We start from the raw sequence: 72,089 nt of genomic DNA on the forward strand, positions 1-72,089 counted from the left end.
AATAAAATAAAAAGGATGTCACTGAATTTGTTCTGATAACTGCTAACATTTCAGTAATAGTCCATGTAGATCCAAATTCTTCAGCCCCTCCCCCTTTGGGAAATCTGTGGGTTCATCCAGCTGCCATTGTACAAAATAAGACATTTTTGCATGCAAGGAGGGACTTCTCCAATTAACATCTGCAACAAAATATATCAGGATTGGGTGCTTCACTAAGTCAACTGTCCAACTGTAACCCAACACAATATTTCCTCTTTGTCTCCTTCAATTAGGGCTTTCTATGCTGATCTTATTTACCATAGATGATGACTGTGTTTGAATATCTTGCAGCAACCTCCAAAGCATAACTGAACCTCCATGACAATTGTAAATTACTTGAGTGCAGTAATTATGCTTAAAGGTTGGGCCTTTCTTTGAGGCAACATTTCACATACAGTCCTCCCCAAATTCTATTCTGGCTTGTTTTCAGTGCGAAAAGTTGTTCCTCTCATAGGTTAACTCATTATAGGCACTCAATCCCAATGCAGCTGATGATATCCCAATGCGTCTGTGATGATAACCCTTACCAAAAAAAAAAAAAGTTGATTGATTTGAAAGAGTTTCAGAGAGAGGGGGACAGACAGGGACAGAAAGAAATCTTCCATCTGCTGGTTGACTCCCCAGATGGCTGCAATGGTTGGGTCAGGCTGAAGCCAGGAGCTTCATCTAGTTCTCCCATGTAGGTTCAGGGGCCCAAGTAGATGGGCCATCTTTCACTGCACCCAGGTACCCATAGGGGATGCTGGTGTCGCAGGCAGCAGTTTTCCTGCTACATCACATTGCCAGGTCCCTGTGATGATAACTTAAACTAATGGGGTGTGATTACAATGGCAATGCTGGGTGCTCTTATCCTTCCGATCCTGGATTAGGATAGGCTTATAAAAAGATCAATCAGTTGGCCTATGTACTTGATAAAGCAACCAATGCCACTGTTAAAGCTTTATTATGTATAAATGATGAGTTAAGCCAGGTCCAGCAAGGAGTCTTACAAAACCAAACTATGACTGATTACCTTTTACTCAAAAATAAATTAGGGTTTGGGAGTTAGCAGAATGTGTTATTTCAGCCTCACTGGTAATTCTAATTTAATTCAAAAGAAGATTGATAAGATACACAAAGAAATAATAAAGTTCACATTTCCAATTTCAAGGTTTTTTTTTTTAATACTGGCACTGACTTCATGACTATTATCTTTTCTAGAGCCACTTTGTATATTATTTATTCCACTGTTATTTAGACCCTGTATACTAAATTACTTTGCACAACTGATTTCTTCCAGAGTTGCCTGACTATAGACGGTGCGGCAAAAGGACCCTGTCACATTCAAGCCCTATTAACATGGGCCCTTAGACCTCCGCCAATGGAGTCCCTGACTGCTGATTCATATGATAACCCTGTCCAGCAGGAAGTAGCCAGATTGAGTGATGTCCCAATTCCCAAACAGCACTTCAGGACTTCAGTGCAGATGGGGGAATGAAAAGAGTCAGAATGGGAGTGGTAGAACAGTAGAGAGGACAAAGGGAATCTCTGACAATTTTAGAAGAATTCTTTAAAGATTTACTTATTTGAAAAGCAGAGTTGTGGGGGTGGGGTGTGACGGAGACAGAGACAGAGAGAGAGGTCAATCTTTCACCTGCTGATTCACTCACCAAATGGCTGCAACAGTCAGGGGTAGGCCAGGCTGGAATCAGGAACCTGGAACTCCATCCAGGTCTCCCTACAGGTTTTACTTTATCAAAAAAAAAATCACCAAACTTTATCATCAACCTAAGAAAAAAGCTCTTAGGATCCCTATTTTTAAGGAAGATTCTTGGGAAAATTCCTGTGGATTATCTACAGCTGTGACTGGTCCATTTTTTGTTCAGACTTCCTAAGGAGTCATAAGTATTACATAATTCAAAAAAATATATATACAAGCCACTGATTGGGCTTGGATTTTGTTTTTTAAAGATTTTATCTATTTATCATATGAGAGGTGAATTACAGACAGGGAGACAGAAAGGTCCTCCATCCATTGTTTACTCCTCAAATGGCTACAATGGCCAGATCTGGGCCGATCCAAAACCAGGATCCAGGAGCTTCTTCTGGGCCTCCTACAGAGGTGCAGGGGCCCCATGACTTGGCTTTCCCAGGCCATAGCAGAGAGCCAAATCAGAAGAGTAGAAGCTGGGAATTGAACCAGTGCCATATGGGATGCAAGTGCCACAGGTAGAGGCTTAGCCTACTATACCACAGCGCTGGCCCTGGTCTTGGATTTTTGTCCACCTTACCCAGGGAGCTATTTTTGGTGACCTGTATGACTTGAACCCATCTAACTTAGCATTTGTGCTTGTTGGTGTTGGTGTTTTTTGTTTGTTTGTTTCTTGGTCTATTTCATTTATTCTTTTTTCCATTTATTTTAGTTTGTTTTTTTCCACCTACTTTTTGCCCAAATTTTTTTTTGCACCTTTTTTTTCAATTTTTGCTCCCCACCCCAGTTTTAGTTAGACAGCATTATTAGACTTAATATGTGCTTTTCCTTTTTTTTGTTTTCAGTTTTATTTAGATAGCACTTAAGTCTTGCTGCTTAGTATTGTTAGTGTAGTTAGTATAGCTAGTGTTGTACATTAGCCATACATGCAGTTCGTCTCATAGTTACCCACTTGTTTTATTAAGTATCGTAGTAAGGGTAGTTGACTATTAGTGTTGGCTGATAGAATAGTTCAGATACTGTAGACAGAGGAGATAGGCAGTCACCATGACAGAAGACTGTGAGGCTTTCCATCAGGAAGTGATGCTCTGGCCAGGTACCACTTCCTGTACATCACTGGCTAGGGCAGCTGTAGCCAGGGGAAGCTTGCCTGCCAGGTAGCGGCTAGGAAGCAGTGAAACTGATCCCCACAAAACTACAGCAATCCTTTCAGCTTGCCGAAGCTACAAGAAGAAGTGGACACCATCAAGAGCCTACATCATGAAAACGCTTTCCAGCTCCCAGAAGTGAGGCGCATGGGCAAGCACGCATGGCTGGTGATGGAGCTCACAGACAGAGGTGATCTCCAGCACTATGTGAAGATGCAGGCTGGCCTGTGGGAAGGCAAGGCCAAGTTACTGTTCAGTCAGGTCCTGTTGGCCATGCACTAACTGCCACCCAAACCATGTGCTGCACAGGGTCCTAAAGCTGGACAACCTGCTTCTGTTGGACTCTTGCATAAACATAAATTATCTGACTTTGGCATCAGCCACCAGCTGGCTGAGGGACAACTGGTGAGCACGTTTTGCAGGAGCCCACAGTATTGTGCCCCAGAACTGTTTCTGTGAGAGGACCATGACGCCTTCAAGGCTAACATTTGGAGCCTAGGAGTGATCTTGTTTGCCACGATGGCAGCGGCCCTGCCTTCTATGGGAGGAACCTAGACCAGCTACAAGACACTGTCTTGTGTGGTTGCTATGTGCTGTCATGTTCTGTTAGCCCAACCCTGAAGGACCCCCTGGAATGGCTGCTCCCTGTGGGAGAGGCCCATGAAAGAGCCTGCAATGAACTCCTGGTGGCTTGGTCCCTGCCAAGAAGAAGCTAAGGAGAACAAGGTTACCTTTGTGCAGGCCTTGGGTTCTTCCCAGGACCCAAAATCTAGAGAGTACTTGGTAAGCCTGGCTGTGGGGCCAGCCCCTGGAACAGCGAGACAGGCTTCACTGCCAGAGCCCCGCTATCTAAGCTGGTCTCACAGACACCAGAGCAGATCCACACCAGGGCAAAGAGCATGTCTCAGGCCACAGCCTCCCACCATAGCCTCGCTGTTCTGTGGAGTACACCTGTACACACCAGCGACGGTCTGGAGTGAGCCGCCTTCTCCCACCTCCCAACCCCTGTCACCTCAGGGCCAGCAGGAACTACAGCCCAAGGCCACTGACGAAGCCCAAATGCTTGACTCTCTACTACCTGGCCAACTGCAGGAGGAGAGGAGCTGCAATCCCAGCCCACCCCTCAAGCCAATCCCTGTGGCCTCACCCTCTGCCCACCAGCACCATGAGTGGTGGGGACGATATAGAGCCAGAAGATGTGCCAGCAGTTGAGCCTGAGGAGGCTGGGACCTCCTCAGTGCTCCAGAGGAGAGCCAGGGCTGGAAGGGGGTCAGCAGGTTAGCAGGAGGACTTCAGTTTCCTCTAGCAGGTGTACTGCATCCTGCTGATCCCAGCAACTGGCCCTGGCATCCACTGCAGAAAAATGGCTCCTCTTAAGCCGGTTCTCAAGCTGAGTTGCCTGAAGGTTTTAATTTTCTTGAGCCTTTGCAAATGTTTCTCATGAATAAAAAACATACTTCATGCATGAATGGGGTACCGTGTGATGTTTGGATCCCTGTGTGCATTCTGGCAAGGTTCAGTCAAGTTCACTGGCATGAGGATCACCATGTTAAAATAAATACTATCTAGTCTCACCGCTGTCGGGATCCCAGAAAGGTTGACCTCAAAAAAGTAAAAAATAGAGTGAAATGATTCCTGAAGACTGGGGTGGTGGAGAGGGAAGGAAGGAGAGGCTCAAAGCATAGTTTCACATGTGCAGGAAGGGCAGACAGGTTCAGAGATCTCTGGCACAGCAGGAGATCCTAGTCTATAGTAATGTGTATTGCAACAGAGCTAAGAGTGTCCATAGCCAACATTCTCTGCATTGTCGGTGGAGAACAAGAGTACCCCACCCCAAGGGCCATGGCCCCTGACATCATGGTGTGCGGGATCAACCAGGTGTGAACTCACACAGCTGCAGGTGGAAGCCAGGCAGGAAGTTCACACTGCTGTGTGCCTGACACACCCAGTCCAAAGCCTGGATTGAGCAGAAGACAAAGGTAGGCCAAGTACCTGTGGATTCTCTATGAGGTGTTCAGGTCGATAGGACAGCTGGCAGCACCTTGGCTTTCCAAAGCTCCCTGTGCAAGGCATAAGTGAGCTGAATGGGCTGGAGGCTGCCTGGAGAGGCAAGCTCCCCTCTGGCCCCACCTAGGGAAGCTGTGGAGATGGGTCCCTTCCTCCACCCTTGGTCATCTTCCACATTTCTAGGGGTTGGGGGAGATGGTTCTTAGTGAATGACCTTTTTTTCCAAATCTGACGGTAAAATGAATGCTCCTCAAAATGGTCACAGCTCTTTTGCTGTTCTGCATCCTCTTGGCACAGACTGGCATCCTCTTGGCATGCTCCAGCTTGGGCAGGTAGTCATACCATACTTGGAGTGCCTCTGAAAAGTTGCACAGAAAGTGATTTCAGAGAATTATCAAGGTAACTCCCATGACTGACAAGTGATGCACATTAGTCCTGAAGGGATAAGGCTCAGAGCCATCTGCAGCCATTCTGTGTGACTGCCTGACATACATGTTACCTGGGTACCATTGTCAGAAGGCCCAATGGGAAAACTAGGTCCTGCTGGCTTGTGTTCAACCTGCCCCGAGGTCCAGGACACAATGACAAAGTTTCAAGAGCCAGACCCTGTTGGGAGTCACAAAGGTGGCCTGGGTGAGGCTCCCACGAGGGTCGGGGTCACTTGACTGTGCTACTGAGGGAACTAACATGGAGGAGTCCCTCTGGAAGGCTTGGCCCAGGTCTGTGCTCTTCAGCTTGCCTAAATCTTGGGGATCAGAAGGTAGATGGATGGCAAAAGACAGCAGCTCAGAGAGCTGGAGGGCTGGCAGGAAGGGGGCCTTTGCTAAAGCAAGTTCCAGAGTCCCAGTTACCCAGTATTCCCAGGGGAGGCAGTGAGAGTGTGGTTTGGGAAGTGCCTCAGGGGCTTCTTCCAGGAAAGCCTTTCATGTGCAGTGACTGAAAGTCATGGCCAGGGGTGGCCTTCTGGCATCTGCAGTCAGGTAAGATTGTCCACCCTGAGAGCAGGGCTGGGGGAAGCAAGAAGCAGGCTGGAGACAGGGTGGCAGGCTTGTTATTCCCTGTCTGAACACCAGTATGAATTTTCTTAATGCCCCGCAGCCCACCGCATTGCTGTGCTTCAAATCCACGCCTGGCTTCATCCTCTGCAGGGCAGGACTTAATGCCTCATTTGACATGCAGGACCTTTCCTCACCTGTCCCCGTGCAGACCTTCCCTCTACACGTATTACCAAAGATACCGGACAGCTCTGGGCCTTTGTATGTGCTCTTTCCTCTCTGAAATGCCAGGTTCACCAAGCCAGAAGCTGGGAACTCCATCATGGACTCCCAAGCCTATCACATGCTGCCTCCTAGAATGCCCATCAGTAGGAAGCTGGAATTGAAATCATTGCCAGGACTCAAACCCAGGCACTCTGGCATGCCATGTGGGCACCGCAAGTGGGTCTCAACACCTACTCCTCTCTTTTTTTTTGTCATGAACTGTATGTGAAGGTTACTATAGAGAACACTAATTTTTGAATCCTTAAACATCCACTACATACATACATGATGAAATGACATATATTACAAAGCCAGTAATCACATACAGAAAGTTTACATGTCAGCTTTTCTTCCAAAGATTCTCAAAAAACACTGATACTCCTCTAACCTGTGCTTTCACATTTGTGAACTTATTATTGTCTTTGTCAAATGCAAAAGGCAAACTGAAAAAGAATGTGTAAGTGAATTACGGTTTAAAGCTCCGTTAGAAGTGGAGCAGTCAGGTCTTAAATTGGTGCCCGTGTGAGCATCTCAGGCAATGGTTAAACCTGCTGCACCACAATGCCAGACCCAACTACTCTTTTTTCAAAAAAAGATAAGTAGCTTGTGGTTTTTTTTATCACGTCTTTGAATTCAAGTGCTTCAGATATAAATTATTAGATTCCTTTTTCCATCACAAAGATGAAGACTATATTAGTATAAAAATGATCATGTCAGTTAAGACATCCACATCCAATCCAAGTGCCTGGGTTCAAGTCCTGGTTCCATTTTCCTGCTAATGCAGACCCTGGGAGGCAGCAGTGATGGCTGAAGTAGATGAGTTCCTGCCACCCATGTGAGAGACCTGGATAGGGTTTTGGCTCCTGACTTTGGCCCAGCCCAGCCCCAGCAATTATGGGCATTTTGGGTAATGAACCAAAAATGGGAGCCTACTCTGTCTCTTTTTCTCTGCTTCTCATATAAATTTTTAAAAGATGACATATTAAAAAAATCAAAATTTTATAGATTTAAAACGGAATGATCTGATGAGATGCAGTTAGATTTCAAAGAGATTTTAAAGTATGCAGTCAGATAAGTTTTGACACATATACACATGTATACACTTGTGAAACTATTTACAATAAAAATACTTAGCATAACCATCATCTCCAAAAGAGTTAATATTTTAACTTATTTTCTTTTAAAATTTTAGCTTATTTTTATAGGCTAATACAAGTATGAGTTCACTGGCTTTTTAAAAAAATAATGTATTATTTTAGTAATTTACCTTTAGATGTTGTGCACACTTCAAGTTTTTGCACCTATTTTTTTATATGCAGAAGATCAGTTTAGTATATATTAAGTAAAGATTTCAACAGTTTGCCCTCACATAGCAACACCAAGTGAAAAATACTGTTGGAGTACTAGTTATAGCATTAAATCACAATGTACAGCACATTAAGGACAGAGATTCTACATGATATTTTTTTCAAGAATTGATTAATTTTCTATGCAATTTCCAATTTAACACCAAGTTTTTTTTTCATTTTCAATTATATTTATATACAGAAGATCAATTCAGTATATACTAAGTAAATATTTCCTCAGTTTGCAACTACACAGAAACACAAGGTGAAAAATACTGTTTCAGTACTAGTTATAGCATTACTTCACATTGGACAGCACATTAAGGACAGATCCCACATGGGACGTAAGTACACAGTGACTCCTGTTGCTGACTTAACAATTTGACACTCTTGTTTATGGTGTCAGTAATCTCCCTAGACTCTTGTCATGAGTTGCCAAGGCTATGGAAGCCTTTAGGGTTCGCCAACTTCAATCTTATTCCAACAGGGTCATAGTCAAAGTGGAAGTTCTCTCCTCCCTTTAGAGAAAGGTACCTCCTTCTTTGATGGCCCCGTTCTTTCTACTGGGATCTCACTCGCAGAGATCTTTCATTTTGGTCTTCTTTTTTTTTTTGCCAGAGTGTCTTGGCTTTCCATGCCTAAAATACTCTCATGGGCTCTTCAGCCAGATCCAAATGCCTTAAGGGCTGATTCAGAGGCCAGAGTGTTATTTAGGACATCTGCCATTCTATGAGTCTGCTGTGTCTCCCACTTCCCATGTTGGATCGTTCTCTCCCTTTTTGGTTCTATCAGTTAGTATTAGCAGACACTAGTCTTGTTTGTGTGATCCCTTTGACTCTTAGACCTATCATTATGATCAATTGTGAACTGAAGATGATCACTTGGACTAGTGAGATGGCATTGGTACATGCCACCTTGATGGGATTGTATTGGAATCCCCTGGCACATTTCTAACTCCACCATTTGGGGCAAGTCTGATTGAGCATGCCCCAAATTGTACATCTCCTCCCTCTCTTTTTCCCACTCTTATATTTAACAGAGATCACTTTTTAGTTAAAATTTAAACACTTAAGAGTAATTGTGTGTTAATTACAGAGTTCAACCACTAGTACTAGAACAAAAAATACTAAAATGGATAAAGATTTACATTGTACATCAACAGTGAGGACAAGAGCTGATCAAGTCACTGTTTCTCATAGTGCCCATTTCACTTCAACAGGTTTCCCCTTTGGTGCTTGGTTAGTTGTTGCCAATCAGGGAAAACAAATGACATTTTTCTCTTTGGGACTGGCTTAATTCACTCAGCATGATGTTTTCCAGATTGCTCTATCTTGTTGCAAATGACCGGATTTCATTGTTTTTGACTGCTGTATAGTATTCTATAGAGTACATGTCTCATAATTTCTTTATCCAGTCTACTGTTGATGGGCATTTGGGTTGGTTCCAGGTCTTAGCTATTATGAATTGAGCTGCAATAAACATTAATGTGCAGATGGCTTTTTTGTTTGCCAAATTAATTTCCTTTGGGTAAATTCCAAGGAGTGGGATGGTTGGGTTGTATGGTAGGGTTATGTTCAGGTTTCTGAGGAATCTCCAGACTGACTTCCATAGTGGCTTAACCAGTTTGCATTCCCACCAACAGTGGGTTAGTGTCCCTTTTCCCCCACATCCTCTCCAGCATCTATTGTTGGTAGATTTCTGGATGTGAGCCATTCTCACCGTGGTGAGGTGAAACCTCATTGTGGTTTTGATTTGCATTTCCCTGATTGCTAGTGATCTTGAACATTTTTTCATGTGTCTGTTGGCCATTTGGATTTCTTCTTTCGAAAAATGTCTATTGAGGTCCAGGCCCATCTCTTAAGTGGGTTGTTTGTTTTGATGTTGTAGAGTTTCTTGATTTCTTTGTAGATTCTGGTTATCAACCCTTTATCTGTTGCATAGTTTGCAAATATTTTTTCCCATTCTGTCGGTTGCCTCTTCACTCTCCTGACTGTTTATTTTGCAGCACAGAAACTTCTCAATTTGATGCAATCCCAATAGTTAATTTTCGCTGTGACTGCCTGTGCTGCTGGGGTGTTTTCCAAGAAGTCTTTGCCAGTACCTATATCTTGCAGGGTTTCTCCAATGCTCTCTAATAATTTGATGGTTTCGGGTCATAGATTTAAGTCTTTAATCCATGTTGAGTGAATTTTTGTGTAAGGTGAAAGGTAGGGATCTTGCTTCATGATTCTGCACGTGGAAATCCAGTTTTCCCAGCACCATTTATTGAATAGACTGTCCTTATTCCAGGGATTGGTTTTGGATCTTTGATCAAGTATAAATTGGCGGTAGACATTTGGATTGATTTCTGGTGTTTCTATTCTGTTCCATTGGTCTATCCTTCTGTTTCTGTACCAGTACCATGCTGTCTTGATTACAACTGCCCTGTAGTATGTCCTGAAATCTGGTATTGTGATGCCTCCAGCTTTGATTTTGTTGTACAAGATTGCTTTAGCTATTCAAGGTCTCCTGTGTCTCCATATGAATTTCAGCATCATTTTTTCCAGATCTGAGAAGAATGTCTTCGGTATTTTGATTGGTATTGCATTGAATCTGTAAATTGCTTTTGGGAGAATGGACATTTTGATGATATTGATTCTTCCAATCCATGAGCATGGAAGATTTCTCCATTTTTTGGTATCCTCTTCTATTTCTTTCTTTAAGGTTTTGTAATTTTCATCGTAGAGATCTTTAATGTCCTTGGTTAAGTTTATTCCAAGGTATTTGATTGTTTTTGTAGCTATTGTGAATGGGATTGATCTTAGAAGTTCTTCCTCCGCCGTGGCATTGCCTGTGTATACAAAGGCTGTTGATTTTTGTGCATTGATTTTATATCCTGCTACTTTGCCAAATTCTTCTATGAGTTCCAATAGTCTCTTAGTAGAGTTCTTTGGATCCCCTAAATAAAGAATCATATCATCTGCAAAGAGGGATAGTTTGAGTTCTTCCTTCCCAATTTGTATCCCTTTAATTTCTTTTTCTTGCCTAATAGGTCTGGATGCCTAGCTTTCTTTTCTTCCTGGTTTTTGTTAAAGCAGACCAAAGGATGCAAGTCAAGGGAGTGCCCAAGTCCCATCTCTAATCTTCGGTGGCCTAAACTATAGTCACAGGCATGTTCTGTAGTAGTTTTTCTAAGGTAGACAATGCCCATGAGGAAAATTATATTCTCACTTTAAAACTTTCTTTCCCTTTGGTCTGACGGGGAGGTTTTTCTACTTACTGTTTACTTCGCTGACGGCGAAGTAAATCTAGCTATGAAATTATAATTTAAGCTCTTATTTTGGCTATGCTATTACAGAAAAATGTTAGCCATCTCTTTTATAAGGTCTAAAGATTAAATTGTGTGTCCTACAGATTCCTTCATAATAGAATTAGTTTCCTATCTTGAAAGAATAGAGAAATGAAAGAACAAGTTGGGCTTAGAATAGAGAAATGAGGGAGCAAGTCCTAAATCGCTTGCAATAGCAATATCACATGAAAACTTAGCAAACAGTTTCAACCATTAGATAACAACTTAAGAAAACATTTACCAGAAGGTCCAATGCCTTCTATAAATTTTAAGAATCATGTATTTGGAAACACCTCTTAAATATCTAACATGGTATAGTTTGTTTAACCAGTAAACTTAAGCACAACCATAGAAAATGTTTTTAGTTTCTTTCTACCAACAAGTATAAAACATATGATACAGAGATTCAGGTCAGACAAATTAAAATGTATCTTTGATTAATTTTAGCAGCTTAAATTTATGGACAATCTTATCTACAAGCCAATTAAAATAAAACTCTTAATAAAATTTTCCCATGTGGACATACAATATGTACACACATATAACATAGCATAATAGACCAATATAGCAATTTTAATAATAGCTTTTAAAATCTTCAACTCTTTTTGTAAATTGCCAATTGATTTGAATTGCTTTTTGTTTTTAGTAACCTCAGTTAACCATACTTTCTCTCAGTTGGTACTATTAATACATTATTGGCTTCATCTGTTTACAGAGCCATCCCAAAGTACTGAATTCAATAGAAGTGGCTGGAAAAAGTCCATAGGAACCTATAGGAGGACAGCTAAACACAGAACCAACAATGCTTTAGTTTTATGAGCAGCAAATCATATAAAACTGTGGATGACAAAAGACTTTAAGTTACCATGTTTAAAATTATAAACTCATCAACCAACAAGAGGCACTTGCTTACTTCACCGTATTTTTGAAAGACCAAATTTGATCATTGTTACAAGGTGATTATTCAAATCTTTGAAAATAAGCACATATTTAAATAACCCATTTGGCAAAGTTTATGAAGGAGAAAAGCTGAAAGCTCAAAATCCAACCTTAAAGTGACAGGACTTGTGCTAGACAGGGGGAAATATGAACAGAAACCCCAGGAGGGACCAGCGATGCTGCAGAAAATCTGTAGGGCTTTGTGACTGCGCAGAGCTGAGTTTTCAGAGCGATACTTTCTAGTTCACACCTCTGGACCACCATGGATGTAGTTTACTGGTTAGAAGTAGTGAACAGGTAATTCTGATGTATGTCCCTTTCTTATCCTGATAGCTGAGAGACCAGGACAAGTCACTCGGCTTCTCTATGCTGAGTCTAATTTTATGAATCAAAAGTTATTTGAGAGATCCAGCAGATTTAGAGGTGAAAGTTGGTCACTACCTTACTTTTTCTCTTCCCCTCCCTCTGTTTTCTCTTTTTTGGTGGTGGAGGTAGAAGAAAAGAACATTATTTTTGATGCTGCCTTTGAAATAATTCAGGTTATTCAAGTCAAATTAATTACAACACCTAGAAGATATGCAGTTTACCACATGAAGCTTTCCACTGAGTTCAGAATGAATGGATTCTCAGAGTAGTGCTTTTGAAAATCTAAAGAATAAACAATTACAAATGTATCAAATCATACCATTTTATCAACTGAATTAGATCCTCCTTCCCCCTGCTTAAGGCACAGTATAATTTTGAAGCCATGAACTATGATATAAAAGTTATTCTTAGGAGCCGGCACTGTAGCATAGAGGGTAAAGCCACAGCCTGCAGTGCTGGCATTCCCATATAGGCACCAGTTCAAGTCCCAGCTGCTCCACTTCCATTCCAGCTCTCTGCTATGGCCTGAGAAAGCAGAAGATGGCCCAAGTCCTTGGGCCCCTGCACCCATGTGGGAGACCTGGAAGAAACTCCTGGCTCCAGATTTCGGATCAGTGCAGCTCCGGCCATTGCAGCCACCTAGGGAGTGAATCAGCGGATGGAAAACCTCTTTCTCCCACCTCTCTCTCTCTCTCTCTCTCTCTCTCTCTCTCTGCCTCTGCTTCTCTGTAACTCTGCGTTTCAAATAAAGCAAATCTTTAAAAAGTTATTTTTATTCATCCATTAAACACTAGGGGCCTCTTACAAATCAAGCTACAAATACAACAAGGGCTGCAAACTCTACAGTTAAAAGATACAGACTGGCTGAATGGATTTAAAAACAAGATCCATCTATTTGCTGCCTAGAAGAAACATACCTCACCAACAAAGATACATGCAGACTGAAAGTGAAAGGATGGAAAAAAATATTCCATGCTAACTGAAAGAAAAAAAGGCAGGTGTAACCATCCTAATATCAGACAAAATAGACCTTAACACAGAAACTATTAGACACAGAATTGCACTATATAATGATTAAGGGATCAATTCAACAGGCAGATGTGACTATAATAAATGTAAATGCAACCTATCAAAACTCAGGATATACAGCAAAAGCAGGATTAAGGGGAAAGTTTATAGCAATTGGTGCATACATTAAGGAATTGGAAAGGTACCAAATAAATGAGCTATAAACAACAACAAAACAAACAAAATTAGTAGGAGGGAAAAAATAATTAAAATTAGAGAAGTAAAAAACAAAACTGAAACAAAAAAATACAAATGACCAGTGAAACGAAGAGCTAGCTTTTTGAAAAAATAAACAAAATTGATACACCACTGGCCCAATTAACCAAAAATGAGAGAAAAGATCCAAATCAATAAAATCAGATATAAAAAAGTATATGTAACAACAGATAACTACAGGAATAAAACAATCATTAGGAATTACTACAAACAGCTGTATGTCAACAAACTGGAAAACCTTGAAGAAATGGTTAGGTTCCTAGAAACATACAATCTACCAAAATTGAGTCATGAAGGCATACAAAACCTAAATAGACTAATAAGCAAGACGGAGATTGAATCAGTAATAAAGATTCTTCTAACAACAACAGCAAAAACAGCCCAAGTCCCGATGGCTTCACTGCTGAATTCTACCAGACATTTAAAGAACGAATTCCAAAATTCTCAAACTACTCAAAACAGGGAGGGAATTCTCCCAAAATCCTCTATGAATCCAGCATCACCTTAATTCCTAAACCAGAAAAGGTACAACAGAGAAAGAGTACTATAGACCAATATCCCTGATGAACATAGATGCAAAGGTTCTCAACAAAATACTAGCTAATTGATTCCAACAACATATCAAAAAAATAATTCGCCCAGATCAAGTCGGTTTTATCCCTCATGTGCAGAGATGGTTCAACATTCACAAATAAATACATGTGATACATCACATTAACAAACTAAAGAACAAAAAGCATGTGATTTTCTCATGCAGAGAAATCATTTGATAAAATACAACATCCTTTCATAATGAAAACCTTAAGCAAATTGAGTATAGAAGGAACATCCTCAACACAACCAAGGCAATTTATGAGAGACCCACAGCCAGCATCTTATTGAATGGAGAGATGTTGGAACTATTCCCACTAAGATCTGGAACCAGACAAGGATACTCACTCTCACCACTGCTATTCAATGTATTTTCTTTTAGAATTATATGAATGTGGGGCTGGTGTTATGTAGCAGTGAGTTAAGCAGCTGCCTACTACACTGACATCCCATATGTGAGCACCAGTTTGAGTCCTGGCTGCTCTACTTCTATCCAGCTCCCAGTTAATGCACCTGGGAAAGCAGTCAAAGATGGCCCAAGTGTTTGGGACTTTACCATCTACAGAAGAGACATAGCTGGAGTTCCAGGCTCTTGGCCTCTGCCTGGACCAACTGGGACCATTGTGACCATTTGAGGAGTGAACCAGCAGATGGAAGATCTCTTTTTCTCCTTATCTATCATCCTGCCTTTCAAATACATAAATGAATACTAAAGAATTATCAAAATGTGTACTTGGCCAATTTTTCTGTGTGGGGTGCTCTTTTATTTTCAATTATTAAAGATCATGAAATTTCTAACGTATTCCTAAATGTTTTTGTTTGCCTATTAATAATATTAAAACTGTTCATGGTTTAATTTTTGTAATTTTTGGTCATTTGAAATATGTGTATTTTTTAAAAGATGTATTTATTTATTGGAAAGTCAGAGTTACAGAGAGGCAGAGAGAGAGAGAGAGAAATACAGAGAGGTCTTCCATCTGCTTGTTCACTTCCCAGATGGCTGCAATGGCCAGAACTGCACAGATCCAAAGCCAGGAGCCAGGAGCTTCTTCCAAGTCTCCCATGATGATGAAGGGGCCCAAGCACTTGGAACATTTTCTACTGCTTTCTCAGGCCATAAGAGAGAGATGGATTGGAAGTGGAGCAGTCAGGACTCAAAAATGGCGCCCATATGAAACGCTAGCACTGAAAGCAGCAGCTTTACCCAATATGCCATAGCACTAGCCCCTGAAATATATGGATTTCTATATTTGTCTTTTAAAATTTTAGAGATGGAAATAGTAATTGTCACAATTTGACCATTAAACATTATATGTGTGTCAAGTTATAATACAGTAACCCATAAAAGCATAAAAGTCTTAGCTGTAAATTATGTAAAATTTTAACAATAACCACAGTTTAAAAAATGTCCCTTTCATTTCATTATATTGCAATTCTTCTTTAAATGACAGTAAAGTGCAGTTTAATATAACTAATATAACTAATTTAATATAACTAATTGGATAATTCAATTTTTTAGCTCATTTATTCTGCTGTGGAGCTGTGATCTTTCTACTTTTTACTTGCTGCATATTATGGTTAGTGGTGCACTAAACTTGCAATTATATAGAGGACCTAAATTATGTTTTTGCAAAAATTATAAAAAAATAAAAGAAGGAGGGGGCTTGAGGTAAGGAGGAAAATATGGTTATCTTCTTAGAACTGTATCTACAAAATACATGATATCTGATGCTTCTATTAATAACTATTTTTTAAAATCTCAGATAAACATTTGGAATATTGACATGTTATAGCTACATGTATTTTCATAGAAAGGCTTTGAAATTCATTGCATATATTGCCTTGACACACTGGCCTATAGGGACTAGCCTCATTTCAAATGCTCAATAGCTATATGTGGCCATGTCTGTCAGATTGGAAAATAACTCTCTAGCAATGGCTGATTGATACAGACTTAAGACAAACTATGACCAACACTGGAATTTCCCTATAGCCTTGGTGTCATACCGCCTAGGCTCTAAGATGAATCACAACATATTTCCAACTGGTGTTTTTCACCTGGATGTAGAATCTCAGGTGCAGTGCTCCAGGGCAGAAAGTGTTCCAAATTCCTCCAAGGGATTGGAAGAGGCTTGAAAGAAGTCAGAGGTCATTAAACTGACCTTTTCACTTCATAATAACACCCCCACACACACACACTTGCACACACATATATGTTTATGCCAAGCTGATACTGCAGGTTCCATCTCCACTCAGACTTTGGGTTTTGCAAACACTTCTAAGATGCTCCCTGTGAGTTTTATCCTCTGTGTTTTGCAGATTTTTCTCCCTGTGTGCAGTTTGGCTGCTCCCAGTTGCTTTTTCACAAAGAAAGGCAGTGTATACAAGGATGGAAATGCAATCATTGGAGGGTTTTTTCCCCTTTACACTTTTATCATGGACAGTGACATCAACAGGCCTGTGGACTCAGTTTACACTCAGTAAGTGACTTTTCATTTATTCATTTTCTCTTGTCAGTGTGGACAATGCTTAGAGGAATCTTGGATCAATGTTCTTGCACCTCTCATTCTGTCCATCTCTCTCTAACCTCATCGTAACCACTCAAAATTCATTTTGTCTCTACCTGCTGACTTGTTCCTCCTCTAAAAGGGCAGATTGTTCTGTGACTTTTTCATCGTTTAATAGGGAAGGAGATTATTCTATTTTTCTTCCTTTTTGCTCTCAATTTATAAGGGCTGGAAGAAGAAGGAGATGACTCTTCAATTATTTTACCATGTCTGTTTCTTCTCCTGCCACTGCATAGGATAAATTGATCTTCCTGAGGAACACAATTAACTTCATTGCCATTGGTTTAAAACTATAATGCAAAATATTCCTTTCACAAAGTCAAGGATATGATATCTTTCATCAGATATATAAATCCTAATGTCTCTACAGGATGACCACTCATATTCACTGCCCACATATGTGGACACATTTCTTTCTATAGATATCAGATACTGCTTCAAATAAATTCCGCATCACTATTTTATGCCAAGGGTGCTACTTGCAGCGTGGAGCTGCAAGTTAGGCCAAGAATAAGAGATTAATACTATGTGACATTACCCACCACTCAAATTGATTCTGATTCACAATTTGGATATTGTTAATGTCAGGTTCAAAGTCAATTTTTAGTTAATAAATGGATGAAGCTGAATTTCAGAAGACAATTTGCGATCATAGGAGGAAATGTTAATGAAGGCAGTTGACTGTTCACTTTATCAAATGCCAGAGCCACAAATGTTGAGTGTGGTCATTCAAGAGTGGTGAAGGCAAATTTAGGAATCGGGGCCTCTTCCCTGCTATTAATGGTGTGCATCTTTGAAATATTCCTTTTTATATCTACATGTTTGTAAATTACTTTTATTCCTTGAATAACCTATAATCTGTATTTCCCTATTTTCTTTCTTTAAATAATTTTCCAAAATGTATATACATATTGTTGTCAACGTGTAAATGGAAACACTTTGATTCTGGTGGTTGCTGCTGACCAGTGTCTCTTTTTTAAAAAATGTTTATTTATTTATTTATTTGAGATCTAGAGTTAGAGAGAGAGGGGTAGACAGAGAGAAAGTTATCCCAACCGCTGGTTCACTCCCCAAATGGCTGCAACATCTGGACCTGAGCCAATCTGAAGCCAGGAGCCAGGAGCCTCTTTCAGGTCTCCCATATGGGTGCAGGGGCCCAAGCACCCTGCACCTTCTGCTGCTTTCCCAGGCCGTGGCAGGGAGCTGGAATGGAAGAGGAGCGGCCAGTATTCGAACTGGCACCCATATGAGATGTTGGCACCGCAGATAGAGGCTTAGCCCACTATGCCACAGTGCCAGCCCCTGACTATTGGCTCTTAAGCAGTGTCAGGAATGCAGAACTTGGAAGGGGGTTCAGTCAGAGAAGTCAGGTAAAGTTGCCCTAGGACCTTTCAAAAAATGTATGGCACTTATTGAAGATAGTAAGCAGGATTTTATTCAATGAGAGCCTCACAGGTATGAGGACCACTGCAAATATATTTTCAAAAGGACAAAGATATAGGACTTGATTCCACATACAGCATGGGCTAATGGGAATTTATAATCCAGGAACAGAATGACGGTCGGTGGACAGAAAAATAATAGAAGGAAATAGTTATAAGAGGGGATTCTGGGAACAATGATTTAATAGGATGATTGCTGAAGATGTAAGTTAAGGACAGTAGAGGAGAAGGAACCATTCGAGTATTGTGATCAGATATTAAGGATATCTTAGCACTTTGGTGTCACAGTGAAAAATGCAATGGCAGTCACAGCAGTCCAAAATTTGAAGCTTAGTTTGCAAAGTGTTTAGGAAACTTTGAGTTTTGTCAAGCAGCAGGTTTTGTCAGGGCAGAAGGCAAGCTTGTCTCATATGTGTAGCACCCTCAGGAACCTTGGATGCTACAGGGACAGTCTGTATCTCATCACAAAGGAAAGGAAACACTATATTTGTGTCTTTTTGTCTTCTCTACTCTCTCCACATCTCAGAGAGACAGTGTCTTTGGCAGGGGGCTCTCTCTCCAGACCTAGTGTTCTGCAAACACTGTCTATGCTTGAAATAAAAGACTTGCAATGACAAGTTTTCCATGTCAAAAGTGACTTATCAAAAGTGCACAAGATTCTAGGAGCCCAAAAAAATTTTCTTTTCTCGAAAAAAAAAATAAATTTAGGAAAAGGAAAATGTTGTATCTATGAGGCCATACATATGCATTTATTACAACACTGTTGCAAATATTTTTTTTATTTTTTAGCAATAAGGTTTTTAGGTTTAAAATTTAACAATCTTTTTTAACATTTTGCCATATTCACCTCAAATATAGACATTATATATGTACACATGTATACTTTTCTTGAAAACAGAGATAATAATATCACAAAGTAAGAGATAGAAGGGTAAATTGTGATTTACATGGTATGATTCAATGAAGTAATACTTATGATATATCCCAAATGATAGGACATTCTTCAAAGGATGAAATACAAATGGCCAAAAGATACTTGAAAAAACATGATTGTTGACAATAGCCATCAGGGAAATGCAAATAAAAACCACAATGAGGAATTCCTTTCCCTCCGGTTAGAATGGCTATTATCCAAAATCAAAAAACAGCAAATGCTGGCAAGTCTGTGATGGCAAAGATACCTTAACACACTGTAGGTGGCAATGAAAATTGGTACAAGCATTAAGGAAAATGGAAAATAGTACTCCTGGGAATATGAAGAACTAACTGTACTCCAATCTTTATAGCAGCTCAATCACAAGTGCAATCTTGCACCTGTATGTAGATATATAAATATTGTGAGGCTAGCATAATTTGATTCTTACATCAATTTTGGGTTATCTAATGGGTTTCTTACTATACTTTAGAAGAGAGTATATAGCACCATATATAGAGTTTTGCACTGTGATTACAACAAATGAATTATTGGAAGCAAAATGGGTGGATTCTAGGCTGAGTATCTGAGAGTACTTTGAAATGTTTGAGGAAAAAAAGCAATTAAAAGATAAGCTATTTTGTCATAAAAATTTTGAATTTACATATTTTTTCATAATACACACTTTCCAAAAACTTTAAGGAGTCTCTTCATATGTTACTGAATTTGGATATTTCCTTTATATTTAATTTTTTTCTTAACATTTATTTGATGAACATACATTTCCAAAGCACAGCATATGGATTACAATGGCTTCCCCCCCCCATAACTTCCCTCAATCCGCAACCCTCCTCTCCTGCTCCCTCTCCTCTTCCATTCACATCAAGATTCATTTTCAATTCTCTTTATATACAGAAGATCAGTTTAGTATATATTGAGTAAAGATTTCAACAGTTTGCACCCACATAGAAACACAAAGTGTAAAATACTGTTTCAGTACTAGTTATAGCATTACTTCACAATGTACAACGCATTAAGGACAGAGATCCTACATGAGGAGTAAGTGCACAGTGACTCCTGTTGTTGACTTAACTAATTGACACTCTTGTTTATGGCATCAGTAATCTCCCTAGGCTCTTGTTATGAGTTGCCAAGGCTATGGATCCTTTTGAGTTCACCGACTCCGATCATATTTAGACAAGGTCATAGTCAAAGTGGAAGTTCTCTCCTCCCTTCAGAGAAAGGTACCTCCTTCTTTGATGGCCCCGTTCCTTCCACTGGGATCTCATGCGCGGAGATCCTTCATTTAGGTCTTCTTTTTTTTTTTTCCAGAGTGTCCTGGCTTTCCATGCCTGAAATACTCTCATGGGCTTTTCAGCCAGATCCGAATGCCTTAAGGACTGATTCTGAGGGCAGAGTGCTGTTTAGGACATCTGCCATTCTATGAGTCTGCAGTGCATCCCGCTTCCCATGTTAGATCGTTCTCTCCCTTTTTGATTCTATCAGTTAGTATTAGCAGACACTAGTCATGTTTATGTGATCCCTTTGACTCTTAGTCCTGTCATTATGATCAATTTTGAACTGAAATCGATCACATGGACTAGTGAGATGGCATTGGTACATGCCACCTTGATGGGATTGAATTAGAATCCCCTGGCATTTACATTTAATTTTTAAAATGGCCTCACGTGGTGTTTTCCAATGGCTTCCCTGTTTTTATAAAACATAGGAGTATATTTTTCAATAATTTGTGTTTTATCATTTTTCTATTTTAATACAGACCTTTACTTTGTTAGAACAATTTAACATATTGAGAATAAAAAATATTTGGTTGGCAAGTAATCTAAAATTGTTTCAAATGCTGGTTTCAGGTATTTTTCAGGATGGCATGTTTTAGGTGGAATTGGACATGAACATTTATGTAGCATAAAATTAAATAACATTTGTCTTCCTTTCTTTTGTCCATGCATCCTCAATTACAATTTTACAAACACATGTGCTAACTGTAATACTTTATTTTTTCTCATAAACTACTTAGAGTCTCTGGAATTTATTTTGCTACATTTATGAGTAGATTAACATAGTTTTATGTCCCACTGTGGTTTACTTTCAACATTAATTGAATAACTCATTTCTCTACTGACTGCCAGTACTACCTTTCTTATTCATGAAACAATGGTATGTATAGCCAGGTCATTTCTCTTTCTTACAACCTTTCCTTCTCTTGTTTTCATGTATTCTGGTACCATTACCACCCTAGTCACAACAGCATAGTTAATTAGGAATTGCAATTGCTGTTTCTAGAAAATCACATTATCCTCTCACTACTCTGAATTATTTTCATTAATTTACTAAATTTTTCATGTTTCTAAAAATCTCCAATGTGACTTTGCCATTACAGTAAAAAAAAAAAACAACACTATCCTGCAATTTCTATTTTTTTATTTTCCATTTTGTTTGAAAGGCAGAGAGACACATAAAGAGAGTGATCTCCCTTCTGCTGGCTCACTACCCAAATATCTACAGCAATAGCCTGAAACTCAGTAAGGGTCTTCTATATTTCCATCCAATAGAAAAGAAATAGGGAAGAAAGGAGGACGAGGAACAAGAGGTAAAGGACCAAGTGGGTGTTAGCAACCCAAGAACTTGATCCATTACCTGCTGCCTGCCAGAGTGCATATTTATGGGAAGCTGAATCAGAGGTTGAAGAATTGGAACTTGAACCAGGCACTCCAGTATGAAGGGCAGGCATCCTAAGAGGTGACTTAACTGCTGCCAAAGCAGATCCCACAACTTTCATTTTGAGTGTGTTAACTTTGGTAACATGTTTTTTTGGTCTAAGCAGTATTGTACTTATAGCTTTTTATGATCTTCAGTAGAGGTCTATAATCAAAACGTAAGTCCATAAGTCAAAACATGTTTATTTTCTGCTACATTCAACATGTAAATCCCAATAATCCTTTATGTTATTGATATTATATTGAAAACCCTTTGTTTATAAAATTATTTCACGAATTATAATTTTAATTGCATTCCTGAGTTTGTGCTAAGTGGAATCTTTGTCCTTTGGACAAAATAATTTATTTTAAATATTTGAAAAATTTTTTTGCAGCAGACAAAGGCTGAAAGCAGTCCTACAATGCAAAGAACTTTATGTCAACAAAACCTGAAATAAATAAATGTGGAACTACTAGATAATCTATGAGTCATGGAAGTGAAAATAAATCACTTAGCCTAGTGGCATCTCTCATAAATAGGAGCAAAGTCAGTGAAGTTCTTCTCTGGAAAACAATATCAGAAAATAAAAAACAAAGTCATCCAAATGGGACAGATGTTTGACTTAGTGGTTAGAAAGACAGTTAAGGAGGCTAGTGGTGGCACACTAAGTTGAGTTGCCACTTGTGACACTAGCATCCCATAGTGGAGTGCCTATTCAAGTCCCAGCCGCTCCACTTCTTTTCCAGCTTCCTGCTAATGCACCTGGGGAGGCAGAAGAAGGCTGCCCAAATACTTGGCTCCTTCCACCCATGTAGGAGATCAAGATGAAGTTCCTGGCTCCTGGCTTTGGTCTGGCCCAGACTTGGCTCTTGTGGCCATTTGTACAATGTATGAGCAGATACATGATCTTTCTCTCTTTCTGTCTCAGTCTATCTTTCTATGTTGTTATGTCTTTAAATAAAATAAATGCATTTTAAAAAGAACAGTTAAGCTGCTTGCATCCAATTATTGGAATGCCTAGGCTCAAGGCCTGCTTCTGAATCCTGACTCCAGCATTCTGCTTAGGCAGATCCTAGAGAGCATCAGAAAAGGTTCAAGAAATTGGGCTTTGACCACCCATGTGGCCATGTTCTATCCCTGTGCATTTCTGAGGAGCAACATGAATGAGTTTAGTGATAAAAATTCAGCAAATCTACAAGGACACTACCATTGTTGAGTTTAGCCTGCAAAGGAAACAACCATTTCAAAATAATAGAATTGAGACCCCCCTAAACTTCCATGTATTAGATTTACCAACTTCTGCATAGACTATTCACTGATGTGATACCTAGAATTAGAAAACAAGTTTTAAACTGAAAACTCCCAAAACTGCTATGTTTGACAGTAATTATTGTAGAACTTTTAGACTTTAAGACTCCAATGAAAGATTCTCTAGAAAAAGAGGGAAAGGAAAAAAAGTTTTAATTATGAAGTAAAAATTAAATCCATAGAGATTTCATGGAGAAATGAAAGGTATTAAGAGGATGATAAATAAAAGTTAGATATGGAGGAGAGAATGACAAAGTCTTTAACAATGCAGAAATAAAATACTGGAAAACATATACAAGTGTCATGAGAGGAAAGCTGAAAGTTAAACATCCAGTAGAAAAGAAGTGGGGGAAGGAAGATGAGGAACAAGAGGGAAAAGAAGTGGATAATAAGGGGAGTAGTGCACAAAAAATAATATGTATTTGTTAAGAAAATGTTTGAAAACCATATTAACAAGGTTAACATGTTGTATATGTACAAAAACTTGTTCCCAACAATTGAAAAACATCTATTCTTCTCATACAGGGAGCATCCTTAAGCTGTAATCGTGAACTAGATTCTTTTTGTAAAAAAAAGATTGATTTACTTATTTGAAAGGCACAGTTACAGAGAGGCAAAGACAAAGGCAAAGAGAGAGGTCTTCCATCTGCTGGTTCACTCCCCAGATGACCGCAATGTCTGGAGCTGCACCGATCTGAAGCCAGGAGCCAGCAGTTTCTTCCGGGTGTCCCACGTGGGTGCAGGAGCCCAAGGACTTGGGCCATCTTCTACTGCTTTCCCAGGCCATAACAGAGAGCTTTTGAAAAGTGGAGCAGCCAGAACTCAAACCTGCACCCGTATCGGATGCCAGTGCAACAGGTGGTGGCTTTACCCACTATACCACAGTGCCAGACCCATGACTCTTTTTTTTTAAATATTCTATTTACTTATTTGAGAAGTAGAGTTACAGAGAGAAGGACAGAGAGAAAGGTCTTCCATCTGCCTGTTTACTCCCCATATGGCTGCAATGGCAGGAGCTGGGCCAATCCAAAGACAAGAGCCAGGAGCTTCTTCCAGGTCTCCCATTAGGGTGCAGGGGCCCAAGCACTTGGGCCATCTTCTACTGCTTTCCCAGGCTGTAAGCAGAGAGCTGGATCTATAAAGGAGCAGCTAGGATATAAATCGGTACCCATATGGGATCCTGGCGCTGAAGGCGAAGGCTTTATCTGCTACACCACAGCGCCAGCCTCCATGAACTAGACTCTTAATCAAACCTGACATACAGTACATTTCAAATAAATACAGGAGATACTCCCCCTGTTGTATTATTCCTAAATTTTAGAACTCAGAAAGTAGAAATATAAAGAGTTGCTCTTGGCCTGAGAGGTTATCTGTTTCAAGTTTGTTAAAAAGAATAAAATAGAAGCTATTTGTAATAAACACTACTAAAATATTAATTTTTCCTTATTTAAAATAATAAAATGTTGATGAGCCTTCTATACTTTAGAATGCTATGTATCCTGGACTTCAAAGTGTTCCAAGCTCCATGCTCACTCAAATTTTTTCAAATATCTCTGTATTTTCAAGATTCCTCCTTCACTGGATATCTAAAGTTCATATTCTTTTCCCAGATATTGAAGGTGGATGATATATAAATCTGACGGGCAGGGCCTTAGGTGACTTCATTGCCAGCTTCTGTGCAGCATTCCTAACCCACAGATGCCATGCCTGTCTTCCCATCCCATACGGTTCAGAAGGAATCGTTCTTCCTCCTGATGGCTACATTCAATGTAAAATTAATACTGTTGCTGTTCAACAAGTAATTTAATGATGGGTTAAGTTAAATAAGCATTTTTGTTCCTGAATCAAAATGTCATTAATTTGATCTGCGTTTCTCTTTACATGATTTCTTTGTAATTGGAATCTATCTTCCTTCATGAGTGTGAGATTTAGCAAAAGCTTTAAGAACCTATATCGGGCTAGCGCCGTGGCTCAACAGGCTAATTCTCCACCTTGCAGCGCCAGCACACCAGGTTCTAGTCCCGGTCAGGGCACCGGATTCTGTCCTGATTGCCCCTCTTCCAGGCCAGCTCTCTGCTATGGCCCGGGAGTGCAGTGGAGGATGGCCCAAGTGCTTGGGCCCTGCACCCCATGGGAGAACAGGATAAGCACCTGGCTCCGGCCTTTGGATCAGTGCAGTGCGCTGGCCACAGCGCCCAGGCCGCAGTGGCCATTGGAGGGTGAACCAACGGCAAAGGAAGACCTTTCTCTCTGTCTCTCTCTCTCTCACTGTCCACTCTGCCTGTCAAAAAAAAAAAAAAGAACCTATATCATATTGTTGGCTTCAGCTGCAAATTCCAAGAATTTAGGAGAGCCCACTGATGCCACAGACTAATTCATTGACTGGGCATTCATGCACCCTTAGAACATTAACCCATTTGGCACAAAATGTGATATAACAATAAACTTCTTATTCAAATAGCATATATATATTTTTTCTTATGGAAGTTGGGGAAACTACACATTAAGCAATAAGACATGAAACGTATGCTGAAGACCTCTTTCCTGATTCCTGAGTGGGAGTCTTCTTGCCGTGTCCTTACTTGGCAGAATGATAAAGCAAGCTCTGTTGACAATCAAGACATCAATCTCATTCGACAGAGATACTATTTCATGACATCATCTAATCCTTATTACCTCACAAGTATCCACTTTCTTCCTGTTGTAAAATATATTTATAGGTTTACCTGAAAGAAAGAGTGAGAAGGACAGACAGATTTTCCTTCCAGTGTCTCACACTATCACCCAAATGCCTGAAACAGCAAGGGCAAAGGCTGGCTAAAGCCTGAAAATACATTCAGATCTCCCTTGCAACTGTCAGGAGCCCAAGCAATCTGAACCATCATCTACTGCCTCCCATGATGCATTAGCAGGAAAGTGGATTGAAAGAAGAGTAGCTGGGACTGATATGAGATACAGGCATCCCAAGAAGCAGGTCTAATGCCTGCCTCAAAGACCCAACTTTCTTTGCTTCCCCATTAGGAGGTAAGATTTCAGGGGGAGGCCGGCGCCGCGGCTCACTAGGCTAATCCTCCGCCTTGCGGCGCCGGCACACCGGGTTCTAGTCCCGGTCGGGGCACCGATCCTGTCCCGGTTGCCCCTCTTCCAGGCCAGCTCTCTGCTGTGGCCAGGGAGTGCAGTGGAGGATGGCCCAAGTCCTTGGGCCCTGCACCCCATGGGAGACCAGGATAAGCACCTGGCTCCTGCCATCAGATCAGCGCGGTGCACCGGCCGCAGCGCGCTACCGCGGCGGCCATTGGAGGGTGAACCAACGGCAAAAGGAAGACCTTTCTCTCTGTCTCTCTCTCACTGTCCACTCTGCCTGTCAAAAATTAAAAAAATAATAATAATAATAATAAATAAATAAATAAAAAGATTTCAGGGGGAAATGAGCATCCAGCCTGGAAAAGTTACTGTATTTTATTTAAAGTGAATACATGTTTGAGCTTTCTCCCTAATATATCCCTCTGCCCTCTATGCAGGTTTAAGTTCGAGAACTATCAGTATGTCCTGGCTTTGGTTTTTGCCGTTGAGGAGATCAACAAGAACCCCCATCTTTTACCCAACATGTCTCTAGGATTTGATCTCTATAATGTCCCTTATACGGAATGGAAGACATTGGAGAGTTCCCTCACTTGGCTGTCAGGATTTAACAAATATGTACCAAATTACACCTGCAGAAGACAAAGGAAGTCTGTAGCAGCACTTACAGGAACATCGTGGGCAACTTGTGCCCAGATTGGGACACTGCTGGAACTTTACAAATTTCCACAGGTGAGGGTATGTGGGATGGGAGGAAATAAACCCATGTCTTCCTGAGTAACACTGTCAGGTTTCTTAAAACAATGAAGAGAGTCTTGATATGCGTCTCTCAATGTGTATAATCTCAAAGGGCAAGTACTCAAATACCTGATGGGAACCCACATTTCCTTTTTTTGTGAGTAGGGATCACAGAGAGCAGAAAAGCAGACAAAGGGGTTTCCTTGAACTCTGAGTTTGATAAGGTTTTTTGAGAAGCTTTCATGATGCAGATAATTTGAAATATGGAACACTCCTACTACTCATGGCCTTTGCTTCATGGTCTTTAAAACCAACATTGTGGTTTGTCTGAGAAGAATTGTTTATTTATAAAAATATTTATTAATGTATATATTTATATGTGCATGCATGTAAGTATTGGGAAGGCATAGTAAAACAGGACAAGATGAGAGAAAATGAAACCAATAGAGAGGGGTTTTCTTCCATCCATGGGTTCACTCCTCAAAGGGCCACAACACCCATGTCTGGGCCAGGTCAAAGCCAGGAGCCAAGAACTACAGTTCATCTTGAACATGGGTGGCAGGTGACCAAGTATTGTGGCCATCTTCTACCACCTTTCCATCATATTAGCAGGAAGCTGGATCAGAGCAGAGAATCCTGCTTCAAACCAGCATTCCATAAGCATCAAAAGCAGCAAGTTATTTTGCTGAACCACAATGCTGGCTTGGAGACCACACTTTATGGTGATCCTGTTCCTCATATTGCTTCCAATTTTCTTTTCTCTTCAGCTCACATTTGGGCCATTTGACCCTATTCTGAGTGACAGCACTCAGTTTCCTTCTCTCTATCAAATGGCCCCAAAGGACACATCTCTTGCTCTTGGCATGGTCTCCTTATTACTTCATTTTAGATGGACATGGGTAGGCGTGACCATCTCAGATGACCATAAAGGAATTCAATTTCTCTCAGACATTACAGAAGCCATGGAAAGGAATAAAGTATGTATAGCTTTTGTGGAAGTGGTCCCAGTCACTGCAGTGTCATACTTCACAAAAGCTTGGTCATATCATCGCCAGATCAGGCAATCATCAGCTAATGTGGTGATCATTTACGGTGATGCTGACTTTCTACTCGGCTTAACTGTTAGTATTGACAGAGATTCGATTATATGGAAAGTCTGGATCACAACCTCACAATGGGTGATCAATACTGAAAAGAACAATTTCTTACTTGACGCCTTCCATGGGACTCTGATTTTTTCACATCACCATGAGGAGATTTCAGGATTCAAAAATTTTATTCAGACTGCTAGTCCTTCCAAATATCCAGAAGACTTTTATCTCACCAAATTTTGGTATTTTGCTTTTAACTGCTCAGTTTCTGAGTCTGACTGTAAAACATTAGAGAACTGTCCTCTCAATGCCTCTTTGGCCTGGCTGCCTAGGAACATTATGGACATGTCTATGACTGATGGGAGTTACAATGTATACAATGCTGTGTATGCTGTGGCCCAGACCCTTCATGAAATGATGCTTCAACAAGTAGAAATGCAACCAACATGGGATGAGGAAGGACTGGCATTTATCCCATGGCATGTAAGGTCTCCTCCGTTACATAGCATGTAGAAACATCAATGCATATTTTATTAGAGGTGCTACAAGTGACCAACTCCATTAGTACAGCACTTTTTCTCCAATATCACAGGATATTTTCCACTTGTTTCAGTGTCTAGGACAATCTAGACATGGTAGAAATAGGCATCAATTACAAAATGGCTGTGGCAACATGAAATGTGATAAGATTCAAGATGTTTTTTAAAGAAGACTATAATATATTGCCTATTTTCCAGTGTGAAAAATAAATACTAAGTCATAGAGTTATTCAATGATAACAGGTCAATTACTTTTAAGTGGGAAAATGGTTAGGAGAACAATAATGGATATGTTATGTCAATGGTCTCTTTGAATTCTGAAACCACTTTAGATACTGATAACCTCATTTTGCCAAACAGCTGGGAACAACCAGAGAGGAAATGAATGTGTGAACATTCACTCTAGACTCGAGATTTGTTGGATTCCCATGATTACTGAATGGATGGTCTTTCTTTTAGTGTTTTCTCTTAAATTGACTCTGACACTTTATAAATATTATGATACCTTAGTTCTCCATAGGCTTTCATTTATTTTACTTCATTGCATGCCTGTGATAAAGTTTCATTATAAAGTGGAAATTAAACAATGAAGAGTAAACACTAATTCAAGTTTACTGTTCAACAATGAAGCACACTTCCTCATAGAATGATGTATCTCTTTTAGCTGCACCCCTTTCTGAAGAATATCCAATTCAAAAATCCTGCTGGAGACCAAGTGCATATGGATCATAAAAGAAAACTGGATGCAAAATATGACATTCTCAACTTCTGGAATTTTCCAGAGGGTCTTGGATATAAGGTGAAAGTAGGACAGTTTTCCTCTTACATTCAAGATGGCCAACAACTGTCATTATCTGAGGAGATGATAGAGTGGTCCACAGGAATTAAACAGGTAGGTTGGCCCTAACTGTGATGCTTCGCCTTACATATAAATAACCAAAATATTATTGTGATTGTTTATGCCCCTCACTGGTCATTAAAGGTCACATATGAACATTTAACAACTCACCCTCTAATTTTTTTGGCATCATCAAGGGAAATCTATTTCTGAGATGCTAAGATGGTTCAATATGCACAAACCAAAAAATGTGATATACCACTAAAAGAATGAAGGGCAAAAAGCACAATCTAAGTAGATTTAGAAAAAAGGAGTTGAACGATTTCTCATCCATTCATGATAAAAGTAAACTCAAAAATTACAGAGGGAGGAGATGTACAATTTGGGACATGCTCAAGCTGACTTGTCCCAAATGGCAGAGTTAGAAATGTGCCAAGGGATTCCAATTCAATTCCATCAAGGTGGCATGTGCCAATGCCATCTCACTAGTCCAAGTGATCAATTTCAGTTCACAATTGATCATAATGATAGATCTAAGAGTCAAAGGGATCACATAAACATGACTAGTGTCTGCTAATACTAACTGATAGAATCAAAAAGGGAGAGAACCATCCAACATTGGAATTGGGAGACACAGAAGACTCATAGAATGGCAGATGTCCTAAATAGCACTCTGGCCTCAGAATCGGCCCTTAAGGCATTCAGATCTGGCTCAAGAGCCCATGAGAGTATTTCAGGCATGGGAAGCCAAGACACTCTGGAAAAAAAAAAAAGAAGACCTAAATGAAAGATCTCTGCAAGTGAGATACCAGTGGAAAGAACGGGGCCATCAAAGAATGAAGTGCCTTTCTCTGAAGGGAGGAGAGAACTTCCACTTTGACTATGACCCTGTCAGAATAAGATTGGAGTTGGTGAACCCTAAAGGCTTCCATAGCCTTGGCAACTCATGACAAGAGTCTAGGGAGATTACTGATGCCATAAACAAGAGTGTCAAATTGTTAAGTCAACAACAGGAGTCACTGTGCACTTGCTCCTCATGTAGGATCTCTGTCCTTAATGTGTTGTGCAATGTGAATTAATGCTATAACTAGTACTGAAACAGTATTTTACACTTTATGTTCTGTGTGGGTGCAAACTGATGAAATCTTTACTCAATATATACTAAACTGATCTTCTGTATATAAAGAAAATTGAAAATGAATCTTTATGTGAATGGAATGGGAGAGGGAGCGGGAGTTGGGAGGGTTGCAGGCAGGAGGGAAGTCATGGAGGGAGGGAAGCCATTGTAACCCATAAGCTGTACTTTGAAAATTTATATTTGCTAAATAAAAGTTAAAAAAAATTACAGAGTGAATATAATTCAATATGATAAAAGCCCTGAATAACAAACACAACTGACATCATACACAATAGTGAAAATTGAAAACTTTTCCTCTAAGACAGAAGTAAAATAAATATGTCCTTTCTTGCCATATTCGTTCAACATAATACTGGAATTCCTAGACTGAGCAATTAGATAAGAGAATGCAATAAAATGCATCCATATTAGAAAGGAATAATTTAAATTGTTTTTTGTTGATGACATGATCTTATATATTTTTTAAAAAACCCTAAATACTCCACCAAAAAGATTTTACAACTGATGAAAAAATTCAGTAGCATAGTAGGATACAAAATCAACATTTTTGGTAACATTTTTCTCTTTATTACCCTTCAGAGAATTTCCACCTAGGTTGGCAGAACAGCTCAGGAAGGCAATATGGCCAAGTGTTTTTGTTTTGTTTTATTATCAATTCACATTTTCTTATTTTAAATTTTTATTCATGTTATAGCAGTCTTATTTACTTCATACATACAGATTTAGGAACATAGTAGGATTTCTCCCCTACCCTCCTTCCTACCCTTTCTCCAACCCTTCCTCCCCCTCTCTCTCAGCTTCCCATTCTTAGTTTTTACAATGTTCTATTTACAGTATACTTAATTATCATATGTTAACTCTACTCCAAGTAAAGGAGTTCAAAATAATATGAAGAGAAAGAAAGCAAAATGAAACAAAACACATTTCCTCAATAGAAGAGACAAAGGCTATAAACAGTCATCTATTCTCAAAATGTATATTTCACTCCAATACATTACATTTCAGGTATTCTATTAGCTACATCAGATCAAAGAAAATATATGATATCTGTCTTTTTGGGACTGGCTTATTTTACTAAGTATAATGGTTTCCAGTTGCAATCATCTTATTGCAAAAGAAACGATTTCATATTTTTTATAGCTGAGCAGTACTCCATAGTTTATATATGCCATAATTTCTTTATCCAATCCATAGGTGATAGACATCTGGGTTGATTTCATATCTTGGCTGTTCTGCATTGTGCTGCAAAGGACATGGGGGTACAGATAACTCTTTCATATACTGATTTCTTTTAGTTTGGGTAAATTCCCAGAAGTGAGATGATTAGATCATATGGTATGTCTATATTCAGATTTCTGAGGTATCTCCATACTTTCTTCCACAGTGGTTGCACCAGCTAACATGCCCACCAACAGTGGATCAGGGCACCATTTTCCTCACATCCTCTATAGTATTTGTCATTTGTTGATTTCTGTATGAGAGCCATTCTAACAAGAGTGAGGTGAAACATCATTATGGTTTTGATTTGCATTCTCCTGATGGCTAGTGATCCTGAGCATTTTTGTGAGTATCTGTTAGCCATTTGAATTTCCTCTCTTGAAAAATGCCTGTTTAAGTCTTTTGCCCACTTCTTCATTGGATTGATTGTTTTTTTGTTGTTGTTGTTGTTTTTGAATTTCTTGAGCTCTTTATATATTCTGGATGTTAACCCTTTATCAATTGTGTAGTTTGCAAATATTTTGTCCCATTCTATCAGTTGTTTCTTCACTTTGATTAGTGTTTTTTCTGCAGTACAGCAACTTCCCAGCTTGACGTAATCTTATTTGTCAATTTTGGCTTTGATTGCCTGTGCTTTTGGGGGTCTTTCCAAGAAGTCTTTGCCTATGCCAATGTCTTGTAGAATTTCCTGATGTTCTCTAATGAGTTGGTGGTATTGGGCCATAGAGTTATGTCTTTGATCTAATTGAGTGCATTTTGTGTAAGGTGTAATGTAGGCAATCTAGTTGCTTTATCAAAGATAAGTTGGCTGTAGATGCATGGATTGATATCTGGAGTTTTTAAACTGTTCCATTGGTCTACCAGTCTGTATTTGTGCCAGTAACAAGCTGTTTTGATTATAACTGTCCTGTAGTATGTCTTGAAATCAGGTATTGTGATGCTTCCAACTTTGTTCTTGTTATATAAGACTGCTTTAGCTATTTAGGTATCATGTATTTCCATATGAATTTCAGCATCGTTTTCTCTACATCTGTGAAGAATGTCATTGGTCTTTTGATTGGGATTGCATTCAATATGTAAATTGCTTTTGGTAGTATGGACATTTTGATGATGTTGAGTTTTCCAATCCAGTAACATGGTAGACTTTTCCATTTCTTTTATTATTATTATTATTATTATTATTATTATTATTTGACAGGTAGAGTTATAGACAGTGAGAGAGAGACAGAGAGAGAGGTCTTCTTTCTGTTGGTTCACTCCCCAAATGGCCGCCACGGCTGGAAATGCACCTATCTGAAGACAGGAGCCAGGTGCTTCCTCCTGGTCTCCCATGTGGGTGCAGGGGCCCAAGCACTTGGTCCATCCTCCACTGCCCTTCTGGGCCACAGCAGAGCGCTGGACTGGAAGAGGGGCAACCGGGACTAGAACCAGGCGCCCATATGGGATGCCAGTGCCGCAGGCGGAGGATTAACAAAGTGAGCCACGGCACCGGCCCCAACTTTTCTATTTCTTTAGTGCTTTGTAATTTTCATAGTAGAGACCTTTGACATCATTGGTTAAATTTATTCCAAGGTATTTAATTCTTTTTGGAACTATTGTGAATGGGACTGATGTTAAAATGTCTTTCTCATCCATGACATTGCCTGTGTATACAAAGGCTACTGATTTTTCTGTGTTGATTTTATATCCTACCACTTCAACAAACACTTTTATGGCTCCAATAGTCTCTCACTGCATTTGGATCTCCTATATATAAGATCATGTCATCTGCAAGTGTGGATAGTTTGATTTTCTCTTTTCTAAGTTGTATCCTTTTGATTTCTTTTTCTTGCCTAATGGCACTGGTAAAACTTCCAGGACTATATACTGAATAGCAATGGTGAGAGTAGGAACCCTTGTCTGGTTCCAGATCTCAGGGGGAACATTTCCAGCTTTTCCCCATTCAACAGGATGCTGGCTGTGGGTTTGTCATAAATTACCTTTATTGTGTCGAGGAATATTCCTTCTATAACCAATTTGCTTAAGGTTTTCATCATGAAAGGATGTTGTATTTTAACAAATTTTTTCTCTGCATCTATTGAGATAACCATATGATTTTTGTTCTTCAGTTTGTTAATGTGATGTGTTACATGGATTAATCTGCAAATTAAATAATCACTGCATACCAGGGATAAATCCCACTTGGTCTGGGTGAATGACATTTCTGATGTGTTATTGGATTCTATTAGATAATATTTTGTTGAAGATTTATGCATCTTTGTTCATCAGGGATATTGGTCTATAGTTCCATTTCCTTGTTGCATCGTTTTCAGTATTAGATATTAAGGTAAAGCAGGCTTCACAGAAGAAGTCTGTAAAAATTCCCTCCCTTTGAATTGTTATGAATAACTTAAGAATAACAATGTCTGGTATAATTCAGCAGTGAAGCTATCTGGTCCGGGGCTTTTCTTTCTTGGAAAGGTCTTTATTACTGATTCAATTTCTGTTTTGATTATTGGTCTGTTTAGGTTTTCTGTATCTTCATGATTCAATTTAGGTAGGTTGTATGTTTCTAGGAATCTATCCATTTCTTTGAGGTCTCCTAATTTGTTGGCATACAGCTCTTTGTAGTAATTTCTGATGGTTGATTTTATTTCTGTGGTATCTGCTATTACATTCCCTTTTTCATCTCTGATTTTATTGATTTGGGTCTTTCCTTTTTTTTGGTTACTTCCACCAATGGTGTATAAATTTATTTTTTCCAAAAAACTGCTCTTCATTTCACTGATTTTTTTCTATTTCTTGCTTTACTTTTTTTTCTTTTTTTATTTTTTATTTCATAAATGTGAATTTACAAAGTGCAACTTTTGTGTTGTTGTGGCTCCCCCCCCCCAACCTCCCTCCCTCCCGTGGCCCTCCCCTCTCCCTTTCCCTCTCCCATCCCGCCCTTTATTGAGTTTCATTTTCAATTACCTTCATATACTGAAGATCAGCTTAGTATATACTAAGCAAGGATTTCAACAGGCTGCATTCACACAACCGCACAAGGTTTATTCTCTAATTATTTCTTTTCTCCTACTAATTTTAGGTTTGGTGCTTTTTTTTAGGTCTTCAGATGCACTGATATCTCATTTCTGGCACCTTTCCTGTTCATATAGGTACCGACCGCTATAAACTTCCCTCTTAACACAGCTTTGCTGTATCCTAGATGTATTAATATGTTGCATTGTCATCTAAATTTGTTTCCAGAAATTTTTTTTATTACTCTTCTGATTTCTTCAATGACCCACTGTTCATTTAGGAACATGTTGTTCTCCATGTGTTTGCATATGTCCTATATTCCTGAGTTGTTGATTTCCAGCTTCATTGCATAGTGGTATGATTTTGATTATTTTGAATTTGCTGAGACTTGCTTTATGGCCTAGTATGTGGTCAATCCTAGAGAAGGTTCCATGCACAGATGAGAAGAATTTGTATTCTGCAATTGTAGGATGAAAAGTTCTGTAGATATCCAGTAGATCCATTTGGTCTATAGTGTCGATTTACTCTATTTCCTTGCTGATTTTCGGTCTGGTTGATTTGTCTATCTCTGAAAATAGGGCACAGAAGTCCCACATTACCACTGTATTGGAGTCTATGTCTCCCTTTAGGTCCATTAACATTTTTTTAAATAGCCAGGTGCCCTGTAATTGGTGCACATACATTTATTATAAGTCACATCTTCCTGTTGAATTGATCCTTTAATCATTATATAGTGCCCATTTTTGTCTCTTTTAACAGTTTTTATGCTAGTCAATTTTGTCTTATATTAGGTGGCAACACCAGCTCTTTCTTGGTTTCTGTTAGAATGGAATAACTTTGTCCATCCTTCTCTTTCACTCTACGTGTATCTTTGTTGGTGAGATGCATTTCTTTTAAGCAGCAAATAGATGGGTTTTGTTTTTTAATCCATTCTACTGGTCTATATCTTTTAACCATAGAGTTAAGGCCATTTTCATTCAAGGTGACTATTGACAAGTAACATTCCGCCCTGCCATTTTTCCATAAATATTCCCCCTTGTTTACTCTGTATTTCTTTTGTACTTCTACTGGGGGTTTTTCTACCTTCTCATCCTTTCATAGTGATAGTTATCTTCCTGTGTTTCTATGTATAGTACATCCTTCTTTATTATTTCTTTAATTTATTTGACAGGTAGAATTATAGACAGTGAGAGAGACGGAGAGAAATGTCTTCTTTCCATTGGTTCACTCCTCAAATGGCCGCTATGGCCGGCGCTGCACAGATCCGAAGCCAGGAGCCAGGTGCTTCCTCCCGGTCTCCCATGTGGGTGCAGGGGCCCAAGCACCTGGTCCATCCTCCACTGCCCTCCTGGGCCACAGCAGAGAGCTGGACTGGAAGAAGAGCAACCGGGACTAGAACCAGGCGCCCATATGGGATGCCAGTGCCAAAGGCAGAGGATTAACCAAGTGAGCCACAGTGCCGGCCCCTCTATATATAGTATATCCTTAAGCATCTTTTGTAAAAGTGGAGAAGTGGTGACAATTTCTTTCAATTTCTGTTTGTTATGGAAGGTCTTTATTTCATTTTCATTCATAAATGAGAATTTTGCAGGGTATAGTATTCTGGATTGACAATTTTTTTCTTCTATGTCTTGGACTATACCTCACCATTCCCTTCTAGCCTGTAGGGTTTCTGATGAGAAGTCAGCTGTGAGTCTAATTGGAGATCCTATGAAAAGTAATCTGGCATTTCTCTTGTGCACATTTTAGAATCTGATGGCTTTTATATTTCAGCTATGTTTCTGTGGCTTAGTGGAATGTCTGCACTTTCAGTTAATACTAAGAAGTGTGTGGTGGGTGTGGCCATGGAGTTCTAGTTAATGCTCTAGGTTGAGCAAGTTTCCAGGGTAACACCCTTGTTGGGTGTGGTAGAATTCAATACCAACCTATGCCCTACAGCTTCTCATGTTACCACTAAGTCCCCAAGGTCTCAGCACATAAGGCTCCCACAGTCACTGGGTCCAGAGGTTTCTCTCTGCCCTGCCAGTCTGTCCATCAATAGAGAGGCAAATGTTCTCTGCGGTAGCTCTGCCTAGGCATTTTGACCCTGGGAGTTTGTGGGTGCAGGTGCCGCACTGACCCACACAGCTGCCCAGCCACCTCCCTTCCAGGCTCAAAGTCAGTGGGGACTGCAGGTTCTTTTCCTCCACAAGAATCTCTGGATCACTCACACACTAGAGCCACTGGCCAAACATTGCTGCCGGTTCACCACTGCCATCGGCACTGTCAATCAGGTGTCCTGTCTCAGCCAGCTGCTATGCATGCACCTGAAGGCTTCTGTGTAGCTGCTGCTGCCCTAATCTAAAATGGCACCCACTCTCTCTCAGCCAGACAGCTGACACTGTTCTGGAGAGACTGGGGGGCGGGGGCGGGGGAATCAAACATCCCCTCTACTTCCACTGGATCCACAGGTAACCACCAGCAGCCGCCCGTTCCCAGGGCTCATACCAGACCCACACCACACTCTCCCTCCAGCTCTATCATCACAGGTTGCAGCAGTCCAGCCTCACCTCTGTCTCCAAACTGTTGTCCACTCTGGCTCTGTGCTGCTTCAACTCCACTTGAGCTCATGCTCTACGTCGGCACCGTCCACACAGGTTCATGCTGTTTCACCTCTTCCTGTGGGGTTTTCCATGCAGTTTTCTCTCCAATTTTCCCTCAGAGTGTACTTCCTATACTTTTCTCTTCATTGTTTATCCTTACCAGTGCTGTGGCATAAAGGAAAAAGCTACCAGCTGTGGAGTCAGCATTCCATATGGGCACTGGCTAGAGAGTCCTGATCTTCCAATTTAAGAAACATTCTTATTTACAGACTTTCTGATGGATGGAAAAAGGAGTACAATTTATATAACCATATTGTTCACAGTGTTCTGATATTTGATCCTATGCATGAATATTGCACCCAGTCACTAAACTGCATTTATATGAATGTGCATACTAATTAATGATGTAATATATAAAACACTGTAATGATCAGAGATTTAGGTCAAAGTGTGAGCTGTTACCAACACACATCTGATTTTCCTCAGATTCCTCACTCTGTATGCAGTGAGAGTTGTAATCCTGGATTCAGGAAATCCCCTCAGGAGGGAAAAGCTTCCTGTTGTTTTGATTGTATCCCCTGCCCAGAAAATGAGATTTCCAATGACACAGGTAAGTGTATGCTTCCTTCCAAGGAAATGCTAGAGATCTGGAAAAGAAATGAAGAGGAATTTTTCTTTCCTTCAGTTAGTAATTTAACTATAATTGATCACATTCTCTCTGGAAATAACACACTACCTATTCCTTGAACCACATTATTAGATTCTTTATATGCGACCCATTATGGGAATTACTGTCTAAAGAAGCCACATTTCAGCACCCCACATTACCTGAGTTTCATCTCCATTGGCCAAGTTAACATATGGTATTATTGATATCAACTTCTCACCTTCTTTGATGTTATATTGATATCACATTGATGACATCCTTAACCTCTCAGTGCCTAACACTGCACTTGACACAGAGCCCAAGTTGGAAAGTCCCTTTTAAGAAATGAGTGTATCTGCTATTCACATCCAAATTACAATACAAAATACCCTCTTTGAGTATTTTTTTCTGATTCATCAGATTTACAGTTGAATAGGATAGACAACAGTTGAGTCGGATGATGAATGCAACGTAGCATCACAAGGGTGCAGGGAGGGTTGCACAGTACTTATGGTATTAACAAGGTGATTGTGTAAACACTTTTGAGATTGTCATGTATGCTCAGATGTTATATTAGATGTATGAAGGTAGGAAAAAATTCTGTTAGGATTATGAAAATTGCACGATTGTACATTACCACTTTGTGTAACATTCAAAAAACCTCCAGAAGTTTCAGGAGCCTCCTCTGGGTCTCCCATATGGGTGTAGGGGCCCAGGGACTTGGGCCATCTTCCACTATTTTCCCATGCCACATCAGAGAACTGGATCAGAATTCGAGCAGCCGGGAATCAAACTGGTGCACATACAAGATGCCAGCGCTGGAGGCCGAGGCTTTAACCTGCTGCATCACAGTACAGGCCCCTGGACTTAATTTTTTTAAGTTTTTATTTAATAGAAAGATCTTCCATTTGCTGCTTCACTCCTCAAATGCCTGCGATAGGTGGGTCAGGACCAAGCTAAAGCTAGGAGACCCAACTCAGTCTGAGTCTCACATTTTCATGGGAGGTATACTACTACTTGAGTTATAACCTGCTGTTTCCCATTTGTAGGAACCAGCATCTAATTTAGTGTTGGGATCTAAACTCATGCACTTAGAAAAGGTATGGGGACATCCTAACAAGTGTCCTAACACAATGGCACCAAAATGCCTACTCCCAAAATATAATCAACCTAAAAACATGAAACTAAAACAAAAATAGTGATAAGTCCAAAGTTGAATATTATTTATGAAATTGTGAGGTAGAGCCAAAACTATCTATAGAGATAAATGTTTAATCCTACATAATATATTTATATTTAATTTACATTTGTTGTTTCTATGCATATTTAAATAAGAGAGGTTGAAGTTCTATACTTGAAGCATTCACAGGTTAGAAAATACAAAGAAACTACAAAGAAAATAGAAAGTAAGTTTTGATAAATCAGACAGGAAAAAGAAAACAAAAACAAAATACAGAGAGAGCATACAAAATGCTAAAGTAAATTCTAATGAAAAAATTAATTAAGTAAATAAACTTACCTAGATTAATAAACAAAATGAGATTAAAAAAACAAAATGCAGGTCAATTCTGAAAAGGGATATTTACACAAATCTAGAGAAGAATTTTAACACCAAGAGAATATAGTATAAATGGTGAAACATCAATACATTTGAAAAATCTAATAAAATTCACAAATTCCATGGAAAAAAGTTAACAAAATTACTGAAAGAATAAATGAAAAATATTTCTAATCGCACGTTTATGAGAGGACTTCAGAAAGGGAACTGAAAGCTAAGTCTATTTTATTGTGAAATTGAAATGTATTTTTCATGAATTTTATGAAGATTGGTCATATCATTAAATTTGAATCCATAGTTTAATTCTTTCCCATTATTTATATTGTGACCAAGAACTTCACTGGAGCCCACTATCAGATTCAACAATAATAACAAATTACAAAAATGCTTTCATTGAGAAGGAAAAATGGGTGAATCTCTTCATTGGATGAATAAAGCTAACTTTTATACCTATATCTTGCAATGCCATTAGAATAAACACACTTTAAAGGCCTCTTCACCTTCTTTATTTAAATTTACTTCCTACTTCAAATCTAGATATATTTTTGAAGGTTATATATAATGACTAAATAAGATTTATGCAAAGTAATAGAAAACACTACTTTCTGGAAAATAACAGAAATAACAATCGCCATAATTGCCAAAAATGCAATGAAATTAAACACTTTTTCATTATGTACAAATGCAAATTTCTTCAAAAAAGTTCACGGAAATTGGATTAAAAGATATGTTTATTTTGGCACAAGAAAGTAAAATCTATGCAGTTATTTAAAAATGTGTTTTTCCATGAAATTTTGGTACTTCCTTGTAGATAACAAACACAAGTCTTACTCAATTACCAGTAGTACAGAACTGTCTTAAGGACACTGATGGCACCCTGAAAAACATATCAGGTTTTCTGGCTCAACATTGAAAGCAAGAATGAGCATTGTGCGCGTTTCTACCAGATAACGTTTTGGAAGTCCTAATCTACATAATTTTCAGAGAAAGAAATAAATGGAGGCCGGCGCCGCGGCTCAATAGGCTAATCCTCCGCCTGTGGTGCCAGCACACCAGGTTCTAGTCCCGGTTGGGGAGCCGGATTCTGTCCCAGTTGCCCCTCTTCCAGGCCAGCTCTCTGCTATGGCCCAGGAGTGCAGTGGAGGATGGCCCAAGTCCTTGGGCCCTGCACCCCATGGGAGACAAGGAAAAGCACCTGGCTCCTGCCTTCAGATCAGCGCAGTGCACCGGCCACAGCGCGCCAGCCGCGGCGGCCATTGGAGGGTGAACCAACAGCAAATGGAAGACCTTTCTCTGTCTCTCTCTCTCTGTTCACTCTGCCTGTCAAAAAAAAAAAAAGAAATAAAAAGAAAAATTGGCTGGAAATAAAAAATGAAACTGGTGTTATTTCAGATGACATTGCAAGTATAAAATCCAATTAAATTAATGAATAGCTGAATTTAGTGATGATTGAGCGGAATTTAATATCAAAAAAGCCCATTTCTACATTCCATTCTATGCCATTTAAAAATGAAATTATAAATAACATTTACTATATCTGAAATGTGGGATATACTGAGAGATAAATGTCACACAGTTTTCAAACAGTCTGCCTAAAAACTTAAATAGCATTTAGAAAAGTAAATGAATGGAATACATGAAGTGATAAAGAATTTTCACTGTTGGGAAAACTCAATATTAGTATTAATTGTACTAACTATTTCATTTGATGATTAAATGACTTTTCAACTAAAATTATACCAACATATTTTGTAGAATAAATTACAACTTATTATAGAATGAGAGTACTTACTATATCAGAAAGAAAGTATTATGGTTAGATATACTAGTGGCTTTCAAAAAATTCACAGAAAATTCATAAGAAAAGGTATAGATTTCAAAATGCACACCTAAATAAACACATATTTGAACTCAGTTTTTCACAATAGGTTTGATGTAGCCTTATGTTTCCCTTAAATGCAGTAAATTATCAAACTTGTGGTTGTTTCTTAATAACTACTCATTTAATGAATTAACCAAAGAAATTAGCACTGAAATTAATTCTATGTATAGACATAATAGTATTCTGTGACAAGAAAAACATGCTCTAATGGATATGCCACATAGTAGTAAATAAGAAGAAAAAATAATAACTTTGAACCATATGAAAATGGAAGACTAAATTGGAATAATTTATAACATAACATTTTTTTATTTTGCTGTATGGAGAAAAAAGAAAAGAAATTGGCTCAATGAGTCCAGTTAGCTTCTGTTGGAAGAATTAGGAGTAGGGAGATCTATGCATGAGAAATATGACTCTGGACTGATGACAATATGAATTTCTCACCAGACATGGATCAGTGTATGAAGTGTGCAGATCATCAGTACGCTAATGTGGAGCGAAACCAATGCCTCCAGAAAGCTGTGACCTTTCTTGGTTATGAAGACCCCTTGGGGAAGTCCCTGGCCTGCACAGCTCTGGGCTTCTCTGTCCTCACAGTGCTTGCTTTGGGCATCTTCGTGAAGCACCGAGACACTCCCATCGTCAAGGCCAATAACCGGGTTCTCAGCTACGTCCTCCTCATCTCCCTCACCTTCTGTTTTCTCTGCTCCTTACTCTTCATTGGACGTCCCAACACGGCCACCTGCATCCTCCAGCAGACTACATTTGGGATGGTGTTCACCGTGGCTGTCTCCACTGTCTTGGCCAAAACTATTACTGTGGTTCTAGCTTTCAAGATCACTGCTCCAGGGAGAAGAATTCGGCATTTGCTGGTGTCAGGGGCGCCTAATGCTGTCATTCCCATCTGCTCCCTCATCCAACTGACCCTTTGTGGAATATGGCTGGGGACCTCTCCTCCTTTCATCGACACAGATGTACACGCTGAATATGCACACATCATCATTGTGTGCAACAAGGGCTCAGCCACTGCCTTCTACTGTGTCCTGGGATACCTGGGCTCCTTGGCCCTGGGCAGCTTTACTGTAGCTTTCCTAGCCAGGAACCTGCCCGACACATTCAATGAGGCCAAGTTCCTGACATTCAGTATGGTGGTTTTCTGTAGCGTCTGGGTCACCTTCCTGCCTGTCTATCACAGCACCAAGGGGAAGGTCATGGTGGCTGTGGAGGTCTTCTCCATCTTGGCCTCCAGTGCAGGGCTCCTAGGCTGCATCTTTGCCCCGAAGTGCTACGTTATTTTGTTGAGACCCGATAGGAACTCTCTGCATGGGTTTAGGGATAAAGTGCAACCTGGGATAAATAAGCCCTCTTAAGTCATAACTCATGAGTTTCCCTAAATAGAGGGTCTGAGACAAAGCTCTGTCACTACTGCATTCAGGTATTAAATGACAATATGGAACTGACTGCAATGTACAAGTGACTTGTGCTTTTTTCTCTAATACTATTTGCATTAATAAAACCACCACCCATCACCTTTTCAACTTTGAATTAAATATGGATTTTCTGTTGTTCCCAATTTTTTTTGACAGGCAGAGTGGATGGTGAGAGAGAGAGAGAGACAGAGAGACAGGTCTTCCTTTACCATTGGTTCACTCTCCAATGGCCGCTGCGGCTGGCGCACTGTGCTGATCCGAAGCCAGGAGCCAGCTGCTTATCATGGTCTCCCATAGGGTGCAGGGCCCAAGGACTTTGGGCCATCCTCCACTGCACTCCCAGGCCACAGCAGAGAGCTGGCCTGGAAGAGGGGCAACCGGGACAGAATCTGGCGCCCCAACCGGGACTAGAACCCGGTGTGCCAGCGCCGCTAGGCAGAGGATTGTCCTATTGAGCCATGGCGCCAGCCCTGTTGTTCCCATTACATCTTCAAAGAATCCTACAATCCTTGTTTGATTTTGTTTTTATGATTCCCATTTATGTTGTCTTCCATCTGGCTTTTCAACTATTTTTACTTTTTCATAATATACTAATATTATATATTATAAATATTATATAATATAAATATTACTCTCTTTCTGGTCCTCTAACATGTTTCAATGAGTTGTTTTTTTCCTTTTGAAGAAATACCAGAAGTTTAATATGCTGGATATAGTATACTTTGATAGCTTATATATAGTTTTGTTATTTTTTTGATATTTTCAACACTCCTGAGACTTCTAATATAGATTTTATGTTTCATGTGACCTTTGAAATTGTTCAATTCAAATAGCAAAATTCATACAGTAAAATAAATGCTGGCTGGCGCTGCGGCTCAATAGGCTAATCCTCTGCCTGTGGCGCCAGCACACCGGGTTCTAGTCCCGGTCAGGGCGCCGGACTCTGTCCTGGATGCTCTTCTTCCAATCCAGCCCTCTGCTGTGGCCCGGGAGTGCGGTGGAGGATGGCCCAAGTGCTTGAGCCCTGCACCCGCATGGGTACCAGGGGAAGCACCTGGCTCCTGCCTTCAGATCAGCGTGGTGCGCCAGCCCCAGCACACCGGCCACGGCAGCCATTGGGGAGTGAACCAACGGAAAAGGAAAACCTGTCTATCTGTCTCTCTCTTTCATTCACTGTCCACTCTGCCTGTCAAAAAAAAAAGAAAAAAAATGCTATATACTATAGTATAATTCATATAGCACAATAATTGTTTAATATTTTTAAATTGTATGTATTCATTTTTCAGTGTAGAACTTTAATACATATATTTAATGTGTTAATATCATTTTTGGTTCAGACCTACTTCTTAAACATTCAAAAAGGGTTTACTGTACATATTTTATGTGTACTTTGAAATTTCAGTAAATGTGTATAATGTGCACTGATCAAATTCATACTTCTTTCTCCTTTTCCTTCCTTTATGATTGACTCTTTGAGCACCTCTCTTTTATTTGCTCAGAAAATATTTAGCAAATGGTTGTGAACTTTAGTTATCTAACTGTGCTGGGCTGTTTTGGTACCTGTGATCCAACCACATTCTGCCCTCCAGTAATCAAAAGGAAGAATATTTGTGTTTACATCTCTGTGTCATGTTTATTTCTCTTAAGAAAATATTAAAAATATATGTGGAGTGAAACATGCTTTGGCATGTGGTATGGGGAACAATATACAGCAGCTACACTAACTGCCCATTTTATTAAGATTATTTCTTGAGAGAGCGGCAAGATGGCGGAATAGGCAGGGAGCACACTATTAGTCCGGGGGAGAGACAGTTTAATATAACTGGAGATACTGCAGGGTCAAGGAAGAGTAGGGGATGAAACAGCAGAGGAAACTCTTCCGGAACTAGTGATTCACAGTGGACCTGCGTGGAGAGCGTGGGAGCCCAAGTTCGGGACACCAGCGGCGGACTCAACGCACCAGCGCTGGAACACGAGGTGAGCCGAACCTCAATAGCCCGAGACACCAGCGGGCAAGCGGAAAGAGGAGACTAGAGGGAACGAGGCTTGAAACTCCGTGGGGAAAAATTCACCAGGCTAACTAGAAGAGAGAGAGGAAAAAAATAAAAAAGTGACCGATACGGACACAAGTTTCTCTCTCTCCGCTCACCTCTCAAAGGTGAGCAAGACAGAGCAGGCGCCATTTTGGACATACGTCATAAGCAGGGCGACCTCAGGTCTGCACCGGCCCTGAGCCTAGCAGAAAAACCTGACTCTGGGGGGAGGGGTGAAATAACAGGAGATTAGCATCTAACTTGGCAACCCAGTGGGAGACTGCAGGAGAATTGGAGCCCACACTGAGGGCAGCACAGATTCCCTGTGTGGTCCTTGGGAAAGAGCTTCCAATCTCTGGCTCCTGTGGGTATATCATTTGCCTGCTAACTACCTCCAATCACGTTCAGCTGTGCGGAATTACTTCCCCTTTGAATCAAAAAAAGAAAGAAAGAAAGAGATTTACCACACCTAACCTGGGAGTGTCATCTTTGACACACCCTCAACCCTGAGGAACCAAACACAGCTCTCAGTCCACACTCATCTCAAGCCTCTAAGGCTCCACCGAAAGCAGACAGTCCACTTACTATAGAGCCATAGTGTAACAAGAAAAAACAACACAGTGAAGAAACCAAATATCTCCAACATGCAAAACAACAAACGAAAAACCAAGCTAACAAGAACAAGGAAGACACTATGACACCCCCAAATGAAAAAGACACCCCAATTCAATATTATGAAGATGATGAGATAGAAGAAATGCAAGAAGCAGATCTCAAAAAAATTGATAAGAACATAAAGAAGTTCACAAAAACAAATTCTTGAACTACAGAAATCCTTAATGGACAAGATAGAAAATCTCAATTGTGAACATGAAATATTAAGGAGGAATCAAAATGAAATGAAACAACTAGTGGAACAACAAACTGTGATAGTGACGAGAAATCATAATGACATGAAGAATTCAATACATCAAATGACAAACACATTAGAGAGCCTTAAAAACGGAATGGGCGAAGCAGAAGAGAGAATATCAGACTTAGAAGACAGAGAACAGGAAAGGAAACAGGCAAACCAAAGAAAAGAAGAAGAAATTAGAAATCTAAAAAATATTGTCGGGAATCTACAGAATACTATTAAAAAACCCAACATTCGGGTTCTAGGAGTTCCTGAAGGCATGGAGAGGGAGAAAGGATTAGAAGGCCTTTTAAGTGACATACTAGCAGAAAATTTCCCAGGTTTGGAGAAGGACAGAGGCATCTTAGTACAGGAAGCTTATAGAAACCCTAATAAACATGACCAAAAGAGATCCTCACCACGACACGTCGTAATCAAACTCACCACAGTGAAACATAAAGAAAAGATCCTAAAATGTGCAAGAGAGAAACGTCAGATTACTCTTAGAGGATCTCCAATTAGACTCACAGCTGACTTCTCATCAGAAACCCTACAAGCTAGAAGGGAATGGCGAGACATAGCCCAGGTACTAAGAGAGAAAAACTGCCAGCCCAGAATACTATATCCTGCAAAGCTCTCATTTGTGAATGAAGGTGAAATTAAGACTTTTCATAGCAAACAGAAACTGAAAGAATTTGTTGCCACTCATCCTGCCCTGCAAAAGATGCTTAAAGATGTCTTACACACAGAAACACAGAAACATGGTCACCAATATGAAAGAAGGTAAAGGAAGGAAACCTCATAGCAAAAGGTCACAGGAAGCTCAATTTCTCTTTGACATAGAATTAAACTCTGATGCTCTGTGAAAGCAATGTGTTAAAGTAATCTATTATGTTCTCTTGATGTCTGTTAAATCCTAATTGTTCAAAAACAGATGCATTTTTATTAAGAGCTATGGGTTATTTAAATATGTGCTTATTTTCAAAGATTTGAATAATCACCTTGTAACAATGATCCAATTTGGTCTATGTTATGTCATGATTTTAAGGAATCTTATTTCAACCAGATATTTTGGATTTTGAGCCCTCTTGGCATTCTTGACAGGCATTCAAAAAATCAAAGTTTCAAACAATCTGGTCTCTAAAATTTCCAGTAAATCCTGGACTTTGGTTTTTCCAGTTTGGGCCAAACTGAAAAAATCGAAGTACCTATGTCTCTATTTATAGAGACACCAACTAATCAGGCTAATTGGATTATATTAGAAGGACTGTCAAGATGTGATGTGGTACCAGACTTTAAGTTTCTATAATGGAAAATGCTATTAATACAAATGTTTGAGAATTAAAAAGTCTAATGATCTTGTGTTACTAGACATGATAGTTATCTTAATGAGAAAGCCCCAGAGGCCTAAAGGGTTAAATACTTGTAAAATCCTACAGGTGCTTTCAAAAATACTGTGAAGTAAGCAAGTGCCTCTTGTTGGTTGATGAGTTTATAATTTTAAACATGGCGACTTAAAGTCTTTTGTCATCCACAGTTATATATGATGTGCTGCTCATAAAACTAAAGCATTGTTGGTTCTGTGTTTAGCTGTCCTCCTATAAGTTCCTATGGACTTTTTCCAGCCACTTTTATTGTATTCAGTACTTTGGGATGGCTCTGTAAACAGATGAAGCCAATAATGTATTAACAGTACCAACTGAGAGAAAGTATGGTTAACTGAGGTTACTAAAAACAAAAATCAATTCAAATCAATTGGCAATCTACTAAAAGAGTTAAAGATTTTAAAAGCTATTATTAAAATTGCTATATTGGTCTATTATGCTATATTATATGTGTGTACATATTGTATGTCCACATGGGGAAATTTTATTAAGAGTTTTATTTTAAATGGCTTATAGATAAGATTGTCCATGAATTTAAGCTGCTAAAATCAATCAAAGACACATTTTAATTTGTGTGACCTGAATCTGTGTATCATATGTTTTAAACTTGTTGGTAGAAAGAAACTAAAAACATTTTAGATGGTTGTGCTTAAGTTTACTGGTTAAACAAACTACACCTTGTTAGATATTTAAGAGGTGTTTTCAAATACATGATTCTTAAAATTTATAGAAGGCATTGGACCTTCTGGTAAATGTTTTCTTAAGTTGTTATCTAATGGTTGAAACGGTTTGCTAAGTATTCATGTAATATTGCTATTGTCAGCAAGCGATCTAGGACTTGCTCCCTCATTTCTCTATTCTAAGCCCAACTTGTTCTTTCATTTCTCTATTCTCTTCAAGGTAGGAAACTAATTCTATTATGAAGGAATCTGTAGGATGCACAATTTAATCTTTAGACCTTATAAAAGAGATGGCTAACATTTTTCTGTAATAGCATAGCCAAAGTAAGTACTTAAATAATAATCTCATAGCTAGATTCACTTCGCCATCAGCAAAGTAAACAGTAAGTAGAAAAAACCTCCCTTTCAGACCAAAGGGAAAGAAAGTTTTTAAGTGAGAATATAATTTTCCTCATGGGCATTGTAACCTTAGAAAAACTACCACAGAACATGCCTGTGACTACAGACTTGTAGTTCAGGCCACCGAAGATTAGAGATGGGACACGGGCACTCCCTTGACTTGCATCCTCTGGTCTGCTTTAACACAAACCAGGAGGAAAAGAAAGCTAGGCATCGGAAGCAATGGGTGGCAGGCTTATTAATGGCTGATCTGTACAGTGATCTGCCCTCAAGGAGACCCAACAGGCCAGTCCACTGCAGTGGCTTTCAATGTGGTAAGCCTGGGCTTCAGCAGAAGTCAGCTTGTGAAGAGCCCTGGCAGCTCTGCCAAGAGTTGGATCACTGGAAATGGACCTGCCCTGGAGTCGAAGGATGCCCAGGTCAGAGCCACAGATCTTATTGGCTCTAAGCTGAAAAGCCCTTCACTCAGCCCAACTTCCAAAGTGACCACTGCAGCTGAGGGGATGGCCAAGTAGGGTCAGCAACATTGCAGGCAGAACTGTAAATTTCTTGTTAGAGATACCACCTGCCTTTACCTGGCCAGCTCTCCTCCCAGGCCAGCCAAGTAATGAAAGTCAACAGAGTGCCTTCCCCTAGGAGGTTCACACCTCCCTTAGGATGTACCCCATATGAAGAGATAGATAGGTCTGGGCCTCTTACAAGCCCCTTCTATCAGGTTCTATTTGCCCCTCAATCAGAAAACTTAATTGTAGCTTAGACAGCACCTTTCTTAGCTCCTCTAATAATGACTCTCCTTTGTTCTAGACCCTGTCTAGGGCAATTGGGCCTCATTCCTTTGTAATCATAACCTCTACTCTACCACCAATGGCTCTACTCCCAACCTGTGTGTACTGATGGTCCTCTTCCCCAGTTAATGCTGTATAATTGTTCAAACCTGGTTAATGCCACTCTTAGGATCATTGGTTACTATCCTCACCCTGTCTTTTATGTACTTGTCTAAATATGATCAGAGTCAGTGAACTTGGAAGGCTTCCATAGCCTTGGCAACTCATGACTAGAGCCTAGGGAGATTACTGATGCCATAAACAAGAGTGTCAATTAGTTAAGTCAACAACAGCAGTCACTGTGCACTTACTCCTCATGTAGGATCTCTGTCCTAAATGTGCTGTACATTGTGATTTAATGCTATAACTAGTACTCAAACAATATGTTTCACTCTTGTTTCTATGTGGGTGCAAACTGTTGAAATCATTATGTAACATATACTAAATTGATCTTCTATATATAAAGAGAATTGAAAATGAATCTTGATGCAAATGGAAGTGGAGAGGGAGCGTGAGAGGGGAGGGTTGCGGGTGAGAGGGAAGTTATAGAAGGGGGAAGCCATTGTAATCCATAAGCTGTACATAAGAAATTTATATTCATTAAATAAAAGTAAAAAATTTTTTTAAAGTTTTTTTAAAAAAGACTCAATGCAATCTCTATCAAAATATCAATGACATTCTTTGCAGCATTAGAAAATAATCCAAAGTTCATATAGACTCACAATATATCCAGAATACCCATAGGGATCCTGTAAAGAAAAATCAAGCTGAAGCATCACAATACCTGACCTCAAAGATTATTACAAAGTTATAGCACTGGCAAAAAAAATCCCTGAAAAATAGTTCAATGGAACAGAATAGAGAATCCAGAAATATATCCACACACAGAAAGCCAACGGATTTTTGACAAAAATGCTCAAACAATACAGTGGAGTGGACAATCTCTTCAACAAATGGTGCTGCCCCAACACGATGTACATATGTAGAAGAATGAAATTAGATCCACACCTCTCACCTACAAAAATGAACTCAAGATGCATCAAAGATCTAAATTTGAAATCTGAGACTGGGAGAAAATTTAGGGGAAACACGAAAAGACATTTGTGTAGGAGACGGCTTCTTGGGCAAGACCCCCATGCACAGGCAACAAACAAAAACTAAACAAATGGAACTATATCAAACTCAGAGGCTTTTGTACTGGAAAGAAAATAATAGAGTGAAGAGACATCCAGTAGAATGGTAAAAGTATTCACAAACCACCTATCTGGAAAACAATTAAAATCCAAAGATATCAGCAAATTAAAAACAACCAAAAAGACAAACAATCCAGATGAGAAATGGACAAATGACATCAATAGACATTTCTCGAAAAAAGAAATACAAATGGCCGAAAAACATGTGAAAAAATGGTTAACATCACTAGCAACCGGGTAAATGAAAATCAAAACCATAATGAGATACCACCTCACCCCTGTCAGAATGGCTGAAATCCAAACACAGAGGGTAACAAATAGGATGAGGAAGTAGTAAAGGGTAACATAACATTTATACACTGTTGGAGGGATTGTAAGTTAGTGTAGCCACTGTGGGAAATAGTGTGGAGATTTCTTACAAAACTAGAAATAGAATTGCCATATGATCCAGCAATATCACTTATGGGAATATAGCCAAAATATTTAATACAATGTATCAGAAAGATACCTGAACCATGATGTTTATAGCAGCACTGTTCACCAGAGATATAGAATCACGTCATCTGCAAACAGGGATAATTGGTCTGCTATTCCTTTAAGATTTACCGTAAATGGGTGAAATGATCATTTTTCCATTCAACTATGGTCTACAGCCACTGTCTATATTACCACTAAACAAGGGGCCTATTGATTTTTCTGTTATACATTTTTTCTTGAAATATAAACTCTTCTTACCATACTGTGAATTTAACATAAGTTATCTCAAAAGCTTAAAAAAAAAGACAGAAGGAAAGGGAGATGGAAGAGATTGGAACGGAGAGAAAGAAAGAGAAGGAGGAAGGAATATCACGCTGTTCTTAGAACTGTGTCTAACTTAAAAAATGAATGAAAGGCAGAAGGAAGGAGGACAAGACAGATGGAGAGGGAGGGAGAGAGAAGGAATATCATTAGAATTATATCTACAAATTACATTCAATCTATTATAAACCATTAAAATTAAAATTTAAAATTTTTAGGGGGGAGAGTGGCAAGATGGCGGAATAGGAAGGGAGCACACTATTAGTCCGGGGATCGAGAAAGGTTAATAAAAGCGGAGATACCGCAGGGTCAAGGAAGAGTAGGGGATGAAACAGCAGAGGAAAATCTTCTGGAACTAGTGATTCACAGTGGACCTGCGTGGAGAGCGTGGGAGCCCAAGTTCGGGACACCAGCGGCAGACTCAACGCACCAGCGCTGGAACGCGAGGTGAGCCAAACCTCAATAGCCCGAGACACCAGCGGGCAAGCGGAAAGAGTAGGCTAGAGGGAACGAGGCTTGAAACTCCGTGGGGAAAAGTTCACCAGGCTAACTAGAAGAGAGAGAGGAAAAAAAAAAAAGTGACCGATACGGACACAAGTTTCTCTCCCTCCACTCACCCCTCAAAGGTGAGCAAGACAAAGAGCAGGCGCCATTTTGGACATACGTCATAAGCAGGGCAACCTCAGGTCTGCACCGGCCCTGAGCCTAGCAGAAAAACCTGACTCTGGGGGGAGGGGTGAAATAACAGGAGATTAGCATCTAACTTGGCAACCCAGTGGGAGACTGCAGGAGAATTGGAGCCCACACTGAGGGCAGCACAGATTCCCTGTGTGGTCCTTGGGAAAGAGCTTCCAATCTCTGGCTCCTGTGGGTATATCATTTGCCTGCTAACTACCTCCAATCACGTTCAGCTGTGCGGAATTACTTCCCCTTTGAATCAAAAAAAGAAAGAAAGAAAGAGATTTACCACACCTAACCTGGGAGTGTCATCTTTGACACACCCTCAACCCTGAGGAACCAAACACAGCTCTCAGTCCACACTCATCTCAAGCCTCTAAGGCTCCACTGAAAGCAGACAGTCCACTTACTATAGAGCCATAGTGTAACAAGAAAAAACAACACAGTGAAGAAACCAAATATCTCCAACATGCCAAACAACAAACGCAAAAACCGAGGTAACAAGAACAAGGAAGACACTATGACGCCCCAAATGAAAAAGACACCCCAATTCAAGATTATGAAGATGATGAGATAGAAGAAATGCAAGAAGTGGATCTCAAAAAATTGATAAGAACATTAAGAAGTTCTCAAAAACAAATTCTTGAACTACAGAAATCCATAATGGACTAGATAGAAAATCTCTCTCGTGAAAATGAAATATTAAGGAGGAATCAAAATGAAATGAAACAACTAGTGGAACAACAAACTGTGATAGTGACGAGAAATCATAATGACATGAAGAATTCAATACATCAAATGACAAACACATTAGAGAGCCTTAAAAACAGAATGGGCGAAGCAGAAGAGAGAATATCAGACTTAGAAGACAGAGAACAGGAAAGGAAACAGGCAAACCAAAGAAAAGAAGAAGAAATTAGAAATCTAAAAAATATTGTCGGGAATCTACAGGATACTATTAAAAAACCTAACATTCGGGTTCTAGGAGTTCCTGAAGGCATGGAGAGGGAGAAAGGATTAGAAGGCATTTTCAGTGACATACTAGCAGAAAATTTCCCAGGTTTGGAGAAGGACAGAGACATCCTAGTACAGGAAGCTTATAGAACCCCTAATAAACATGACCAAAAGAGATCCTCACCACGACACGTCGTAATCAAACTCACCACAGTGAAACATAAAGAAAAGATCCTAAAATGTGCAAGAGAGAAACGTCAGATTACTCTTAGAGGATCTCCAATTAGACTCACAGCTGACTTCTCATCAGAAACCCTACAAGCTAGAAGGGAATGGCGAGACATAGCCCAGGTACTAAGAGAGAAAAACTGCCAGCCCAGAATACTATATCCTGCAAAGCTCTCATTTGTGAATGAAGGTGAAATTAAGACTTTTCATAGCAAACAGAAACTGAAAGAATTTGTTGCCACTCATCCTGCCCTGCAAAAGATGCTTAAAGATGTCTTACACACAGAAACACAGAAACATGGTCACCAATATGAAAGAAGATAAAGGAAGGAAACCTCATAGCAAAAGGTCACAGGAAGCTCAATTTCTCTTTGACATAGAATTAAACTCTGATGCTCTGTTAAAGCAATGTGTTAAAGTAATCTATTATGTTCTCTTGATGTCTATTAAATTCTAGTTGTTCAAAAACAGCTGAATTTTTATTAAGAGCTATGGGTTATTTAAATATGTGCTTATTTTCAAAGATTTGAATAATCACCTTGTAACAATGACCAAATTTGGTCTATGTTATGTCATGATTTTAAGGAATCTTATTTCAACCAGATATTTTGGATTTTGAGCCTTCTTGGCATTCTTGACAGGCATACAAAATATTAGAAGTACTGTCACGAAGTGATGCGGTACCAAACTTTAAGTTTCTATAATGGAAAATGCTATTAATACAAATGTTTGAGAATTAAAAAGTCTAATAATTTTATGTTACTAGACATGATAGTTATCTTAATGAGAAAGCCCCAGAGGCCTAAAGGGTTAAATACTTGTAAAATCCTACAGGTGCTTTCAAAAATACTGTGAAGTAAGCAAGTGCCTCTTGTTGGTTGATGAGTTTATAATTTTAAACATGGCGACTTAAAGTCTTTTGTCATCCACAGTGATATATGATGTGCTGCTCATAAAACTAAAGCGTTGTTGGTTCTGTGTTTAGCTGTCCTCCTATAGGTTCCTATGGACTTTTTCCAGCCACTTTTATTGTATTCAGTACTTTGGGATGGATCTGTAAACAGATGAAGCCAATAATGTATTAACAGTACCAACTGAGAGAAAGTATGGTTAACTGAGCTTACTAAAAACTAAAAGCAATTCAAATCAATTGGCAATCTACTAAAAGAGTTAAAGATTTTAAAAGCTATTATTAAAATTGCTATATTGGTCTATTATGCTATGTTATATGTGTGCATATTGTATGTCCACATGGGGAAATTTTATTAAGAGTTTTATTTTAAATGGCTTATAGATAAGATTGTCCATGAATTTAAGCTGCTAAAATCAATCAAAGACACATTTTAATTTGTGTGACCTGAATCTGTGTATCATATGTTTTAAACTTGTTGGTAAAAAGAAATTAAAAACATTTTCTATGGTTGTGCTTTAGTTTACTGGTTAAACAAACTACACCCTGTTAGATATTTAAGAGGTGTTTTCAAATACATCATGTATCTTAAAATTTATAGAAGGCATTGGACCTTCTGGTAAATGTTTTCTTAAGTTGTTATCTAATGGTTGAAATGGTTTGCTAAGTTTTCATGTGATATTGCTATTGTCAGCAAGCGATCTAGGACTTGCTCCCTCATTTCTCTATTCTAAGCCCAACTTGTTCTTTCATTTCTCTATTCTCATCAAGGTAGGAAACTAATTCTATTATGAAGGAATCTGTAGGATGCACAATTTAATCTTTAGACCTTATAAAAGAGATGGCTAACATTTTTCTGTAATAGCATAGCCAAAGTAAGTACTTAAATAATAATCTCATAGCTAGATTCACTTCGCCATCAGCAAAGTAAACAGTAAGTAGAAAAAACCTCCCTTTCAGACCAAAGGGAAAGAAAGTTTTTAAGTGAGAATATAATTTTCCTCATGGGCATTGTCTACCTTAGAAAGACTACTACAGAACATGCCTGTGACTATAGACTTATAATTCAGGCCACCGAAGATTAGAGATGGGACACGGGCACTCCCTTGACTTGCATCCTCTGGTCTGCCTTAACACAAACCAGGAGGAAAAGAAAGCTAGGCATCAGAAGCAATGGGTGGCAGGCCTTTAATGGCTGATCTGTACAGTGATCTGCCCTCAAGGAGACCCAACAGGCCAGTCCACTGCAGTGGCTTTCAATGTGGTAAGCCTGGGCTTCAGCAGAAGTCAGCTTGTGAAGAGCCCTGGCAGCTCTGCCAAGAGTTGGATCACTGGAAATGGACCTGCCCTGGAGTCGAAGGATGCCCAGGTCAGAGCCACAGATCTTATTGGCTCTAAGCTGAAAAGCTCTTCACTCAGCCCAACTTCCAAAGTGACCACTGCAGCTGAGGGGATGGTCAAGTAGGGTCAGCAACATTGCAGGCAGAACTGTAAATTTCTTGTTAGAGATACCACCTGCCTTTACCTGGCCAGCTCTCCTCCCAGGCCAGCCAAGTAATGAAAGTCAACAGAGTGCCTTCCCCTAGGAGGTTCACACCTCCCTTAGGATATACCCCATGTGAAGAGATAGGTAGTTCTGGGCCTCTTAACTTACAAGGCCTAAAGTCCACCAGATTATTACTGAGCCCCTTCTATCAGGTTCTATTTGCCCCTCAATCAGAAAACTTAATTGTAGCTTAGACAGCACCTTTCTTAGCTCCTCTAATAATGACTCTGTCCTTTGTTCTAGACCCTGTCTAGGGCACTTGGGCCTCATTCCTTTGTAATCATAACCTCTACTCTACCACCAATGGCTCTACTCCCAACCTGTGTGTACTGATGGTCCTCTTCCCCACTTAATGCTGTATAATTGTTCAAACCTGGTAAATGCCACTCTTAGGATCATTGGTTACTATCCTCACTCTGTCTTTTATGACCTTGTCTAAATATGATCAGAGTCGGTAAACTTGGAAGGCTTCCATAGCCTTGGCAACTCATGACGACAGCCTATGGTGGTTACTGGCGCCATAGAGTGCCAATTTGTTGGGTCAACAACAGGAGCCACTGTGCACTTGCTCCTCATGTGGGATCTCTGTCCTTAATGTGCTGTACATTGTGATTTAATGCTATAAATAGTACTCAAACAGTATGTTTCACTTTATGTTTCTATGTGGGTGCAAACTGTTGAAATCTTTATACTAATTTGATCTTCTGTATATAAAGAGAATTGAAAATGAATCTTGATGCAAATGGAAGGGGAGAGGGAGCATGAGAGGGGAGGGTTGCGGGTGGGAGGGAAGTTATGGGAGGGGAAGCCATTGTAATCCATAAGCTGTACACTGGAAATTTATATTCATTAAATAAAAGTTAAAAAAAATTAAAATTTCAAATTTTTATAAAAATAAGAATAGATATTTTAAAAAGATTTTTTACATCATAACATAGTAACCCATAAATTCTTATCAGTATATTTAAAATTTTAACAATAACCACATAACTTAAAAATTTTTAAAAGACATTCTTCATTTTATTATTTTGAAACTTTATTCTATGATAAAAAGTGAACTGAATTAAATATTCATTAGATAATTAAACATTTAAAATATTTAAACATTGGTAAGATGGATATGTTATAGCTACATGCCTTTCCATAGAAATTATAGCTACACGGATTTTCATAGAAAAGTTTGAAGTCCATTGCATAGTTTGCCTTTACTCACTTGTCCAAAGGGACTAGCCTCATGTCAAATGCTCAGTAGTTTATGTGGCCAGATTGGAAAGTATTTTCCCAAATGGCTCATTGACACAGTCTGGAGACCAAACCTGCCCAACAGCACAAATACCTTAGAGCCGTGGTATCATACCACCTGGGCATTGAGAAGAAAAACCACAACATATTTCCAACTGGTGTTTTTCACCAGGACGAAGAACCTCAGGTGCACAGCCCCAGGGAAGAATGTGTCAGGCTTGGCTGAAAGAAGTCAGGGGTCATTAGAATGACCTGTTCAACTCACACTAATACACACACACACACACACAGAGACATATATGCTTACACCAGGCTGACACTCAGGTTTCATCACCACTCATACTGCAGCTTTGCAGACATTTCTAAGATGCTCCCTGTGGCTTCTATCCTCTGTCTTCTGCAAATTTTCCTCCCTGTGTGCAGTTTGGCTGCACCCAGTCCCATGTTCACATCGAAATCCAGTGTATACAAGGACGGAGATGCAGTCATTGGAGGGTTTTTCCCTCTTCATACTTTTATAACGGACAGTGACATCAACAAGCCTACGGAAACAATTTACACTCAGTAGGTGACTTTTCATTGATTCATTTTCTTTTATCAGGATGGATAATACTGAGGGAATCTGTGGATCAATGCTCTTTGCATCTCTGTCTATCCTTCTCTAATCTCATCATAACCATTCAAAATTTATTTTATCTCTACCTGTTGACTTGTTTTCTCCAGCAAAGAAGGAAAAGACTATTCTGTGACATTCTCATTGTTGAAGGGGAAGGAGGTTATTCTATTTTTCTTCCCTTTTCTCTCAATTTGTAAGGACTGGAAGAAAAGTGAAAAATGACACTTCACTTATTCCACCGTACCCATCTCTCCTCCTGTCTAAGCCGCTACTGCATGTGATCAAATGATATTCTAGAGGAAGACAATTAAATTTGTTGCCATTAGTTTACGTCTACAACGCAGAGTGTTCTTTCCACAAAGTCAAAGATCTCATATCTTTCATGAGATAAACAAATCCTAATGTCTCAGCATAATAACCACTCATAATTACTCTGTGGACAGTTTTTTTTCTGTAGATGTCAGTTACACTTTCAAATAAATTTTCCATCACTATTTCATGCCTAGGGTGCTACATGCCACCTGGAGCCACTAGTTAGTCCAGGAATAAGGGATTAATATTATGTGATATTATCTCTCCTATCAAAATTGATTCTGATTCATATTTTGGAACTTTTAAATGACAGGTCCAATGTCAACTGCTAGTTAATAAATGGGTGAGGCCAAATTTCAGGGGATTTGAGCAGACAACTGTGCTATTGAGAGAAGGGATGCTACTGAATGCAACAATTGCTTACTTTATCAAAATATCACAACACAAGTGTTGGTATGCTAGCTAGACACATTGGGAAATGGGGATGGCAAATTTAGTAATTGGGACCACTGCTTTGCCATTGATGGTGTGCATCTTTGTAATATTCCTTTTTATGTATACATGTTTATAAATTATTTTATTCTCTGAATACTCTATGTTTACCTATGTTATTTCTTTACATAATTTCCCAAATTGTATATGCAAATTGTTCTCCAAGGGTTTTATGGGCACACTTTGAATCTGATGTTTGCTGAGGACTACTGTCTCTTAGTCAGCATGAGGCATGCAGAACTTGGGGGAGGTTGAATCAGAGAAGTTGGGTCTAAATATACAAAGATGTTTTAAATTTTAAAAATATACACACTACTTGTTGGAGATGGTAAAGAGTTTATTCAATGAGAACTTCTCCACAGGCATGAGGACCACTGCAATGATTTTTTAAGAGGGGCAATGATTCTGGACTTCAGTCCACACACAGCATGGTGTAATGGGAATTTATAGTCCAGGAGCAGAGTGGAGAAAGTGGATGGAAAAATGCCAATGGGAGACAGAGATGGAAGGGGAGATTCTGGGGAAACTGATCTAACAGGGTTACTACTGAAGGAAGACAAGAATGATCAGGCATCACTTAGATACAGAAGAGGTTGAGAAACTATGCAGATCTTAAGTGTGATAGATATTAAAGACACATTACCAGGAATGGTGTTGAAGTAGAGTATGCAATGACAACCACATAAATCCAAAAGCTGAGACCTAGTTTTTTTGTTTGTTTGTTTGTTTCTTTTTTTATTTTTTAGACCTAGTTTTCAAAGTGTTTAGGAAATTTTGAGTCTTGACAAGGAGTAAATTCTGTCAGGGCAAAGCTTGTTTCATCCATGACAGCACCTACCTAATGCTGTATCTTGTGTGGCTTCCGTGATTTCATTCTTGCATCAATTTTAGGATATTTCTAATTACCTAAGAGGCTATTTTACTATACTTTGGAAGAAAGTATATAGACATTTGATAGATTTTTGAGCACAGGACATACAGCTTTGTAGTCTGATTAAAGCAAATGTATCCTTGGAAGTAAAATGTATGCATTCTAGGATGTGTATTTGAGGATACATTGAAATGGTCAAGGAGATATGGAATTACGTTACTTTGGCTCAAAAATTTTTGAAATCTATGCATTTTTTCACAGTAAACACCTTCCATGATATTTTTGAAGACCTTTTATTTGCTACTGGATCTGGATATTGTGCCAGAGACTCTTTCAGAAACATACTAATTGAAATTCTTCTTGGTCAGGCACGAGACAGTATGCCCTTTACATTTCTGTTTAAAATGGCCTTATTCAATGCTCTCAAATGGTTTCTCTGCTTGTATAAATCATAGGAATATATCCTTCAATAATTTGTACTTACCATTTGTCCACTTTAATATAGACCTTTACTATTTTGAGGGCAATTTAACATATTGAGAGTAAGAAATATTTGGTTGGCAACTATTTGAAAAAAAAACATTTTACTGGGTTGTTGCTTGTTTGGAGTATTTTTCAGAATAGCATGTCTAAGGTTAATACAAATGTGAACATTTATGTAGAGTAGCATCGAATGATTTTTTTCTCACTTTTATTTTTTCCATGCATCCTCAATGTACAATTTTAGAAACACACATGTGCTAAGCCAATACTTTATTTTTCTTCATAAACTTCCTAAAGTTTCTGGAGTTTACTTTGCAGCAAATATGAATATATCAACACTATTATATTTCACTATGGTTTCATTTCACTGTTAATTGGATAATTCATTTCTCTACTGATTGCCAGTACCACATTTCTGATTAATGAAACACTGTATGTCTAACCAAGTCGCTTGTCTATTTTATATTCTTTCCTTCTGATGTATTCATATATTCTGGCGCCATTACCACTGTGGTTAAAATAGTCTACTTAATAAATAATTGTAATTACTGTTTCTAAAAAAATCACTGTCTTCTTACCTTTATGAAGTTTTTTTCACTAATTTCCTAAACTTCTCATGATTCTAAAAAACCTCCTATGTGATTTTGGCCATATTGGTTTAAAAACAAACTCTCCTTAAAATTTTTATTCTTTTTAGTTTTATTTGAAATATAGACAGAGAGTGATCTCACTTCTGCTGGTTCTCTACCCAAATATCTACAACAGACTGGAACTCAATAAGACTGTCCTATGAGTGTCAATGACCCAAGAAATTTATTCATCACCTGCTACATGCCAGGGTGCACATTTGCAGGAAGCAGGAACACAAGTAGAGGAAATGGAACTTGAACCAGGCACTTTAATACAGGATGTGGATCTCCCAAAAGGTTACTTAACTGCTGCCAAAGCACACAATAGGACTTTTATTTTGAGTGTGTTAACTTTGGGAACATTTTTGGCATAGAAATATTATACTTAATGTTTTTTATGTTGCTAAGTAGATTTGTGGTTTTTTCCATAAGTCAAAACAAGTTTTCTTAACTCTTTTCCTACACTCAATATGTATTTCCCAATAATATGTTATCTATACCACATTAAGAACTCATATATTTAGTCCATAGTTTGTTATGATTGGAACAAACCTCTGCATTTTCTCTTGTATGTCCCACATAAATAGTCCTATCCTTTACAAAATACTATTACCTGATGCTTTCTTTTCACCTGCTATATTATTTTTTTAACTTTTATTTAATGAATATAAATTAACAAAATACAGGTTATGGATACATTGGCTTCCCCCCCCCCCATAACTTCCCTCCCACCCGCAACCCTCCCCTCTCCCACTCCCTCACCCTTCCATTCACATCAAGATTCATTTTCAATTATCTTTATATACAGAAGATCAATGTAGCATATATTAAGTAAAGATTTTAACTTTTTGCACCCACACAGAAACACAAAGTGTAACATATTGTTTGAGTACTAGTTATAGCATTAAATCACAATGTACAGCACATTTAGGACAGAGATCCTACATGAGGAGTAAGTACACAGTGACTCCTGTTGTTGACTTAACTAATTGACACTCTTGTTTATGGCATCAGTAATCTCCCTAGGCTCTAGTCATGAGTTGCTAAGGCTATGGAAGCCTTTTGAGTTCACCAACTCTGATCTTATTTAGAGAAGGCCTTAGTCAAAGTGGAAGTTCTCTCCTCCCTTCAGAGAAAGGTACCTCTTTCTTTGATGACCTGTTCTTTCCACTGGGATCTCACTCACAGAGATCTTTCATTTAGGTCATTTATTTTTTTTGCCTGAGTGTCTTGGCTTTCCATGCCTGCTCCCTGGTAGTCTAGTGGTTAGGATTCAGCACTATCACCGGCTATGTTATTGTATACATAAATTTTAGTTTCTAGATAGCCACAGAACATTTCGGGTGCTAACAAAAATCACTCTGTTGACCCTGATTTGAATGGGAATGTTCTTAACCAAGATCCTTTAAGCCTGCTGGTTCCACAACACCCAGTGGAGATCACAACTCCTCAAGAATGTGGACCATAGTGTTGGTAAAAACACATCTCTCTGGCAGTGGAGAATGCAAGGTGTCCAGCACATAACAAATCTTCCCAGGCAGACAAATCAATTAATTCACAAGCTTTTATTGGGATTCCTCTCCTGCTAAGGTTCCACCGTCCCAACAGAGCGGGGGCCAGGGAAGTCGTGCATCAGAGGTTGGGAGGGCTCCTTTTATAGATACAGGGCGTGGGGGTTAAAGGTTGAGGCAGCTCTGATCCTCTTTGGTTTAACTTTAGGCACCTGCGGGGACCTTGACAGGACTTTTCTTCCCCAGAAGTGCAGGTAGGGACTCTCCATTCCTGGAAGTATAGGCCTTCTCTCCTTGCAGATCCCTAAGCTACCAGAGAAATATTCCTGTGGAGAGTAGTCTTCGTGTGGGGGTGATCTTCTTCACTTGTCCTTCAGCAACCCATTATTGTTAATCACTGCTTTATGTATCAGTAACATCACGCTTATCCCTGAAGTTTTTAGGTTTTTTGAACTTACTTTTATGATTGACATTACATACATTTATATATTTATTGGATAGAATATGTTATTTTGATACTTGTTAATACTGTAGAATGATGAAATCAAGCTCTTTAATATATCCATCAACTTAGATAACTCTCTGACAAATATGAAAAGGGTTTTGCTTCAGCTGCATTTAAAAAACTTTAAGATCTCCTCCTCTTAAACCATTATATCAATCAGAAATATGAGCTACATTTTGTCAAAAAGGTTTACATATTTCAAGAGATCATAATTCTCCTAGCAGAAATTTAAGAACATTAAATGTGAGAATAAGTTTTAAAGATTTATTTACGTACAATTTGGGACATGCTCAATCGGACTTGCCCCAAATGGTGGAGTTAGAAATGTGCCAGGGGATTCTAATACAATCCCATCAAGGTGGCATGTACCAGTGCCATCTCACTAGTTAAAGAGATCATCTTCAGTTCACAATTGATCACTCTGATAGGTCTAAGAGTCAAAGGGATCACACAAACAAGACTACTGTCTGCTAATACTTACTGATAGAATCAAAAAGGGAGAGAAAGATCCAACATGGGAAGCAGGATACACAGCAGAATCATAGATGGCAGATGTCCTAAACAGCACTCTGGCCTCAGAATTAGCCCTTAAGGCATTCAGATCTGGCTGAAGAGCCCATGAGAGTATTGTAGGCATGGAAAGCCAAGACACTCTGGGGAAAAAAAAAAAACATAAAAGAAAGAGCTCTGCAAGTGAGATCCCAGTCGAAAGAACGGGGCCATCAAAGAAGGAGGTACCTTTCTCTGAAGGGAGGAGAGAACTTCCACTTTGACTATGACCTTGTCTAAATAAGATCAGAGTTGGTGAACTCAAAAGGCTTCCATAGCCTTGGCAACTCATGACTAGAGCCTAGGGAGATTACTGATGCCATAAACAAGAGTGTCAATTAGTTAAGTCAACAACAGGAGTCACTGTGTACTTACTTCTCATGTGGGAGCTCTGTCCTTAATGTGTTGTCCAATGTGAATTAATACTATAACTAGTACTCAAACAGTATTTTACACTTTATGTTCTGTGTGGGTGCAAACTGATGAAATCTTTACTTAATATATACTAAATTGATCTTCTGTATATAAAGATAATTGAAAATGAATCTTGATGTGAATGGAATGGGAGAGGGAGCAGGAGTTGGGAGGGTTGCAGGTGGGAGGGAAGTTATGGGGAAGAAAAAGCCATTGTAATCCATAACCTGTACTTTGGAAATTTATATTTACTAAAGAAAAGTTTTTAAAAATATTTATTTATTAATTCATTCATTTATTTAAAAGAGTTACAGAGAGGGACATTTATATAAAAGAGTTACAGAGAGGGAGATACAAACACACACACACATACCGAAAGAGGGAAAGAGAGAGAGAGAGAGAAAGAGAGAGAGAGAGATCTTCTATCCGCTGGTTCACTCCCCAAATGAGCACAATGCCTGAGGCAGGCACAAGTTAAACCCCTAAACATGGGCCGGCGCCGTGGCTCAACAGGCTAATCCTCCGCGTTGCGGCGCCGGCACACCGGGTTCTAGTCCCGGTCGGGGCACCGATCCTGTCCCGGTTGCCCCTCTTCCAGGCCAGCTCTCTGCTGTGGCCAGGGAGTGTAGTGGAGGATGGCCCAAGTGTTTGGGCTCTGCACCCCATGGGAGACCAGGAGAAGCACCTGGCTCCTGCCATCGGAACAGCGCGGTGCGCCGGCCGCAGCGCGCTACCGCGGCGGCCATTGGAGGGTGAACCAACGGCAAAGGAAGACTTTTCTCTCTGTCTCTCTCTCTCTCTCACTGTCCACTCTGCCTGTCAAAAATTAAAAAAAAATAAATAAATAAAATAAAATAAAATAAAACCCTAAACATGGAACTCCATCCGGGACTCCCATGTGGGTCTCCCATGTGGGTGCAGTGGCCCAAGTACTTGTGCCATCTTCTGCTGTTTTTCCCAGCATATTACCAGGGAGCTGTTTCAGAAATGGTGGAGAAAGAACTCCAACCAGTATGCAAATGGAAGCCAGCATCACAGGCAATGGGTTATGATTCTGTATTTAGGGGACCCAAAGAACTCTGCTAAGAGACTATTGAACTCATAGAAGAGTTTGGCAAAGCACCAGGATATAAAATCAATGCACAAAAATCAACAGCCTTTGTATACACAGGCAATGCCAAAGCTGAGGAAGAACTTCTAAGATCAATCCCATTCACAATAGCTACAAAAACAATCAAATACCTTGGAATAAACTTAATCAAGGACGTTAAATATCTCTACAACGAGAATTACAAAATCTAAAAGACAATGGAAGAGGATACCAAAAAATGGAGAAATCTTCCATGCTCATGAATTGGAAGAATCAATATCATCAAAATGTCTATTCTCCCAAAAGAGATTTATAGATTCAATGCAATACCAATCAAGATACCGAAGACATTCTTCTCAGATCTGGAAAAAATGATGCTGAAATTCATATGGAGACACAGGAGACCTCGAATAGCTAAAGCAATCTTGTGCAACAAAAATAAAGCCGGAGACATCACAATACCAGATTTCAGGACATACTACAGGGCAGTTGTAATCAAAACAGCATGGTAATGGTACAGAAACAGATGGATAGACCAATAGAACAGAATAGAAACACCAGAAATCATTCCAAATGTCTACGGCCAATTCCATACCCAGTTTGCTTAGAGTTTTCATCATGAAAGGGTGTTGTATTTTATCAAATGCTTTCTCTGCGTCTATTGAGAGAATCATATGGTTTTTCCTCTGCATTCTATTAATGTGGTGTATCACATTGATTGTTTTGTGAACACTGAACCATCCCTTCATACCAGGGATAAATCCCACTTGGTCTGGGTGGATGATCTTTCTGATGTGTTGTTGCATTCTATTGGCCAGAATTTTATTGAGGATTTTTGCATCTATGTTCATCAGGGATATTGGTCTGTAATTCTCTTTCAATGCTGCATCTTTTTCTGGCTTAGGAATTAAGGTGATGCTGGCTTCATAGAAAGAATTTGGGAGGATTCCCTCTTTTTTGATTGTTCTGAATAGTTTGAGAAGAATTGGAGTTAGTTCTTCTTTAAATGTCTGGTGGAATTCAGCAGTGAATCCATCTGGTCCTGGGCTTTTCTTTGTTGGGAGGGCCTTTATGACTGTTTCAATTTCTGTCTCAGTTATGGGTCTGTTTAGGTTTTCTATGTCTTCCTGGTTCAATTTAGTTAGGTTGTATGTGTCCAAGAATCTGTCCATTTCTGATAGATTTCCCTGTTTGCTGGCATACAGCTCTCTGTAGTAATTTTGATGACTCTTTTTTATTTCTGTGGTGTCTGGTGTTACATTCTGTTTTTTATCTCTGATTTTGTTGATTTGGGACTTCTCTCTCCTTTTTTTTTATTTAGTGTGTCAATTTTGTTTATTTTTTCAAGCAACTAGCTCTTTGTTTGGCTGATCTTTTGTAATGTTTTTTTTTATTCAATTCTGTTGATTTCTTTGCTAATTTTAATTATTTCTCCTCTCCTACTAGTTTTGGGTCTGGTTTGATGCAGTTTTTCTAGACCCTTGAGATGCATTGATAGATCATTTGTTTGGTGCCTTTCCAATTTCCTCATGTAGACACCTATTGCTATAAACTTTCCTCTTAACACTGCTTTTCTGTAGCCCATACATTTTGATATGTTGTTTTGTTATCTTCACTTGCTTCCAAAAAGTTTTTGATTTCACTTTTGATTTCTTCTATGACCCACTGTTCATTGAGGAGCATGTTGTTCAGTCTCCAGGTGTTTACATATGCTCTAGGGATTCCTGAGTTGTTAATTTCCAGCTTCATTCCATTGTGGTCTGAGAAGTTGCATTGTATGATATCAATTCTTTTGAATTTGCTGAGACTTGCTTTATGACCTAGTAGGTGGTCAATTCTAGAGTAAGTTCCAGGTATGCTGAGAAGTATGTGTATTCTTCAAGTGTAGGGTGAAAAGTACTGTAGATATCTGTTAGATCTATAGTCGATTAAATCTGCTGTTTCCATGTTGATCTTCTGTATAGTTGATCTGTCTATTGCTGAAAGTGGAGTACTGAAGTCTCCCAATACTATTGTATTGGAGTCTAAGTCTCCCTTTAAGTTCCTTAACATATCTTTTTAATAACCCAGTGTCCTATAATTAGGTGCATATACGTTTATAATAGTTACATCTTCCTGTTTAATTGATCCCTTAATCATTAAATAGTGCCCCTCTTTGTCTCTCTTAACAGTTTTTGTGTTAAAGTTTATTTTGTCTGATATTAAGATGGCTACGCCAGCTCTTTTGTGGTTTCTGTTGGCATGGAATATCTTTTTCCAACCTTTCCCTTTCAGGCTGCATGCATCTTTGTTGGAAAGATGTGTTTCTTGTAAGCAGCAAATAGATGGGTTTTGTTTTTTAATCCATTCAGCCAGTCTGTGTCTTTTAATTGTAGAGTTGAGGCCATTTTCCTTCAATGTGACTATTGATAAGCAGTGACTTTGCCCTGCCATTTTTCTAGTTATTTCTAATATATATACTTTGAACTTCCTGTGATCTTTTACTGGGAGGTTTTCTTCCTTTACCTTCTTTCATATTGATGGCTATGTTTCTGTGTTTCTGTTGTTGCACATCTTTAAGCATCTTTTGCAGGGCTGGACAAGTGGCAACAAATTCTTTCAATTTCTGTTTGCTATGAAAGGTCTTTATTTTACTTTCATTCACAAATGAGAGCTTTGCAGGATATAATATTCTGGCTGACAGTTTTTTTCTCTTAGTACTTGGGCGATGTCTCACCATTCCCTCCTAGCATGTAGGGTTTCTGATGAGAAGTCTGCTGTGAGTCTAATTGGAGATCCCCTGAGAGTAATCTGACGTTTCTCTCTTGCACATTTTAGGATCTTTTCTTTATGTTTCACTGTGGTGAGTTTGATTCCAATGTGTCATGGTGAGGATCTCTTTTGGTCATGTTTACTAGGGGTTCTATGAACCTCCTGTACTAGGATGTCTCTGTCCTTCTCCAAACCCGGGAAGTTTTCTGCCAGTATCTCAGTAAAAAAGCCTTCTAATCCTTTATCTCTCTCCATGCCTTCAGGAACTCCTAGAATCCGAATGTTGGTTTTTTAAATATTATCCTGTAGATTCCCAACAATATCTTTTAGATTTCTAATTTCCACTTCTTTTCTTTGGTTTGACTGTATACTTTCCTGTGCTTTGTCTTCTAAGTCCCGTATTCTCTCTTCTGCCTCAATGATTCTGTTTTGAAGGCTCTCAAATGTGTTTTTTATTTGTTCTATTGAATTCTTCATTCCATTTTGATTTCTCTTCAATAACTCAATTTCATAAACTACTAAATCTTCATTTCATTTTGATTCCTCCTTAAGATTTCATTTTCATGAGAGAGATTTTCTGCCACGTCCTGCATGGATTTCAGTAATTCATGCATTTGTTTTGGATTACTTCTAAATATTCTTATCATAAATTTTTTTAGTTCCATTTCTTACAATTTTTTCTATCTCATTATCTTATAATCTTGTACTGGAGTGTCATGTTCTTTTGGGAGTGTAATGATGTCTTCCTTGTTCTTGTTTCCTCAGTTTTTGCATTTGTTGTTTGGCATTGTGGAGATAGTCTTTGGTTTCTTTTTTTTTTCCTGCTGTGGTGGCTTTTATCATTATATTATGACTCTAGATTAGGTCGTCTGTCTGCTTTTGGTGAATCTCTAGAGGCTTGTGATGGGTGTGGCCGGAGAGCTCTGTTCAGTTCTTCAGGGTTAAGGGTGTGCCAAAGGTGACACACCCAGGTTTGGCATGGTAAATCTCTCTCTTTTTTTTTTTATTCATAAGGGAAGTAATTCCACTCAGCTGAGCTCTTCTCTTTGATGGTGATAAGTGCCTGAGCGCTAGCCCCAGTGGGTATAATATTCACCTGCTCTGTCCCAAGGACCACACAAAGGATCTGTGCAGTCCTCAGTGTATGTTCAGATTTCCCTGCAATGACTCACACCAGGTAGCTTGGGCCGCCTGAGCTTGTGGTGTCTCCCCCGGGACTACTCAAAGTCTCACACACACCGTCAGTTCTCCCAGACACCCAGAGTTTTGGTTGTTTTTTTTTTTCCACAGCCCCAATTCATAAGCTCCACACATTCACTAGGTCTTAGTCTCCTGCTATTATTCCCCACCAGAGGCAGGTTTTTCTGCTTGGCTGAGGGCAGGCGCTGCCCCCAACTAGTACAACTGTTACGTATTTCCAAAATGGTACCTGTTCTATTGTCTTGCATGCATTTGTAAGGTGAGTGGAGAGAAACAATCATGTCCAAACTGTCCCTTTTATTTTTTCTCTCCTCTAGTTAGGCTGGTGTACTTCTCCCCCCCCCCCCCCCAGGGCTTCAAGCCTCAACCCTCTAGACTCTTCCTGCTGCTTTTCCACCAGTGTCTCAGGCTACTACAGTTTCATCTCACCTCTTTCCAGCACTGGCATGGAGACTCTAGGCAGCCAGGCTCCTGAGCCGTGGGCACCCATGCCCTCCAAGTAGATCCACCATGGCCCTCTAGCTCCGGAAGAGTTTCCTCTGCCATTTTTTCCCTAACTCTCCCCTGAGTCTACACTATCTCCACTTTTATTAAACTATATTTTCCTGGATTATCCATGAGCTCTCTCCCTATTCTGCCATCTGGAACCTCCCCCTTCATCTCTTTTAACAGCTTATGTTGAAGTCTACCTTGTCTTATATTAGGATGGCAACTCCAGCTCTTTTTAGTTTCTGTTAGCATGGACTATCTTTTGCCATCTTTCACTTTCAGTCTGTGTGTATCTTTGTTAATGAGATGTGTTTCTGGTAGGCAGCAAATAGATGGGTCTTGTTTTTTCATCCATTCAGCCAGCCGGTATCTTTTAACTGGAGAATTGAGGCAATTTATATTCAGGGTGACTGTTGATAAGTAATGACTTGGCCCTGCCATTTCTCCATAAATATTCCTACTGTTTACTTTGGTTTCCTCTTCTGCCTTCTCATTATTTCATAGTGATGATGTTCTTTCTGTTTCTCTGTGTAGCACATTTTTAAGCATCTTTTGTAAGGCTGGAGAAGTGGTGATGAATTCTCTCAATTTCTGTTATGGAACGTCTTGATTTCCCTTTCATTAATAAGTGAGAATTCTGTAGGTTTTCTGATGAGAAGTCAGCTGTGACTCCAATTGGAGATCCTCTGAAAGTAACGTGATATTTCTTTCATGCACATTTTAGGATTTTTTCTTAGGCTTTACTGTGGACAGTTTGACTACAATATATTATGGTGAAGATCTTTTCTGGCCATGTCTGTCAGGAGCTCTATGTGGTTCCTGTACTTGAACATTCTTTTCTTTCCCCCAAATTAGGGAAATTTTCTGTAATTATTTCACTAAATAGTCCTTCTAGACCCTTCTCTCTTTCCACAACTTCAGGTACACCTAAGACTCGTACATTGGGTCATTTGATACTATCCCACAGATCTCCAACATTATTATTTTTAAGTTTTCTAATTTCTTCTTCTGTTCTTAAGGTTTTCCACTGCATTTTTATTTTATCCTTTTAATTATTTGCTTCTAATATTTCATTATGCTTTCTCTCTAAAAATCTCAATTTCGTGGGGAAAATTTTTATTCATATCATGTACAGCTTCCTTTTTTCAGGGATTTGCTTCTGATTGCTTTTGAGTAATTCTATAATTAATTTTTTTGTATTCCATTTCTGGCATTACCTCAATCTCTTCATCTCCACGTTCTGACATTAATAAGTTTGTGAGTTCCTTTGTGGGGTCATACTGTTTTCCCTATTCTTGTTGCTTGAATTTCTGTATTTATTTCCAGGCATTTGTAGAACTTTTTTTTACTCTGATGGTTTTTTCTTAAGGTAAAGAATTTATTGGTGGAAACCCAACAGACTGGAGGGGAGGGGCAAGAAAGAAAAGAGGGAGGAGAGAGTAAGAGAGAGAGATAGAAACAAATAGAGTTCAAGAGACAGGAAGAGAGAGAAAAAAAGAGAAAAGAGAGAGCAAGCCTCTGATAGCTTTTATCTTTGAGCTATGCCTCTGTGACTTAGTAGAATGTCTACACTTTCAGGGAATACCAAGAGGTGTATAGTGGCTGTGGCCAAGGACCTCTGGTCATTGTGCCAGCATAGGGTGAGTATCCAGGATACACTCAATTTGGGAGGCAGCTCCCTTCTTGTAACTGGATGGAGAGGACTGGTCACCTCTGTTGGAGTTACTGCCACTTTTCCTCCAACCTGAGAAATGTCCAGCTGTTAACACCCAGTGTATTCAACATTCATCAGCACCAGCCTATGAACTGCACATATGATCCATGCAGACTTTCCGGTGAACATGGTTCCCTCTGCTATGAGCTGCTGTAGGCATTTAAGAAGCTCTGAGAGTATAGAGCAGCACTCTGTGATTGCCCAGAACACAGCTATACTCGGCCTCCTCTCACCCGGTCACAGTGTTTTCTCAGTCTCAGCACCCAGGGCTCTCAGGGTCAAGGAGTGCAAGTGGGACCAGTCTGCCCTGTTAGGCCATGCAATCCACAGGGAGACTGAGGTGTTCCAAGAGCCATTGTTTATGTGTGTGTTCCAGCCCACTGGATCAAAACTGGTTCTTCTAACCAGTTATGAAATGGGCAAAGGACTTAAACAGGTATCTGTCAAATAAGGAAATCCAAATGGCCAATAGACACGTGAATAAAATGCTCAGGATCACTAACAATCAGGAAAATGCAAATCAAAACAATGAGGTTCTACCTCACCTCAGTTGCAATGGCTTTCATACAGAAATCAACAAACAACAAATGCTGGTGAGATTGTGGAGAAAAAAGTACCCTAATCCACTGTTGGTGGAAATGTAATCTGGTGCAGCTACTGTGGAAGACAGTATGAAGTTACCTCAGAAATATGAATATAGACATATCATATGATCCAGCCAGCCATCTGACTCCTGGGAATTTACCAAAACTGAAACAAATCAATACATGAAAAAGGTATCTGTACCTCCATGTACACCACAGCAAAATTTACTATAACCAAGCTATTGAATCAACCCAGATGTCCATCAACTGATGAGTGGATAAAGATATTATGATATATACACACTATGGAGTACTACTCAGCTGTAAAAAAAAAATGAAATCCTGTCTTTTGCAACAAAATGGTCACAACTAGAAACCATTATGCTGAGTGAAATAAGCCAATCCCTCAAAAGACAGATATCATATGTTTTCCTTGATGAGAGGTAATGAATACAATACCTGAAATATTTTAAAGCAAAACAGATATTTTGACAATCAGTGATAGTTTATATACCTTGTGTCTTTCTTTAAGGAACAGTATTTTGTTTTACTTTGTTTTGTTTTCTCTACATACTATCTGTTGAACTCTTTTACTCAGGGTAGTGTTAAATATACAAGCATTAAGTGCACTAAAAAAGATCACTGTAAAAATTAAGAGTGAGAAAATAAGAGGGAGGGAGAGGAAGGGTTCAAGCATGGATAGGAGAAAGGGTGAGAGGAAGTACCACTGTGTTCCTGTAATAGTATAAAGGAAATATATGAAACTTGTATAAATTAAATATACACATATATTTAAAAATTAAAATCAATAATCATATACTAGAATTTTATGGCCAAAATGTAGGAAATTTTACATTATTTGGTGGTCAGATTTTTAATATTTTCTTTTTATGTAATACAAAGCATTAAGGAAATCCTAACTATGTATTATGCTTTACCAATTCCATAAACTTCATTTCTTCCTTTTTTGCTGAAGTTTATTCATTATTCTTGGATGATAATATTTTCAGCACCTTCACAATATAAAGGATGCTACTGTGGCTGGCACTATGGCATTTAGAAGATGTAAAATAAAAATTAGGTAAGAGGAGAAAATGAGAAATTTTTTTAAATATGAAAATAAAATATTGGAAAACATAAACAAGTGAGTAGCAAGACAAAACAATGAAATTTAAGACACATGAATCTCTCAGAAGTTGAGTAAATATATCCATTGAAGCAGTGTAGCCTTCTTTAAAGGCAGAAAACAATTAAAAATGTAACTCGTATGTAAGTAGAGGGAATAAAACAAGGAATGAAAAATTAATAAATAAAAGAAAAGCTATAAAATAATAAACTATGTATTTGAAAGCAGCAAAAAAATACAGGTAATGGGAGAAAAAGTAGCATATGATAATTTCCTAATGTAATTGGAAAAAAATATTTAGT

At 39.1% G+C, this 72,089-nt stretch overlaps 2 protein-coding genes across 2 annotated transcripts in view; both read left to right on the top strand.

Annotated features, from left to right (window-relative positions):
* Positions 1-26,470: 26,470 nt before the first annotated feature.
* Positions 26,471-46,741, top strand: LOC133771347 (vomeronasal type-2 receptor 116-like; the record flags this gene model as incomplete). Its single annotated transcript, XM_062207095.1, has 6 exons — positions 26,471-26,758; positions 27,532-28,338; positions 29,059-29,286; positions 37,657-37,780; positions 41,704-42,574; positions 46,720-46,741. Coding segments are annotated over exons 1-6 (2,259 nt in total), but the record flags the coding sequence as incomplete, so codon positions are not given.
* Positions 46,742-56,893: 10,152 nt separating this feature from the next.
* LOC133771053 (vomeronasal type-2 receptor 116-like) overlaps positions 56,894-72,089 on the top strand; it is a 23,944-nt gene continuing 8,748 nt past the window's right edge. The window contains exon 1 of the mRNA XM_062206782.1: positions 56,894-57,015. Within this exon, the coding sequence (XP_062062766.1) occupies positions 56,894-57,015 (122 nt within the window). The remainder of the gene's footprint in view (positions 57,016-72,089) is intronic.

The sequence above is a fragment of the Lepus europaeus genome, chromosome 12 (assembly GCF_033115175.1).
Source record: "Lepus europaeus isolate LE1 chromosome 12, mLepTim1.pri, whole genome shotgun sequence".
Classification (NCBI taxonomy): Eukaryota; Metazoa; Chordata; class Mammalia; order Lagomorpha; family Leporidae; genus Lepus; species Lepus europaeus.